Source organism: Fringilla coelebs (genome assembly GCF_963513975.1).
Source record: "Fringilla coelebs genome assembly, chromosome: 3".
In the NCBI taxonomy this organism is placed as follows: domain Eukaryota; kingdom Metazoa; phylum Chordata; class Aves; order Passeriformes; family Fringillidae; genus Fringilla; species Fringilla coelebs.
In genome coordinates, this window is record NC_140030.1 from 102,556,181 (window position 1) to 102,627,926 (window position 71,746).

A 71,746-nucleotide genomic window follows, 5' to 3' on the forward strand; every position below is an offset into this window, starting at 1 on the left:
GTGTAGAGGCACAAGAGGAATTTTTTTTTCCCTTTTCATCTTTCCAGTACCCTGAAAAAGTGCTGGGGGACTCTTTGGAGGTTGTTAACCTCTGATATGAAATTACACATGAGTATGGTTGGTTGCTTTTTCTAGAAAGTGTAACATGTTGCTTCTTAATCTCTTCTTTTGTTTGAAAAGAAATTGTCATCTGCACTTTAGAACAACTTTGAAGAAGTAAAATATTAATTTGATATTTAAAAAAAATATATTATTAATCCAGAATCTTGTAAGGTTTCCTAAAATATCTCAGCTTCATTTTTCACCTTGTGTAGGCTATTCTGGTGGTAATGAGAGTCAAGATTAATAACATTTAAATTGATAAAGGCTCATTATCTTACATTTGCATTGGAGTGTAGAAAACTTGAAGCTCATGTGTATCTGCTGTCCAGGTCTGACTGGAGGATTAGGATTTAATCACTGACATCATGGGTAGAAGAAGGAATAAAATGTTCTGTTTGACTCCTATTGTAATGTAAGATGAATGATCTGTATTGATAAAAGTAGTGTTCAAATTTCCAGTTAGGTTACTATGCAGCATCAGACTTTCCACAAAGAAAAAAAACCCAAAAAAAATCTCAATTGCTTTTTGTGGGATCCTCACATTCTGCTTCTGATGGAACTGGCAGGGTTCATTTTTAATAGCTTGTATTATTTATTGGCCCTTAGATTAGGAGCAGTGATTCTAGTATGATACAATGGGGTTAGACAAGCTTGTTTGAAAATACAGCACAACAATAGTTTTTGAATGTTTCTAGGATTTTCTTAAACATTTACCAAATTATTGGTAGCCTAAACAATAATTTGAGGCTCAAATCCAGCACTTTTTTAGTGTTAGATTTAAAAGAATGAGTGGACTTGCAGACCTTTGCATTTGTCATTCAGTTTGTGAAACTGATCTCTTCATGCTGTTCAGTTTGTAACAGCAGTTTATGAAGTGAGATTAGATTTTTTGCTATCTTTTGAAATGATTTAATGCTCATCTTAACTTGGAAACATTTTTTTTCCCCAAATGTAGCCTGAACTATACAAGTCCATCATTGAAGATGTGATTGAAGGTGTGCGGGAGCTCTTTGCAGAGGAGGGTGTAGAGGAGCAGGTTCTGAAAGACTTGAAGCAGGTTTGTTGGGTCCACTTGCATAGATAGCAGTTGTGTTTGTGGTTTTTTTTTGAGATGATGGACCTGTCCATTTCTTTGCCCTCTAAAACATAAAACTTTTGCCCTGACTTAAGAGTTGCAAGTATCGTGGGGGCTGCTGGGAGTTGAAATTGGTTAGATTTTGCTGCCCTATTTGTTGGATAGAATCAGTCAATTTACTCTTGGAAAAGCTGGGAATACCTGATTATCTCTTTAGATGCAGTTTGTTTTTAAAGCTGATGTCTGTTGACCTTAATAATCTTCCTGCAGCTTTGGGAAACGAAGGTGACGCAGTCTAGAGCAACAGAAGGCTTCTTCAAACACAGCCACTGTTCTCCACGGTTCAATCTGCAGCTGCCACACAGTTCTCACAGCATTTTGCAGACTTCAGCAGGTCAGATATTGTTGGACACAGTGCATGCAATTTATGAATATCTCATTGATTTAGGGATATTTTTGAAAGATTGAAATAATCTTGGTTTGTGTATGTATCTTATGCATATATCTAGCTTGATGTGGAACAGTAATTATTTGAAAGCAGAATTTGACCAGTAAATGATGAATTAAACTTTAATAAATTAATAGGATTCTGTCTACATGCTTTTGATCAGCTGCTCATTTCCAGTGGCAAAACATGCAGAGAGTTTTAGCCTCCTTGTCTGCAGTCCAATGGTGTAGCACTTCAGTTGCAAATTTACCTGCAGGGTTAAGCTCCTGCTTCCCCTTTTAATGTGCGTCCTGATGTGCAGAGGTTTTATGGCTCATTTGTGCCATGCAGTTCTGCTGTCAGGCTGGGGCTTAATCTCATTCTCAATTTGTTAAAATGTAATCCCTTACTCAAACAGAAGAGAGGAAGCTTTTTTGTTTCCCTTTCAGTTAGCTTTTCTAAAAGCAGTATTCCTGTTGCAGAGGAGTACTTGACTTTCACTCAGTCTCTGACATCAGGACCTGTTCCTCTTAATAAAGTCCAGCTGACCACTGTGGTATTGTTGTGGTAGAGTGTAGTACTCAGCTGAGACTTATCCCAAAGTGAGGGGCTGTGAGGACCTTTGCCCATGAAGGACAAACCCCATATGAGATGATTTAATGAAAATCCATGTTGTAGTGTATTTCAAGCTTGGGCAGGCATTCTTTATCAGTGGAGTTCTTTTCTTTTTTTCCTTTCTTTTTTTTTTCTCTTCCTTTCTTGTGTTTGTTTGGGTTTTGTTTTTTTTTTTTTTACATTCTTCCTAGTTGAATGAACTGTTTTTGGAGGCAGGTGTTTTATTAGTTCCATGTGACTAAAGGGAATATACTTTTGTGTTTGCAGGCTATTGGAGGTTTTATATTTAATGAGCCTTTCCTTCTTACTCTTATTTAAAGAGCAATACTAAGGGCAAGCAGTCTGGGTAAATCTATTTGTTTCTAAAAAGGGGATTTGAATTGCCCCATGGCCAGAGATTTTCAAAGCAGTTAGGGCCACCTAAATTGCTTGTTTCTAAAAGCCCAGGAAAGTTTTCCCTTTGCCCTTTTTTCTCCCACAGAATTCAGTATTGGGTGCTGTTGAAAATCTTAGCTTACTGTTCCTACTTTCAGCATCACTGGATTCGTTCTGCTGTGAAGAAACTACTTGCATGTTTTCCTCAAGTTGACAAGGCAATACTTGTGCTCACTAATGAGGATGAACTGAAGTTAGATTGCTTTAGCTTCACTCATATTTGCTGTAAATTATTGAATGATAACTGTATCCAAGAAATTAATGTTTTTTGTAAACTGGCTTTTTAAAATTTTTTTACAGCTTCTTATGTCATCCAAGCTGGCAGAGGTTTTCAGCATTTCACAGCAGCAAAACTGGTAGGTACCTGTAGTGATGTTTTACTTCAATTTTGATTATGTTGGGCTCCTAAATTTTTAAAATTGTTTGCCAGTTATTAATAGGCTTCAGGAGGGAGAGTTGTAACACTGCTGCTTCTGTTGGAGCAATGAAAAAGGATGGGCTGTACCAGCTGGTTCTGCAAAAGTGAAGCCAGAAATGTTGGAAAGACACAGCTGCCTGTATTTAGCCCATAGGATGAAAGTGTAGTGGAAATGGCACAGCTACATATACTTTTTAAAGAAAAAAATTTATTACTGGTTGTTAAAATAGTGCTTGGCTGGGAAATACTACCACTAGGGAAGCTGGGTGCAGCATTATCTGTGAGGTGTAGAAATCATCCAGAAGGAAAATGAGTGTTTTTATAGTTGACAAGTTCAGAACTCTGAGCATAGCAAAATTTCTTTGGGGAGCAGCTACTGATTGCCAGAGCTTGATGAACTTACTGAGTGCCTCCTGAGCCTCAAGCTAAGTAGCTTGTCAAGTTGAAATATAATATTGGGAAGATGTTTGTGCAATATGTGCGTTTCCTGATTTAAAAGTTGGATTTCCTCAGATGAGCTAGATTGAAAGGGAGGTGTATATCCAACTCTTTGCTTCCCAGGAGGAAAAGAGACTATGAAGTGACCTCATCGGCCTAGGCAAGAAATCTGTGCTGTGTGGAGTAATGCATAAACTTAGGTGAAAATGACTTTGAGTAGAAAAAGACCTTTCTGGATGGTGGGTACTTGAGGGGATTATGGATAAAGTTGCCTTAACAAAAAGGGAGTGTGATAGCTGGAAAGCAGGAAACACCTGGGGCAAGCCATTGCTCTGTCACTGCAGAATACTCTTCATCCATCTAAATCTCAGAAGCACGATGCAGCTTTCCAGTGAAGCTGACCACAGAGAGGCCCTCACTCCTGTTTCCCATGGATACTCCAGGTGTGGCACTCAGTGCCCTTTCCTGCCTAAGCCCAGCTCTTGTGTTGCAGGGGCCCCCACGAGTGGGTGTGACTCTTGCTCTCCCTTCCTGTGTTGCTTATCCTTTACAGATGCCAACTGGAGTGATGCTGCAGCCAGCCCCAGGTAAGGGTAACTAAGGGATGTCAAACCTTGCAGTGCCCTGGGGATGTTGAAGGACAGTTCCAGGGACAGTAGATAAAACAGATGAGAAGTTAAAGTCTAGGGTAAAGCCAGTTACCCTTCTCTTTGTACTTTGTTTTTGTAGTGGCTGTGTGGGGGAAGTAACTGCAGTGATTAGTTGGTGTGTCAGGTTTACAACTAGTAACAAGTGTTTTCCTTTGTCAGCCCAGATGCAGGTATCTCCTTCTCCCTGTCTCTCTGGGACAATCTTCTATGCTTTCAGAAAGCTAAAGGCGCTGTGGTGCTTCAGAGACAAAATTGATTTCTTATTCAAATGAAATCCAACTATCTATTAACCTTCTTGATCCCATTCTTTTGGTGATAACACTGCCTGTACTGCTTGTACAAAAACTGCCTGTACTGCTTTGGTGTGATCAGTGGAAGGCTTAGTTCAGTCATTGACTCTTCTCTCAAACTGCTGTTCTTTGATGAAAACTGATGTCTCTAGTTATCTGTTTCAGGTATAATTCCTGATGTCATGAGACCTGTAGACTGGTACCAGTAACTCTGTCTGTGTGAGCATGTGTGTGTCCCCACAGAAGAAAAATCAAATGAAATTTGGAACTTGGTTCTGGGATCACAATTCTAACACTGATAAGCATTCAGTATTTGGAGTGATTTTCTTAGGAAAAGATACATAAAATAGAGGTTGTTTGTTTTTTTTAGAACTAAAATTAGTTTTAGGTGTTAGGTATTCTCTCTAAAAAAACTTCAAGTCTTTTAGAGAGAATACCTAAATGTCCTTAAAGGGATGAACTCTCCCTGTAGCCATGGACTAGTTTAGTTTCATTTTGTATTCCTTAGTTTCTGGAATGACATGAAAAAAATTAAAACCCAGGGTATTTATTTATTTATTCATTTAAAATCCAGTATGTAGTTAAATTATTTAACTTACTGTCACAGGGCACTGTGTAGGCCAAACCCAAAAAGAGGTATTAAACATGATGGACTGGCTGGATGCCGTGATTCAGAAAGCTTCTGAATGCCTGATTTTCAAGGGCTGGAATTGTGCTTGAGGAAAGTTTTGCTTTGCAAATGTCCTTTTTCTTATGGTTTGCCCTGGTGTTTGCTCTTGTTTTTAGTGGGGACAGGTCATTGGCCTGGATGAGCCTGTAGTTTCACCTGCTGAAGCAGTTTTGAACTCTTCTCTCTGCAGGGCAACTTTACAAGGTGAATGTGCCTGTTGTGGTCACACAGGCCTCAGGAGATGGGAGCATTCTCCACTACCCTGTGCAGCAGATGTTTCATCCCCTGGGGCAAGCTTCAGTACTGCAGGCCAGCCTTGCCAGTGTAACACAGCTGAATGCATCTGCTGCCCATGCAGCTGGTGAAACACTGCAGCCCCAGGAGGCTGCTCTCCAACAGGCTGTGCTGTTTAAACCAAGCTATGTGGAAAAACAACACCTGGAGAACTCAGCTACCTTGGTCCAGCAGCCTCCTGTGAGTCTGCAGGAATATGAAATTAATGCAGTGTTGAATCAATGCAGCGAATCCACAGAAAAATTCCAGCATGACAACCTTCACACAGCTGTGTTTACTCCACAATGCTCTGAAGGACTTTTTATTGATGAATCCTTGGCAAGCAGCTCAAGCAATGTCCTGCTGGATGTGGAAGGGCAGCTGGACATGGAGCATCCGGAGCTGCTGCAGCAGCAGGTGTCTGATGATATCATTGACCTGATTATTGCAGGGGAAAGTTTGGATGAAAATGCATTTCTAAAGGATCAGGGCAGCATGGCTTCCTCTGACAAGGTAAGGTCTTTTGTTTCTCAGCTAATGAAAATGCATCTGTTAGAGGGGGTTGTTTGAACACATTTCTAAGTGACAACTAGCACCTCTAAATGAGAAGAATGAAAGTTATTTTGATTTTATGGTTCAGTCTTAAGCTTTTTTAGAATAGCAGGAGCTGACTGCTTGTTTTTATATTAAGAATTTGTCAAAATTACTGTTAAAGTACTGTGATGAGAATATCAATTTAAAAACACTGCCAAATGTAATGGATAGATAGAATGTATTAGAGTTATTGATTACTTTTGAGAATCATGGGGGCGTTTTGTGACTGTGCAGACATGAAAGACTCCTTGAGAACTTCCATCCCATTCTGGCACTGATCTGCATATGGATACTGGTCAATTGTGGGTAAAGTGCTTTTGCAGGATCAGCTGGGATTAATTTTATCTTGTAATGTGTGAAGAGCATTAAAGATGTATTGAGAATGCATTCAGGATGAGAAGTCAAATTTGATAAGTGAAAATCTCCTTGAAGAAAATGTATTTCCTTGGGGAGAAAGTCCTGGATAAACTAGAACTCAGCTAGAGCTGTGTGGGAAACTTGAGTGATTTTAATTAACAAGCCTCTTTCCTGACCTCATCTAATTTTAGTGCCAGAAATTATTTGCAGATGTTTGAAGTTCAGGCTGGCTTGGTGACTTTGAGTTGTAGTGCTCATATGTGATTGAGACAAATTTATTAAATGCAAATTTAATGACAGTAATGCCAAATGTCTGTAAATAGAAAGTGTAATGTTGCTCGTCTGAACTCTGATGGCAGCATGATGAAGACTGTCTGTAGTGAGAATGGGAGGTCAAAACAAAATGTTCCTTTCCTGAACTAGAAAGAGTATGTGGATGGGAATTAAGTGCTACAATAAAGATTTAATGAGAAACTGAGGATGGCTGAAACCTTAAAGCCCTTTTATGCTCCTGTGAATGCTCTGTTTAGGAATTCTGTCACTTTTATGAACAGCAACTTAAAGTACTGAAGTATTTACTGTCTCTCCCAGCTTTTTATATCTTACTTAAACAAAGCATTTTGAGTGAGTTGAGGGAGAGGGATCAATTCTTCTTGACTTTTATTTCAAAAATGAAAAATGCTATTTTTGAGGGTGGAGGAGTAGCTTCCTTTTTTGTTTTTATGGGAGGGTTGTGTTTTGCAGTAGAAATTTTAAGTGCCTTTGTTTTAGAGTTGTTTGAGTACAAGGGTATTTAGAGAAAAGGGTAAGAATTTTTTTTTTTCTGTATTGCTGAGGAATCTTTTACCTGGGTTCCATTTAAGTTAGATGCAGCACAATGTTTACAAATGTACTCAGGTTTTACAAGCAGCAGGACCTGAAACTCCCATATTAGTGCCCCAGGCTTGTTGATACATTAAAAAAAAGTGTCAGGCTTTGTGCTGAGCATGGGTGGTGTTGATTCACAAGCTGTCCCTGGTCTCTTTCATTGCTGTCCCACGGAACTCGCGGAGCAGGTGGAATCCGATTTACCGCTGGAGAAAGATCTCTGCGGTGACATTGAAGGCATAAGTCAGCTCGATGGCACCGGGGATGTCTCTTCCAAGGAACAAATACCACATACAAAAGATAAAGAAGAGAATGAATTCATTGGCTTTATTGATTCAGAGGATCTAAGGGTTCTGGATGATGAGGAAGATTATGATGAAGAATGTGACAGCTCTTCAAACATAGAGTCCAGCGGCAGTGATGGGGACAATGAGGACCTCCAGATAGACATAGTTGAAGAGGTAATTTACTTTTAAACCTTTAGAAGCACATAACAGTATTAGATCTCTCAACTGTTGAATTGTTGGACCTAGAACATTTCCTGTTTAGTTTGATGCAGGGCATGCACAGTGAAGTTACAAACCTCTGGAGACAGGAGGTGCTGCAGAGAAATTACTTGAACACTCATTATGAGGAGTATGGACAAATGAAAGAACTCTTGGAAAGTCATTTGTTTATTGGATGAATTAAAGTACTTAGCTATCAGAATTAAAGTTTTATTGCAAAACCTTAGCCTCAGTGGAATGGAGCTTTTGACTTAAGTAAGACATTATTTAAAGAATTAGATTTAAATAAGATCAGAATACAAATCTAAGTTTCCTTTCATTCCGAAGGACCACAGGGAATTAGACAGCGAACAATATGATACAAGAACTTTGCTCTCTGTTTAATGCCCTGCGTTTGTTTTAATGCCCTGTTAATGCCCTTGGTTTTCCTTTTTCCTAAATACTTACGCAATTTTGTATCCTATGGGTTTATTTACAAGAGCATCAACTTGTAGCATTTAGACTTCACATAAATACAACTTGATCAGTATTCAGTTACTGGGATCTGCTTTATCACTTAGCAGTTTTGCTTTTTTGACCTGTGTTTTTGTTTAGGGTGTTTTGTGCAAACATGTAAAAGGTACTTGTAAATGAGGTTGGTGCAATGTAGACTTCACAGCCCCCAGGTCTTCATTTTTGCAATGGTAAATATATTGTTCTGGGAATGTTTAATTCCAAGTATATTCAATGCTGTTCTGAAAGAGTGTATAAAACAGAATTTTAATCTCTAGGACCCCTTAAACTCTGGTGACGATGTCAGTGAGCAGGACATTGCAGACTTGTTTGACACCGACAATGTGATAGTTTGTCAGTATGAAAAGGTACAGTAATACACTTTTATCTTTGTTCTTTAATCATCCTAAATAATACCTGCAGCAAATCCATCTCTGCTCTCCTGTCAGTGCCTTTTGAAGAAACTCTAATGCTGTAATGGAGTGTTTAAATGATGTGTTTAGCTGACAATAGTCTGAAGACTTTCCTACTGTTTTCTGAAAAGAGGATAATCATAATGGGCTATTAAAGGAAAAGGGAACAACAAGTCTGGCAAAATTATGATTTGTAAAGATGCAAAAGCTTGTTTATTTCCTTAACTTTTAAGTAAGATCAACATCTCCGTGGATGTTGAGCATATTCAGCTGTGAATTAAGGCTTTTAAAAAGGAGAAAGAAAGAGAAGTGTATGTACTTTCTTTTCCTTTCTTTAAAATTTGCCTTTGTAGTGCTCACTGGGAGATTTTCCTACCAGAATTTTGTTGTGTCTGAGAAACAAAGTAGTTGTTGAGTGCCTTATTGTCCACCTTCATTTTAATGTTTAAAATTCAACCTTACTTTGAACTCCTGAAGATCAAATGAAATCATTTTAGCTATTGTATGGTTTTGGATGCTTACATGTTAGTAATTTAAAAGAGAAAAAAAGGGCATATTTTACAGCAAATATGGAAAAATGTGTCTGTAGTTTAAGAGTGTGCCTTGACTTTTTTTTTAATATTCTTTCAAAAGTGCCAAGAGATAACTTTTCATGTGTCCAACTAGGCTTGTCTTAATGGTTGTCTGTGGTTTAGAAAATTGAGAGGTGCTAAGAGAATTGTCTTTATAAAACTGTGACAGATTGACTGTTCCTGAGACCAGTTGTTTTGGAAAGTTATAGGGATATGTGTAGAAAATGCCTCTAAAATGAAACTATTGGTGTCTGTATTGTATTGAAAGGTACACCAAGTTTTGCAGCTTCTGGACTCGGACATTACAGTTACTATAGGCAGTGCATACTGTTATCTAGAGCAAGTTTTGTCTGAAATAAGCTGAAAAATTGTCTGAAAATCTAAAAGAAACTACTAGGAAGGTCAGCACTAGGCATGCCTTATAGGAAATTTAATATCAGATGTTATTAGAAATTGAGAGTTACAGAAGCTGGGGAAAGATGTTGGTAGCTTTCCCCTTTGCAATACAGATTTAATAAAACATATAGGCCCAGTAGAAAGTAGATAAAACCAGTTATGTCTTAAATTTCCTTGTTGCCTTTAAGACAGTGTTGGTGGTAAAATTGCTGTCCTGTTTCTTTTCTTTCTGGAATTGAAAACTGAAGCTGGCAATTCAAGGAGTTTTCTAGGGATATTTAAAATTCCTTCTTTTAGTATTAAACAAAACTTTCTGGAGTATGGATCTCTCTGTAGGCATTTAAAAAGAAGCAGAATATGCAAATTCTTTCTTACTTTTTAAAAAAATTAAATATTAGTATTTGCTTTTAAGCCAAGTTTTGGTGCCTGCAACATTGCTTTGCCATGTGGAAGGGAACACTGCTTTTTAGTTAAGCTACACTGGTTTGCAAGGTGTGCTGTGTTTTGGGATTGCCCTGTTACTGTTCTCTTGTCCTGCTGGTGTTGAGCTGTAATAGGTAACACTTTTTAGGGGGAAGTTGTGGGATAGGAGAGTGGGACAGGATGGGATAAGGTTTCTCTCTTGGGGGTGCTGGGAGTTCTTCAAAAACAATTGAAGTAGGATGCTTCCATTGAGTATTCCATTGAATATTTGGGGCCATAACAAATTTATAATAAAAATCAGGTGTGTAAAACAGGTTGTGCTTAAATCTTGTTGTTTTTTTTTAATGACTGGTCTAATTTATATTTGTGATTTCATTAATTTTGATTATTATTTTTCATCAGATACATCGAACTAAGAATAAATGGAAGTTCTACTTAAAAGATGGAGTGATGTCCATTGAGGGTAAAGACCATGTTTTTGCAAAAGCCACTGGAGATGCAGAGTGGTGAAGCTTCACTCCAGTATGTCCTTGAAGGTGTGGCATTATTTCCTTCTAAGCCTTCTGTGAAACACCAAAAAAAAAAAAAAAAAAAAATCATAACAAAAAAAAAAAAAGAAAAGAAAAAAAACCAAACCTCAAACCAAGAAATCTGTGATGAAAAATATGCAAAATCTGTTTTGGTTATTTGTGATGTTAGTCTAATTTGCAAACTAAACCACTGTACTGTTAGCTACTCAGCTGTCTTTGCTGTTCTTTTCTGATTATTTCATTTTTTCCGATGAAGAAGCATCATTGGAATGAATAGCTTTAAAGTTTGAAGTGTTGTATCTGTTTGAAATTCAAGAAGGTAAAGAAATACTTAGTAATTAGTAAAGAACTACTTATTGGTTATAATCAAAATTAGTTTTAGTTCTGTTATTTTTTCCCCAGTTCTTAAAAGCTGAGGTATGAGTTGAAATATAAAATTATACTGTTATGCTAGTCTTTTCAAAGACTTTTGAGTTGAAAAAAAAGCAATATCTATGCAAGTCTGAAACCTGTCGCTCTTTCAGCTGCACATTTCTCTTGATTTTTTTTTTTTTTTTGTAGTTGCTTTGTGTTTTTTGGACTTAGTTTAATGACATGCACTCTAGATATAGTAAGGGAAAGATCCTGGAGCTCTCAATATATGAGAATTATTATTGTTTGTTCTATACTAGCTATGTCTACTGAAATGCAATGAGGAGTGTGATGTAACATTAAAATGTGATTTATTTTCACTGTCAATGCAAAGTCATTTAAGTTTGCTACTGTACATCTCCACTTTGTTCTAAGACTACAGACCAGTAAGCTGTGAATGATACAAATTGTGCATAATAATAAAAGTGTCATCTCGTATACATTTCTAGCACAGAGTTGTTTTTGTGTTCCCTCAGTATAAACTCTGCTTAGAGAAATGGGTACAAGCCATGCATGTGGCAGTAGCTCACCTTACCATGAGATCTTCATTCCTCCCAACATCAACTTTTTGTTAGTTCTTCTAGAAACAAAGGTCCAGAAGAAGCTTTGGGCCCTTGTCTTTCATGGCTGCAGCTTTTGCCTGGCTCGCTCCTGTTCCTTGTAGGGCAAAATGGGCAGTTCCATAGCAAAGCTGCAGCCAGGCTGCCTCAGAATAGGATCATCCTGCTGGAAGAGCAGTGCTACACTAAGGCACACCTTCCCCTTGGCTGCTGCTCCCATGTCTGCTGGAATGAGACATTGTGAGGCATTTTGCTTATCTCTAATCCCTGAGAGGGTGCAGAGGCTGGGAGAAGGAAAAGAAAAAATGAATGTATGGATGAAATGAAGGGAAAAACCCCAGCCCTTGTTCGTAATGGTGCAAATCCTTGTGCTAATGCCATAAGGCAGGAATAGTTCTTTAAAAATTGAGTCTATTACATGCTTTTTTGGATGCCTCTGCTAGTCTCCAGTGTCAAAGACAGGACACTGAACTAGAGCACTTGAACCAAGTGTGACATTCCTTTTGTCTTTTATGGATGCTGCAGCTGGAATGTGAAGAATTGTGTGTTCAGAGGCAGTTAAAATATTGCGGTGTATGATTTCTTTTCCCCCATTCAGATGACTTGTAGCTGCCCTGATGATACGCTTCAGACCCATAAATGCACAAAAAATGCAGCTCTTAGCACATGATAGATGCTTTTAGGTTTCAGCACTCTCTCACAGGCTCTGAGGTGCTCATGCTCTGTAAACGTGCACATTATGAACTGTGGGACCATTTCCAATGTCAGAAAAGACTGGGAGCAGAGTTAGTGTGGCACAGGAATCCATGGGACAGGACTGGATATGCACCATTCACTAAGCACCACAAAGGCTCTGAATGGTGCTTCTGAATTTGACCTGTTTTTCCTGGTCTCTATAAAATAAAGGGACTAAAGAGTGCTTAGTCTTTAGCTAGTTTTACAGATAGCATTAGTAAAGAATTACAGCTTTGAACAAGACATTTACAACTAAATACACCTGAAGTCAGGAATTTTTATAGTAGAAAAAATGTTTCTTATTAAAATGTAAACTCTAGCCTGTGACTTGAACAGTAATCAGTGCTTTTGATCTGAATAGTTTATGAATTAATGTTTTTGATTGCTGCTACTTACAGTTTAGCAAACATATTGCTGCAGATGTGACAGGATGAGGTGTGTAATACCAGTTATGGCCTTCAAAGATACTTCAGTAAATGGCTGTCTAAAACTTTACAGCAGAAGGAAGGTAAAGTAAAAATAATGAGATAGAATAACAAGAGTAGCTTGTATGAGAAGCTCTGTCATGAATCTAAATCTCCTATTAAAGTTTTACTTATTTCCTTACTTTTGTGCATAGACAAATTTTAAGTATATAAATTACATTTGATGTTTTGTCAGTGCTTTTTATTTTTTTTTTAAACAGCAATTTTGTAAGTGATGGATTTCGCTGCACTTACATCAGGTACAAAAAGAAAAATTCAGAGACTCTATTGCTGCTTCTCTGTTAGCTCTGTAGGGCAGGTGCTATCAGTTGTTGTTAATTCTAACTCATTTCCCTTGCCTGTGGTTTCCTGATCATGTTATGTGGTGGGGAGGGTGTGCTGGCAAGCTCTTGTCCTGTTGAAACATAATGCAAGTAAATCAGTTGTTGCTCACTTAAGATATTGTGCTGTCATGTCCTAAATAATGTGCAGGACTCTTCCATGGGATGTCAGAAGAAACAAGTCTCAAAAATCAGTTTTGAGATAGGTGACAGAGAAGTTTTAGGCCCAGTAGCTTTTTTTTTTTTTTTTTTACACCAGTACCTCTGGCTGCATTATAGTTAGATATGCTATCATAGTTCTTTTGGACCACTGGCTAAGCTCAGGGGGTGCTGTGTGTAAAGAGGTGCATCAAATGGAATTTGTATTGATTGCTAAACCACAGAGTTTTAAGAGTCTTCTCTGTTCTCAATCCTGCTTCATTCCCCACCTGTGGAACTGCTTGTGAGCACAGCTGTGCTTACAGCAAGAGCTTTTGCACTGATTGAAACCATGGCATTATGCTGAAGGTAAGAGTGGGTCAGAGATGTTATTTCTAATTATCTCAATTATGAACTAATGATAGACCAGTCACTGGTACAAAGAATTGCTTTCATTAATGTGAAGCAAATTTAGCTGATGGTAACAGTGTTTTGGCAACAAGAGGAGTGCTTTGGTACTCAGTTGGTGTCACAGACTTGAAAGCAAAGGACTCAGCTGAAAAGGAGAATGTAAAAGGTTTACAGTGATTGCAATAGTACTGTTCTCTTACATATCAGACTCTGCACTTAAATTAGCAGTGCAGTCACAAATCTGGACCAGGCATTTAGCATGATCACTTAGCATCAGGCAATGCATAGTGAAAGAGAGATTTTAATGGGAAAACATTGTCACAAAAAGGTAATTACTCTGCTACTCTGCTTCATCACCTGGGAATAGAATTGGACTCTGTGTGCTGAAGAGGCCCTAGTGCATTCCTGAATGCCGCTGGTGATGTCAGAGAGTGCGCAGGTGGAAATCATTCCTGAGACTGTCCCAGGAGGGAAAAGAAGGCAGCACTTCCTTGCCTGTGCAGGAAGCAGCTCTCCTGCTGCCGAGAGGGATCCTTTACAGTTTACCTGATTTGTGTGTGTGCACATGTGATAGTCTAAATTGAGTTCTGTGTGCAGCAGAGGGGGGTTTTGCATCTCTTGTGATTTCCAGATCACACATGGCTGTGCATGGGTTAATAATTTTAGTAAACTACTCACCAGCTCAGACTGAGATCTAATGTAAACTGCAAAATTGCCAGTGACAAAGGTTCAACAGATAAACTTTCCTCCTTGGTGACATCTTTACAGCCTATTGCTTGAGTGCTCTTCTTTAACTGTGTGTAGGTGGTTGTGTAATTGGAAGTTTCTGTTGATGAAATGGAGGCATCTAGTTTACTGCCTCTTTCTTTAAACCAACAATGCCAGCACAGCTGATAGGAATGAAAAAAGAAGCCATGAAAGGTAGCAAACAGGCTTTAAATACTCCAGGGAAGCAGATCTGGAGAAAAAGAAGCCTGGCTGCAATCACTGCAGTAACTGTTAGCTTCAAGAGCAGCTTGACTACTCCTGGACTCTTCTGGTTCCCCCCACAGAAAAGTTTTGCCTAATAGCCACCTTCTGCAGCTATCATCACTAAGGAAGAGAAGGGAAAACACCACTTTGAATGTCAGAACAGTTATGTTGCATAAGAATTACTGACTGGCATTTTTATTTATTATGAAATGTTCAAGACACTGTAAAACAATCCCTAGTCACTAAGATAATCACAACTGGCCTTGCAAAGGGTAACTTGGCACTCTGGGTAAATTTTCCTTGTGCGATGTCTTGTCCCGTGGTGCAGGATAGGGCTTGTCTAAGGCTGACAAGAGCAGGAATGCTTGGGAGGCTTTGGTGGGGGCTGTGGCTGCACCGCCATTCTTGCAGTTGGAGTTATAAGCAGAGAAATAGTTCATCCTGTAGAGCTCTGCTCGGCTCTTGCAGCAACCAAGCTTGCTCATCAGCAGGAAGAAATCCCTCCGAAACGCTTTGGTGAAAATGGCGTAGAGGAAGGGGTTTGCGCAGGAGTTGACGGGGTAAAATAAAACCAGCAGGATCTTGGAGTTGGTCACCGTGATGAGAGGAACTTTGAAGGCAGCGGATATGGCAAAAAAGGAGATGGGGGCCATGCAGGTGAAATCCGTGAAGATCAGTATCGCCATTCTCTTGGCGACCTTGGTGTCTTTATTGGCGGCTACCAGCTCTGGGTTCTGCACAGCGATGTAAATCTTGATGTAGCAAGCACAAATGACAATGAAAGCGACAACATTCAGCACCAAGATCAGCAGGATGTAGGCTTGAGACAGGCCCGTTTCGATATCCATGGGCAAACAGATGCTGACCTTCATGTAGCTGCTGACCCCAAAGAGAGGCAGCAGGGCTATCCCGATGGAGAAGAGCCAGCCCCCGAGCATGATGGGCACGGCGTGGCGCAGCCGCAGCTTGCGGTCCAGCTGCATGGCGTAGTTGATGGTGTGCCAGCGCTCCAGGGTGATCACCGTCAGCGTGTACACCGACAGCTCGCTGGCAAACACCGTGAAGAAGCCGGCCGTGCTGCAGCCGCCGCCCGTCTGCCAGTCGATGGCGTGGTTGTAGTACTGCCCGCTGGTCTGGGCGTCCACGGAGGCGATGAGCAGCAGGTACAGCCCCATGCAGAAGTCGGCGAAGGAGAGGTTGCACATGAGGAAGCGAGGGACGGTGAGCTTGTAGTGGCTGGTCAGGAGAACGAGGAGCACGGTGAAATTGCCGACGATGGCGAGGATGTTTATGAACCAGATCAGCACCCTGAGGAAGCTGTACCCCAGGATGTCTTCGCAGGGATTGAAGGCATCTGGTTCCGGAGTGCACCTGAGGACTTTAGGCTGACAGAAATCATACTCGAAGTCAAAGCCGACCATTTCGCTGTCGTCGAAAATGGTTGAGTAGCTGTAGGGAGAGCTCTCATAATCTGTTGCAAAGGGGTGCGTCTTCCTCTCCGCTGACCACAGCAATGTGTTGTTGGAGTCATCGCTGTAACCGTGAAAAAACCACCCCCCAAACAGAAGTGAGTTATTTGTTACATGCCACTCACATTCTTTTGCAAAAGACAACAGATAACAGTTGTTCTAAAACAGTGACTTCCTCCGTGTGTTTCCACAGGGTGTTTACAAATAATGAAGCCTTGTAAGGATGCTTTGTGTTTGGGAAGCAGCCTTGGAGAGCAGCAGGGGTCACAGTCCCATCTGCAGAAATGCTCTCTTATTCAACTTGCTTATTTGTAAGTACTTCACTTTTACTGCTTTGTGGAGGAGCTGTGGTTCTCATGCTGCTGGTCGTCTGCGGTCCAAGCCACAGCAACACCTGGGCTGAGGGATTACAGGTTTGATGCACAGAGGTTTCACAGGCAGTTGTAGAAGCCATACTAAAGTAACCTATGGATTTTAACTGGGCACCTTTGCTCCCCTTAGGAAAGGCACTTAGCAAACAAATTCCTGGGGCTATGTATGGCTTGGGAGGCGCTGAGGAATTTGCTGTTCGCAGTATTATAGGGCAAGGAGTAGAAGTGCATGGTTAACTAAATCACACTGATAGCTAGGAATTTATTAAATAGGCTGCACCCAATGCCTAGTAAAAAGTGAAGGTTTTTCAGATAGACTTCTAAAATCCCTAGGTCATCAAGAGTGTGGTGATAAGCCTGCCAAAGAAGAAATGTGTTAAAAGCAAACCATCTTTTCTGGCACTTTCCTGCCATAACAGGTGCCCATTTCCCAACTTCCCAATCATGTGTTTGGTGGGCAAACACTCAGTCTGCAATGTGAGACCTGGAAAATATCTCTATTGAGGACAACTCCTGAGAAAACTGGTAGCTTTGGGCTTATTTAAATACATGCTTAAGCTTCCACATGTACTGAAGCAAAGCATGTCCATTAAATGATATTTCTGGAGCAGGGTCTTAACTGGCAAATGAAACTGAGCTGCTTTTCAGTTATTCCTGTGGGGCAAATAATGTCCCAAACTCGTTATCCTTACTTCTCTCTGTATATGGAAAACTGCCCAATGTCTTGCATTTACTTGCCTGGCTCAAACTGGAAGAGCAGGGAATACATTTGACTCTCTTTACTTATAAAAATGGTTGTGATTTTCTGAGAAGCTGTATGAATGTGCTGCTATGTGGAAGCTGGATTTTAGTGGGTTTTTTTATTATTATTAAGAATTCAGAACTTTCAGATGATTTCTGCTGTGGTTCTGCAGGCATTAAGCCCGTGAACCACAACCTTATTTTCACTTGCTTATTATAATTCCTGCTCATTGCTCGGAGAATTGCTGGGATTAGGATTTGCCAAAGCAAAAAGCTTCAGAAGCCAATAGGCTGGGCAGACTATTTAATGCACAGCAGGAGTGCAACAGATGCTAATCCAAAACAAGCAGACAGATAAAACCAAATGGCAAGTGTAGGAGGCCTCACCAACCAGCAAACAAGATAATGTCCAAGGAAGTAATTATCCCAATGAATCAATCACATTTCAGCTGTATTTAACCACTGGGATTTTGTGACCATAACCTTGTTTCTTCTAGACTTTAGAATGCTTTGACGCCACGTCAGGGCTGCTAAGAAGTCCCAAGGTCTCCCATGTAGCTGCAGAGGGATGAAGAATAGCCAATCTTTAAACTTCTCCCTTAAAAGCTGGGTTAGAGCCATCCAGCACAGCCAACACATCAGTTTTGATATTAGCCTTTCTCATTGTCACTGAACACTGTCAAGCAAAAGTGTGATGACATGAAAAGACATGTTTAGATGGAGTAAACCACTGGCACGGGGTCATCACACTTCTAGCTCAGGGACTCCATTCTGCCATGGAAAACTATTGATATGCAGAGTTTGAATTATTCTTTCTATAGGCAAAAAACCCCCAAAACTTGACAATAATAGCTCTTCTTTGAATCACACCAATAACAGCATTTATTTCAGGGAATGGAAAGTCTCCATGTAGGCCACTGACTTCTGTAAATATTTGATCATAATTTTGAAATCCTTTCAGAATTCAGAAGACGAACTGGAATGAGAAAACTTGTGAAATCATGAGGGTTTTTTATTCCCCTTGCCTTTTGTAAATCAAAATCTTAGTTTAATGATAAATTACCACTGTGCAGCTTGTAGGGATGACTGAATTGGCAGGCAAAGACCTGCTTAGTAAAAAACATGGGAACAGCAGAAAGGGGAGGAGGTCTGTATTTGCTACTTCCATCATCTCTATGCAGAGAGGTACTTACAGCATTTCATTAGTAGGTTTCCTCATGGTGCTTTCACACTCCTTGGAGAAGTTGTCAAAAATGGAAAACAACAAATTCTGTCTGCAAGAAGGATGAGAAAAAAGTTAAGTTTCAGGCTGGATTTTGGCCAAAGCCTTGTCTTCTGTGCAAGTGATCTTCAGAGACATGTAAGGTAAGCCAGTGCTGGCCTCAAGGCAGCACAAATGTTCCTGCAGACATCTGGAAGTGGGAAGGAGAAGACTTCAAATGCTGTGAAAATAGGCAGTGTCAGGGTGTGTAAGGTGTGTAAGGATGGTCTTTCAGCTTGGTTATTGTATAAGATGTATTTTTTTAAATAGTGAAAAAAATTGAACATGAATTAAATGGTGTTTTTTGAAATATTGTATTGAAGTGGGCCAGATTTTCCACCAGGATGAATGGAAGCAGTTAGGCTGGCTTTTGGAGAAGTGTCTGTTAACAGCTGCTGGGAAACTGGCCTGATACAGAACCCCAGAATGGGTCAGGTTGGAAGGGACCATGGTGGGACATCTGGTCCAACCTCCCTGTGTCATCCTAGAGCACATTCCAGACAGTTCTGGAATATCCCCAGTGAGGGAGACTCCACACCCTCTCTGTGCAACCAGTTCCAGTGCTTGGCTACCAGCATAGAAGGAAGTTCTTCCTCATATTCAGATGGAACTTCCTGTGCACCAGTTCCTGCCCATTGTCTCTTGTCCCATTGCCCAGCACCACTGCGCAGAGCCTGATCCATCCCTTGACACCCTCCCTGCAGGTACTGACAGACATTGGTGAGGTTCCCTCTCAGTCCTCTCTCCCTGGGGCTGAACAGCCCAGCTCCCTCAGCCTTTCCTCGTAAGAGAGGTTCTCCAGACCCTTCACCGCCTTAGCAGCCCTCCCCTGGACCTGCTCCAGGAGCTCCATGTCTCTCTCATCCTGAGGATCCCAGAACTGGACACAGCACTCCAGATGTGCCTCAGCAGGGCTGAGCAGAGGGGCAGGATCACCTCCCTGACCCGCTGGCACTGCAGTTCCTCATGCAGCCCAGGACACCCTTGGCCTTCCTGGCCACAAGGACGCACTGCTGGCTCAGGGACAGGTCCCTGGATCCTCTGCAGAGCTGTTTTCCAGCAGCTCAGCCCCAAGCCCATGCTGGTGCTTGTGGTGAACCTTCCCCAAGTGACCCTATTTTAAAAGCTGTCTGGGATCCAGAGGAAGACTTTGCATGCTTGAAGTAAAGCAGTTTGAATGGTACGAGCTGAAAGGTGATACATTTGGCAAAATCTCTGGTTTTGAGCCTTTGAAAGTAGCAGCCAGGTACTCTACTAGTATGAATGGAAATGGCTTTGTCTCACCTCATTGCTGATGCCCCTGGTAGGGGAGCAGTCATTTCCTGATTTGCATGGGATTTCCTCCCCAGCAGTTTACTAAGAAAACAGTCTCTTAATATGAGAAAGTGATTTACTAAGGCACGTCTGTTTTTATACACCATGCTCATGCTTCAAAGTCAAGCACCCCAAAAATAATAGAGCGTCAGAAATGTAGTTATCATTATCAGAATAAATACCTTTCTTTCTCTGCCAGTTGCTCCTGCATTTAATACACTTAAGAGATGTGATCTGTGACAGAATCAGTTCATTAGCCATGGAAATGCTTAACTGTAGAATCTTTGTTCTGTTTTTGCAGAATCAAGAACTCCTTAGTAAAATGGGGTAGGCAGAGAAAGAACAGATTAACCCCCAATTTTACCCTAAAGAATTGGAATGTACTCCTTCCTTTCCAGGACATCCCTGAAGTGAAGGCAGGGGGGTGACACTGATCAGGCCTCCCACAACTGCCTGCTCAGGACATCATTGCTGTGGCCTTCATTGGAGATGGACGAGAAACGAGGCTTCTCCATGGCTCAAACTAAACCCATCTGGGTTGCTTTGGCTGCCTGAAGCCAACTGGGGGTAGGTTGCTTTGAAACATAAATGCTGAAGAATGAGCTCCAGTTGTCTTGGGTTAACTGCCCCAAGTCTGTGGATGCAAAGCTCTCCCTGTGCCACAGTTTCCAGCTGTGGGGAGAACAATACTGTCTATTACTTGAAATGGTTGGAGCTAAACTGTGTAACCTCTCTCTGTAGGCTTGTGGCAGGCATTAAATTTTGGTGGGTAATTGAAAGCTTGCCCTTTCTACTATGTCATCATATCACCTGTATTAATTAAGCTAAAGGCTACAGGGGTTTCATTTTATTTTTAATTAGGGCAATGTGCTATTGATAAAAGTTTGTTTTCTGTATGCCAGTAGGCTTTTAATTGAGATAACAAGAAAAATGTAAGCTTTAAAGAAACTTAGAATAATGTTTCTGCTGGCAGATCTGGGGCACAGGATGGAATCCATTTCTGCTCTAAAATAAATGGACATAATTTTCCTGGCCTTAGCAGAGATTTGCTGTTTCCTGCAAGGCCTTGCAATGCACCACAGCTTCCCTGTAACTGGAATAAAGATAATCAAACCATGTGAGCTGAATAAAGCAGAATTGCCATTTTGGAACTTCTGAAGCACTGCAGTACCATAATGTGCTATTTGGACTTACCTTTCTGTCCTTAGATTTTGAAAAGCACAGCAGTGGCTGGGATATGTTAGGACAGCTTCCAGAAGACTGCTGAATTTATCCAGTGGTGGCAGCCTCTTTAATGAGTAAGATGAGGTTGCATTTAAGACCTGAATGGCCTCAAGCCCATAAGTAGGCAGGGACTCCAGCGCTGTTGAAGAAATATCCCTGCGAAACAAAGCGAGCGTTCACTTTTCTTTTCATCCCTACAAAAATAACACCAAAACATGACAGTAGGTAACAGCAACTGTTTTTTTCACAAAGGTTCAGACCTACAAAGCTGCTTCAGCACCTGATGCCCAGCTCAGAGACATGGTCTATGAAACTACGTAGCAGTGGGGTAAGAGCATCTGTGGCTCAGAAGCTCCAGCCAGGCAAGGAGCTCCCTTGGTCCTGGGGAAACTGAAACCCACCCACCACTCCAGGGGATGTGTCCTGACCTTTCCATTTGAAATTCCTGCATGGAGTGAGGGATGCCTCTTTAAGCCAGAGAGAAGAAGGTGGGCAATAGTGACTCTCCAGTCAGCTGACAGGTAGGACACCCACCTTGCGCTCTGCTTGGCTCTGAAGGGCTGTTCTAGGTGCTTTAATTAAATGGCTGTTAATTAAAACCTCAGAAGAATCTGTCATTCTTGCCAACACAAACTTAAGCAGTTTGGCTTACAGTAGCTTCAGAGGGGCTGTTTGTGTGAAGAAAGTCCATCAGTGACTAAGGATTTTCAGAGTCAGGACATTAAACAAAGGAAAAAAAGGCCCCACAATTCTGAAAGTGATGTCAGTAATGCCATGTTCCATAAAGCACCAATAAAGGCACAAAAAAGGCATGTGCAGCACAAAGTGCTATTTACAGAAGCACACTGTGTTTTATTGCCAGGGCAGCCCTCCAGTAAGTCCTTGATTAATAAATCATGAGGATGATAATAACAAGCTTTATTCAGCAGGAGCTTACAGCGTGCAATCAACTGGTTCACTTTTATAAACAAGTTCTAAACCTATATATTGCCAAAACATGTCCATCCTACCAAAGGACAAGTTAGTTTACAATGTCAGAATATAAGATTCAGGATCAGGAGGATCTGACACAAATAAAGCAAAAACCAAAATGTCTAAGAGGTGGAGATCGATGCCAGCACTAGAACTGATATGTGTTGTGCAACTCCTTTCTCTCTCTCATTTTGTGGCATCTCCTTGCCATGTTTCCACTTTGTACACAGAGGGGAAGAGATCAAATCTCCTTCCAGACCCAAAGCCTGTGTTTGCTGTGGTGACACAGCCCTGGTGGGACAGGGCAGTTCCCACAGGACACTCAGGCCATGGAGCTGGGGATACTTACAGGACATCTGGCCCTGTGGCCCCTCTCAGGGCATCATTGTGTATCCGCCTGAGGTTCTTGTTGTCCTTCAGGATTCTGTGGAACAAAAAATGAAATCTCTTTACATCTGTGTTTTAAAAATCTCTTTTTTGGTTTCTTCTTCACAGTTGTTTCAATTCTTTCTCCCACCACAGCAGTGGTTGTTGCACTGCCTGGCTGGGGAGTGCTTGTATTTCCCATGTGACCTTTACTTCCTCTAATGCCATCAGATCATTATCATCTACCCTTAATTGTGATAAATTCCAAATTCTTCTGACTTTAACCAGGACAACCAGGCTGGTTCTTTCACTACAGTAGCAAATATACATTTTGCCCAAACCAGCACACTAGTCTCCCAGTGTGTGAGAGGGATGAAAAACTACTGATGTTTCCAGACATAAACTGTAGATTAGTCTGGACTACTGTTTCAAGTTCTACACTAATTTATGAAGTTTTCTTGAGAATGATGAGTTTTTCTCACAAAAGCTGTACTATTTTAAGGGATGTTGTTTCAGGAAAAGCAGTGGGAGCTGCAGGATTAAGGGCTGAGTCACAATGACACTGAAAGATGCAGTTTTCTCACAGGTATTGGAAAACAGAAGACACAGCCAGTTAAACTGAAGGAAGAGCCTCTGACTATTTAAATTCTTATTTCCTGTGTAAATTACAGAAGAGGGATAGCACACTCACAATTGATTCAGCTTTGTCCCGTTGAAGGCATGGCTGTGGATATCTTCAAATCCATTTTTATACAACTTGCTGGAGATTAAATAAACATAAGGAAAAAAGATTTGGAAAAGGTGAGGTTACGTTTTGTACTACAAGTTTCAAACTTCAGTGCTGCATTCATTTTAATTAGAGGCTCTGCTTATAGAAAGAATGAAGGTAACTATAGCTCCTAAATTAAGAAAGGTGAAGATTAAATTCTCTAAATTCCTTCCTGTTTAGCTGAAGAGAACTTCTGCTGAGGTACAGATCCTCCCCCTGCTGAGGGGCTTGCCTGTGCCTACCTGGGGCTGAGATCCAGAAACAAGACATTAGTCCAGGTGAGCTCCTGGCACACAGACAACAACCTGGGGGCAGGAGATCTGGATTCTGTGGTGTCAGCAGGAGCAGATGGAAGACTGCAAGGCTTAGAGGGGTGTCAGGTGGAAAGCAACTGTAAAGCCTGGAGGGAGCTGCTGGATTGCAGATCCTCTATGGATGGACAAATCTGCCAAGGGAGAGCTTTGCAGAGAGGCAGGGGTGAGCTGTGCATCATCCAGCAGGCAGTGATTTATCAGCTTCTCCAAGGTGCTGCTGCCAGGCTTGATTTGTTCTGTGGGAGCCTTGCTGTCCCCTGCCCTGCACAGGGACACTGGATGCCACCCTGCTTCCTGATTTTCCACCTTGGGGCCAGACACCTAAAGCCTGAGCTCTGCTGCACCTCAGGTCCACCTCTTATCCTTCAGTAGGAGATGTAACCTATGGCTCTGTTAATATCCATTTGTGATATTAAGTTAATGTATCCAATAGAAATTCAATACACTCACTTGTATTTATTACTTTTTCTTTAATATTAAGCCCTATTAGAAAACTTGGAGCTGTTTATGAATTAAAAAACATTTTTGTTGCTTTCTCACTTGCTTTTGGGATGGCACAAACTGGCCCTATGAAACCTGCTCCTAAGTGCTCAAGTGTGGGGAACACCTGGCTCCACTTGATAGATGGTATCTACCTCAGCACAATGCTGAAATTAGTAATAGCCTTAAAGACCATGACAATATGTAGGATCAATTTCCCAATCCACAAGAAACATTAACTGCTGGAAAGGCTAAATTAACTTTTTGCAGTGCAAAGGATGACTGCAGGGTGACTTTACACCTCCATAGATTACTTGTGTTTCACCCGACCACGCTGTAGCAGGAGGAATTACTCCACCTAATTACAGCTAACAACATGGGGTGGGGTTAACACAGAGCTCTACAATTAGGAAGCTGCTGATAAGATTATTCTTTTCTTCTTGTGTTGTGAGATCACAAAAGGATGGGAGAAAAATGACTGTTGGCTGTTTCCTGACTTAGACTCCCTCCCATTTAATACACTTTAGGGTTACAGTAAAGACTTTAAGCACCTTTCTCCATCTCTTTTATGTTCATTTTCTTGCACCATTAGCAGAATAATAATTTTTCTGGAGTTATTTTGAGAACTTGCTGGGAGGAAAGAGGCTCATAAGATGAAATGATGCACTAATCCAAGCAATTGCTCCTCTTTAGCATCGTGTAGGAGTAGCATTCAGTCACATTTATGCCCAGTTCCTCTCTCATTTCCAGAAGGTATTGGTCAATATATAAAATCTGGGTCAAATTTTTGTCATGCTGGCACAGCAGCCTGATGAAGAGCCCGTCAGCTGCAGTTCTTGCTCATGTGCACAGCTCCTTTGCAGGTGCAAATACCTGTGGAGTTTTGGGCAGGGCTCCAGCTGGATGTGACCAGGAGGCTGGCCCCCAAGGGCTGGGCTTGTGGTTACCACACCAAGTGGTGCCTGCTGCTGCTCCCTGTGGCTCAGAGGGTCCCTCCTTGGGAAACCCAAATTTTGGCCACATCCTGCCAAGAGGCTCAGCTTGTGATTTCTCCTCTTCCAGCAGTACTTTGTGGAAGTTTTCCTGAAGCCAAGTGAGCTGTGAAATTCATACATGCTGTGCTGACAGAGGACATTACACCTTGGCTTTCTGCCTTCCTCAGGTGGGGGATCTCATTGCATCAAACCCACCCACCTCAAAGGGGGCTGAAACAATGACCCCACTGCTGGCTAAAAGGAAAGTCTTGGGTGTGGAGACATACAGGGATCTTATAGGAAAGTAAGCTGAGGCAAAAGAAATCAGGGTAAGAAGCAGTATCTGTAGTTTGTACCAATTTCTTCTCTGTCTCCATCCATCCTTCTCAGAAGAACCCTGTGCAGCTGAAGCTCAGCTCCCTCAGACTGTTTGGTCCTGAAAGCATTGTTTCAAGAAACCACATCCCTGAGGTAAGAACAGAGACTTTGGCCTCCAGTGCAGTTTTTGGAGTTTAGATCCTGGTGATGGTATTTTTAAAAACAACATTGCATGGAAGATGAAGATTTCGATCCCTGGTCCTACTTTCTTTCCTAAATGAAGTTATTTTTTGGATAAAACTCTGCTCTTCGTCTTGAAGAACATCCCTATGTTTCTTAGGCATTTAAAATTCAACACACAATACATATTTATTTTTCATGGGGCTTAATGTCAAGATTTTCATGAAGTCAACCCACTTTCCTCAAGCAGAAGTGTTATCCTCACAGAAGGAGCTGGAGCTAGGATTATTTTACTCACAGTATCAGTGATTCATTGTTCATCCCTTGGAAAGCATTTTGTGGTATTATTGTCATACGCAAGTTGTCGCAGAGCTCCCTTTAGAAGGAAAGAAAAAAGGAGTTTTTGTCAGTGTCTCAGGAGCAAGATGGAAAACACAGCTGGGTTAGCATGGCTCTCTACTTACAAAATAAAATGAGCTTCCATTGAGAAGATCTGTGTCAGGTCTGGAAATTGTCTTATTCCAGTGTTACAAATGCTCCTAGAGAAAAGCATAATTCCTATTTATAGAACAAAATATTACCAGAGTGGATGCAACAATAAGCTGACCTGGTAGGTGTAAGTTTAACAGTGCTTTAAAAAGTGACTGACAAATCTAATTTTTTAAGTAGGCTTCAAAGGTATTTGTAAGGTCTGTAAAAATCAAGTTTTCAGAATTCTCAAGCGGTGTCCTAGAGGAGCAGCATATGTTCTCACTACATTAAGCATGAGGGAGAGATTTTAGTTACATCTTCTGTTTAGTACTCTGCTAGTCTGCAAGATTTATTCTAGAAATAAGCACTTATCAGAACTGCTTTGCAGACTTCAGTTTTGTCCATCACTGCCCTGCCCTTGTACACTGAAAGACCTCACTATTGGTTAACTCCAGGTTAAAGCTGTTGTAAACAATGTACAAACATCTAGGATACTGTAATGCATGAAAAACCTTTTTCCTTACACTCCTTAATTTGATTTTTCTACTCCTTTGGAGAAAAGAATAAATAGAACAAAGAGAAAAGGAATAGAACTCTTTCTTACAAGTATTTTAGCCTTGGAAGATTTCTGAACGCTCCGTCCTCAATGTGCAAGAGATTTTTCGTGTTCAGGATTAATCTGCAGTGAGGGAAAAATATTTCAGTATTACAATCAGTATAGATTTGGGAGGGCCCTGAGTTTTTCTTGGGATTTACTTTCTCAGAAAACAGCCTGCAAACGTGCTACTTGGGTGCATTTTGAGGCACTGTTGGTAATAAAAGCAGCCTGCAGTTTTTAGGCAGCCAACAAAAGATACTGCCTGAATTCTCATGGTTCTCTGAGCTGGTCTGGCTTGGATATCCTGGTCACTGGTGGAGTTAGCATTTTGGGCTTGGATGTTTCCATTACATTACTGATGCTCTTCCTAGCCAGGAAATGCAGTTCCTAGGAGTTTAACCTCTTAGGAACCCCATGGACTTCCTTGGAGCACTGGCTGCTAGAAGTGGATCAGCAGAAACTGGGAGAGAAATAAGTAAGAAGTCCTGTTTGCTAGTGGTTACCCAAAAAACAGGCAGATCTCTTAATCAAGGAGCACTTCCCTCAGCTGAACTAACTCTGTTTGCCCTAAGGGCCAATAAGTGAAGCCCAGCTTCCTCCCAGCCCATGACTTACAAAACACAAAGGTTTTAGCATATGAAATGGTAAGAAAAGTTGAAATTCAAGGATGCCATTGAACTCGTTACCTTGATCATCCATTGAATGTGGACTTGAGTGCAGCTTGGACATCAAGCCCTTGCAATGGGAGCCCTGCACAGCTCTCAAGATTCAAGAAGGTTTTTTTTGCCAGCTTCCTATAGCTCTTCAATGGCCTTGCTTAGCTTTTGTGTTTGGGAAGACAGGCATAAGACAAGCTATCCATAAACTGTAGGTGAATGGAGGGGGTCAAATCTTTCATTCCTTCCCTAAACACACCACTGATTCTAATGGAAGTTGGACTCAGTCAGAGGTTGGCTAATCCCTTGCTTATATGAGTGACTGGCTTCAGTGATGTTCACATATGAAAGAAAAAAGAGATGAATTTGTCCTCAGTTGCACAATTTTCAGCCACTCACTGGTCATGCTGTGTGAAAAAGGCAGTAACGAGATATTGAATCTGATTTAGAGTTTCCAATTTCACTAAATATTTCAGAGCATTCTCCTACTCGTTGCTTTTAACTCTCTCTCTCAGATGCCTGTGCTATGGAGGTCAAGTTTAAAATCAGTGCGTGTTCTGTTTGAGTAATATTTCAGTGCTCCACAGAAGAGCTCTGCATACTAAGCAGCTGCATTTAAATAATGTAGGGCTTTGAAAACGGCATCTTCAAAAAGAAAGATTTTCCTCATCTGTTGTCATCTCAAATTATTTCCCCACTTAGAAAACCTGACAGTGCCAGAGCTCCCCTCTTGCCACTGAGCTCACTGAAAGCAGTGGGACTCTGTGCAGGGACGTCTCTGCATAGCTAGATCTCCAAGGCCAGGCCTTACAGAGTGCTCACTGTTTTATACAGTACTTTGGAGAGAAATGGTTCTCATCACAGATCTCAATCAAAGCCAATCAAAGTAACAAAGGGACAGATTTGGTCCAGGAATACTTCTCTGCAGCCTGTTTCCTCCTCGGTGATCCAAAACCACAACGTGGATGCCTTTTTTTAACTGGTGCTCACATTTCAGACAGGGAGGGAAGGCTGTCAAAGGCACTGGCTTCTATTCTCTCCAGGGAGTCGCTCTGAGAGATTTCACTACAATGAAAACAGCAGACACAAAGCAACACATTACCAGAAAAAAACCCCAGAAATTGGCTTTCCACTTTGTGTTTCCTTCTTTTATGAACACTTGTTCAACCCCTCCTGTCAGTCTTGTCTGTGCCTCACCTCAGACATCCCGGCAGGCCATGCCAGTGGGGTTTGAGAGAGGACCAGCCTTTTTGTGTCTTGGCAAAAGGGAAAGCCGACCCTTAGGAATAAGTGCCACTGTAAGAGCCAATTTCCATTTCCTCAGTAAATTGCACATAAGCTAGAGACTGAGGGCCAGAACTAAAGTAAGCAGAGTGAGCCCAGACCTCGTGAGCCTTTTCCTCCCTCCCATCGTTGGTTCTGCTTGGTGAATTTATTTGTGGGGTGAGGACATGGATAACGCTCATGGTGCTTCATATGTTATTATCAAGTCAGAACTATGGTCATCTCATCCACAGATGTAGAAACACACAGATCTGGATTCAGCACACTTCATGAGCAATGTTTGGATTTAAATGCCATTTTTATTACATGTAGGCAAACTGAAAGGAAATGGCTCTTTTCATCCTGACACAGACAAACGTGACTGTGTTTGGTGGCACTCTGGGATTGTGATGTGCAGATGCTCCTGTTCCACATGTGTACTCAAGATTAATCAATACTGACATGGAAAAACAAAACCAATTTATTAGATGCTTGTTAAATGCCTGTTTGGTTAAGATCTAAGAGGCTATGCAAAACTGAGTCCTGAAAGTAAATAGTATACATTGATGCATATATAAGGGAAAGATCTTCAAAATTTCTCAACAGAATTGGCTAGAAGGGCACACAAACCTAAGATGATACACTCTCAAGAAAAAAAACATTTTCCAAACAACTGGAATGTGTTTACACCATCAGAGTCAGTATTGTCACAGTCCTGAGTGTTAGCTTAATTCAATTGCAATTATGAGAAGACAGCTCTATTGGTGATACAAAATCCCTTATACCAGAATAAATTCTGTATTTTCATTTGTAGTGGCAAAGGGGGATGCACTCTAGAAATTACACAATTATTGTGTGTGTGTGTCTTAAAGAATTATCACAGTTTTTTTCATCATCATAATTCAGTGAGAATGTTATTTTTGGTGTTGCATTGCTTACTTATAAATAAAAGATCGATGTAGAATAAGTGGCCTGCTGGGCACCTAATCCTCAGAGATTCACAGGCTGGGAGGGATCAGTGCCTGCTCACAGAAATTTTTTTGGGGTCTGAAACATGGTTCTTCCATGGGATCCTCCCTGTGAGCCACAGTTTTTCTATTTACATATGTTGCAATGACTTATGGCATGAGAATAATTTATCATCTTTCAGAGAGTGATGTGTTGCCAAATAGCTTATTCAGAGATTTATAATTATAAAATATGCATTTTTCAAAGCAGCTCTAAATATCAATAAAATGATGAAGTGTTCTACAAACTAACTTCAGAAAAATACATTGATTCCCACACAGGAAATTTGGAGAGATTCATTAAAGGCGCACAAAAAGATCAATTAAATTCCTGTTATGGAAGGGATGATGTCCAAGAACAAAGCATTCTTTATGGAGAATATGACGTGTGTACAGTTTGAGAAAGTGTAGCCTCAAGCATACAGGTAGGAGACATTTTGTAGATTTAAGGTGGTCTCCAGAGTGAAAATGATTAAGCTCTCATTAAACATTCAGATGCAAGTGGATGCAAGAACACAGCACCACTGGATTCTGCTTTAACACTGTATTGCTGCTGGATATGTGCAGCAGAGAAGGACAAAAAGTGCACCTTGAAAAAGCAGCATCTTCTGTGCTGCTGCTTAAGTTCTGTGGGAGGTCATTCCCCTGCTCTTCACTGCACTGCTGTGTCATCAACTTTGTCCTTTAGAGGCCACTCAATGCAGACAAAATAAAAAATAAAAAATAATGGAGACTCAAGCACGCCATTTCAGCTGGAATAACAGCAGAAATGAGGGCAGGAGGGGTGAGAAGAGCCTTGTGGTCTGAATCCTTGATGGAAAATAGGTACAATGCTGGGGGTCAAGAAGCAGCACAGACCCTGTGAGCAAAATTACAGCACTTGGAAACTGAAAGATCAAAGAAAGGGCTCAATCCTACTGATGCCCTGCCAAGCTTATCTCTCACTGCAAAATGCTGAAGAAATGTCTTATTTGGGTCTTCTATAAATGCATAATGTGCCACGGCTGTCATTGCAGAGGTAATGTTTGATGATAGAAATCTATCTCCTCTGCTAATCAAACGCTCCTCTCATCAGTTACTAAGCTGTATCCAGTTCTCTCTGACATGATTAATATTTCATTGTTTGATCTCTAAACAGCTGTTAAAAATCACACATTTTCAAAGGATCTTTTGTGTACTGTTTACATGAAAAGGAATGCTATATTTATCCTTCCCCTGTGGTTTTATTTCATCAATAGAGTGTATTAGCTTTTTTACATTATTATAAAAGGATGATTTTTGTAAGAAATTGAGGAAAAGCCTATGGAAAATATTGACAACTTACATGATGAAGGTATCTTGAAGTCCTTCAAATGCATGTGATGGGATTACTTTTACAGGGAGATGAGTAAATGATCTGAAAAAAAAAAAAAAGAAGAGAGGGAGGAAAGGGTTGTAAGGCATGGGATTTCCTTATTTATAATTGTACCATTATGGTAGGGAGAAAACCAATAAAGCAGAATGCCACCTTATTTTTCCCACCATTCCCTATACCTCTGGGGCCTGATCCATTTGGCATTGATCTCAGTTAAATGGAATTCAAAAGATATTGGGTCAGTTCCTCAACAGCATAAATTTGAGAGTAATCACCATCAGATCAATAATAATCATAACCTATTAAGTAAATTTATAGCCTGATGAAAGTAGGCTGCTACATTCACAGTTAAAGGAAGCTACAGGCTATTTAAAGTTAGATCCTCAGAAGAAGTAGCTTTCATATAAAGCTTTCTCTATTAAAACAGTATCTTTGTGTTGGCTGCACCGTGCTCTCCTCCCAGCAATATCCCTGTAATGTTGCAGTGTGGCATCATGAATGTGGCTGTGCACAAAGTGTAGAAGAACTTCGATCAGGCTGGTATAATGGAATTCCTTTTTTAAAATAAATTGCATCAGTGTGGTTAGTTGATTCAAAGCATGTGTGGATTTTCATTTTTAATTTTTCAGTTTCTCTGATTGGGAAATTAACAATGATGTGGGAGGCAGAGTCACATTTTACCATTCTCCACATCTGAACCACAGTACTTTTACCAGCCAGTTTATCTATCCATGACCACACTCTCCCTGATAATGGCCATAGGAAAATATTTAACATATTTCAAAATGTTATCTCTGTGAAAACAGATAATTGCTCCATTTTGCTTTAGCATGACAAATATCAGAGACATTTGTTTCCCATCCTTAAACTCACCCCCTCAAGGCTTTTTGACTGAAATATTTTTTGTGCTATTCACATAAACCTGGTTTTTTTCCCCATTGTTATCATAATCCTTTATATGAAGAAATATGTTTATTATTGGCAATATTTATGTTAAATGTTCATAAAGTTTTATATATATATGTATGTATATGTATGTATATATTTTTATATATTTAAAAACATCATGCCTACACATTAAAAAGGCAGGTTGTCTTGCATACTGTGTCTAGGGGTTACAAATCTGGATGTACCAAGGAGCCTGGAAGTCACTTCCTAGCTATGTTCCAAAAAGTCTGTACGATTTGGGGCAAATAATTTAGTTCCCTTGGACCTTGTCTCCCTGTCAGTAAACTGGGAATAACAATGTTTCCCTACCTAACAAGGATATATATGTCATTCCATTGTGATTGGGTCATACCTGTCTCCAGATTGACGCTGGCATGTTTTGCTCTGTGTGAAGTTTGGCTAAATCAGGAATGAAACTAAGTCATGCAGCTTGAAGCTTTTTTCCCTGAAGGGTAGAGACAGGTAGAAATAATCTGCTGTAGGTTTTAACACTCTGAGCCAAAAAGAAAAGAACTTCAGGAAGCAGAAAAAAGTAGAAGCTGAGAAATTCCTGCTCTATAACCCTATAACTGCACCATCAGCTCAGGAGCAAAGGAAATGGAAATGTGACTGAAGGTGCAAAAAACAAAACCAAATCTTGACTTTCAAGTGCACCAGGCGATGAGCCCACTGCCTCCCTGTGACATGTGGGTGGGTGAGCAGCATGCTGGCTGCAATGGTGATGGCTTGGAGTGACAGGTGATGCTCTTCAAGGTCCTTTCCCACCCAAACCATTCCAGGACTCTGTGAATGTTTACTGAACAACCCCAGCTCTCTCAGCCTGTCTCTTCAGGAGAGGTGATCCAGCCCACTGAGCATTTTTGTGCCCTCCTCTGGACTCGTTCCAGTGGGTCCCCATCCTTCCTGCACTGGAAACCCTCGAGCTGGGTGCAGCTCTCCAGGTGGGTTCCCACAGGAGAGGAGTCAAGGGGAGAATCCCCTCCCTTGCCCTGCTGCCCTGGATACAGCCCAAAACACCACTGCCTTTCTGGGCTGCCAGCACACATTGATGGCTCACGTCCAACCTCTCCTGCGCCAGCACCCCCAAATCCCTCCCAGGGCTGCTCTCAGCCTGTGTTTGTGCTGGGGATTGCCCTCGGCCTTGCTGGCCTCCATGAGGTTTGCAGTGTCCCAAGGCTCCAGCCTCTCCCACCTCCCAAGGTCCCTCCTCCCCTCCAGCCTGCTCGGGGCCATCCCCAGACCTGCTGAGAACAGCTCTGTCCCACCAGCCGCGCTGCCCACGGGGTGTAAATCAGAGCTGGTCCCGTGTGACCCCTGGGGAGTGCCACTTGTCCTGCTCCCCACTCAGCATGGAGCCATTGAGCAGCTCGGAGTGCAGCCCCCAGCCAGCTCCTCACCCCCAAGGGGTCTGCCCATCAAACCCATCTGCCTCCAATTTTAACACAAGCATGTCACACAGGCCAGTGTCAAACGCTTTGCACAAGTCCAGGTGGATGATGTCAGTGCTTTTTATCATCCACCACTGCTGTAACCCCATCCTAGAAGGCCACTGAATTTGTCAGGCGTAAGATTTGCCCTTAATGAAGCCACATTGGCTGTCACCAACCACCTCCTTAGCTTCCATGTGCCTTTGTATGACTTCCAGGAGGATCTGCTCCAGGACCTTGCCAGGCATGAAGGTGAAACTGAGTGGCATGTATTTCTTTGGGTGTTCCTTATTTCCCTCTGCAAAAATGGGGGTCATGTTCCCTCATTTCTTAATTCCATCAGGGTGTCAGCTTTCCTAACCTGATCCCATCTGCTTAATTTTTCTGTGCTCCTCCCAGGCTACCTGTACCTGCTTCCACCTTCTTCCCTCCTTTTTGTGTTTCAGTTTGTCCAGGAGTTCCCTGTTCATCCACGCAGGCCTCCTGGTGATTTCCCTGACTTCCTTTTTCTTGGGGTGTATCACTCCTGAGCTTGGAGCTGATCTGGAGCTTTGGGCCCCTTTTCCCTCCAGGGCTTTATCCCCTGGGGCTCTGCCAAGCAGGTGCCTGAAAAGACCAAAGGCTGCTGAAGTCAGGGGTGATGAGCTCGCTGTGTGCCCTCCTCGCTGTCCCGAGGTCCTCAAACTCATTCATGGTCCTGCCAGCCAAGGCTGCCCTCGGGCTTCACATTCCCCACCAGCCCCTCCTTGCTGGTGAGAACAAGGCTCACACTGCTCCTCTTCCCTTTGGCTCCTCTGTCACTTGGAGACAGAAGTTACCATCAAAGGATTCCAGGAAACTCTCGGATTGCTTATGTCCCCCCCGAGGACCAGGAGTTGGGAATGTGAGACTGCTGCTCTCTGTTTGTAGATGTCTCATCTGCTCAGCCTTCTTGGTGGGGTGGCCCGTTCAGATTTCTTTCTGACAGCACTCAGATTGTGAAACTCAGATATGGCCATTCAGCTTTTGACAAAAAACGTTTTTACAAAGCTACAAAGCTTCTGTACATCTAACTTGCCCACACTGCAGGCCTGACTTCTGTAGCTCATGAAAGGAGGGAGGCACCCATCTTTAGTACAAGTCACCTGCACTGTTTTGAAGACTTTGTTAAAGGATAAATATTTGCCCTTTCAAGAAAACCTGTAAAGTTTCTTTCGCATCTTATGCATCATGACTTGTACTTATGGCTGTCATTCAGAGCTGGTGATGCTGCAGCTCCACAGAATTGCAAGACTTCTCATCCTTGGAAAGAGACAGAAAGAAGTGGAGCCAGACGTCCTGGTGCTCAGCAGCCCTTGGAATTTCTATCATATCGAGATTGGTTTTCAAGGTACATAATTCTAGGCAGTAAGGTTTGAAATGGCCAAGCTAAATGTATGTAAGGCTGTCCAGGAGCATCTGGAAAGACAGGAACTGCCAGCACATTGACTTGAGCTCCAAGAAAAGCTTTTGAGAGCTCTGGATGCCCAAAGAGCTCAGGACCACTTGCAGTCAGCTGAGGAGGAGTCAAAGCCCAAGCCCACTCCCACCACTGGAGGAAATTGCTGTGTTACAGAAGTGACCTTTTACCAAAAGTGTTTAGTTGAAATTACGATAATGATGATGATGATGATACAAATTACAACATAAAAAGCACAGGCCCAATAGCAAGAGTTATTGTAGTGAATGAGTTATTGTAGCTGGATTGATTGCTCTATTTCAATAGGTCTATTTTATAGGATTTCTTGTATTTTCAATGCCCAAAAGGTGAATGCATAAGGTAGACTCTTGTTGGCAAGCATTTGAATCTGTAGCATCCTTAAACTTGGGAGGATTGGGAATATTGATTGAGACTGTGGCTGAAAACCCACTATTTTCCTAGGATTTGTATCAGCTTCTGGGGGACAGTGCAAAGGGTTGGCATTGATTTTTAAAGACCTGCACATTGGACATTTCCTACCTGAAATGTGAACTGTGATATCACACAAGCACCCAAAGTAGCATTTTTCACTAGGTGATGATGGGTCATTTAATGGGTCATTTAATCTCCTGTGGAAGACACTTTGTCCCTGAAACTGAATTTTTTTGACAATCCTAAAGAACCAAATATGCCCCCAATGGAGACATGATAGAACTGTCTACTTCTTCAGGCTTTTGCCACAAAGTTTTGTATTTGATATTTTGTAATTTGACCCCAATCACATGTCACTCACCCAACTGCAGAAGCTCTGCACACAGGGGCACACATTCAGATACAGCAAAGTGAACCTCACCATGAAATGAAGTTTTTGAAGGGGCAAAAAGGTCTTGAGTTATCCAATGCCCATTGCTGCACAGTTAGAGTTGGGTGCCTATGCAACTAGACTTTGCTTAAGGCCCCAAAAGTACATATGAGATTTCAAAAGAAGAAAAAGAATGTTTTGTTTCAAAATATAATAGTGTATTAAAGATTATTTTCCTTCTGAGACTAAGAGGACATGTAGCTGCTGTAGCCAAAGGGCATTCAAAGGTGTCTGAATAATGGAGGTTCTATAGTGTTTGTGTAATGTCCAAACTAACAACAGGAACTTGAAAAAAAAATATGGTCAATTCAGGACTGTATAAACCCCATAACTCTGCAACCTGTCAGAAGCCAAATAATTTTGAAAAAGTTTTTTAGCAGTAATGTCACATGGCAAGGATAACTCTGGTAAAGAAAAATGGCTGAAATTTCCCTATGGGATATATACTACAGGTATAGCAAAGTATCAAAAATACATTTGGAAGCACAGATCATTACAGCATCAGATTTTACACAGATCTAGCTGTACTTACACATTGGAGCTTATTTTCTTGACTGACCATACAATTAAGAAGGACTTTTCTGAGGTCTGGCACTGATGGAAGGATGTAGGCAGAAGGAACTGTGCTGGAACAACTTAAAGCAGCATTTTCCCCCCAAATTATTCATGCACTTGCAAGCACCAAGCTGCAATACCCCTGGTGCACAGGGGTACAGTTGTGGCTATGAGGGGACAAAATAACATTCTCTCGCTTTCTCTCTCATGCATAGAGCTGTGCAGGGCGAGAAGAGGGCTAGGAGGACTGGGAGAGTATGGAAAGAGAGGCAGTCAGCACTAACAAAGCTCAAAAAATTGTATGAATAAGAGAGAGGGGAAAGAGTAAGAGAGAGAGGGGAAGACAACAGCTAAATGGGTAAGAAGAAACTGGTATGAAAACCATAAGAAGAGATGAAAGAAAAGTAAAAGAGGTTGAATAACAACTTAACAAAAGAGTGAGAATACTGGTACACCTATGGGGTTAGCAACTACATATGTACAGCTTTGTAATTGAATGATGAATGCAAGCTTTCTATTAAAAAATACAAAGAAGTGGAAATTTTAATAGTAGAGGTTAAGGTTTGATATAAATCAGGTTGGAAGCAGAAGGAGCTGGATATGTCTGTGAAAGACAGGGACTTTTTTTAACCTCTAACTGTAAATATTTTCTTTGTATGAGTATTGAGCTAAATCTTCGTTGAAGTCTTTTCTGACTGTAAGGTTGGTTTCTACAGCCAGCCTAATAGTGGGACTTTGTGTACAACCATCAGGATTAAATGTTATGTTGAAGGTAAAAAGGATTTTTTTTTTCTTCTTTTTGTCCATTACCTAGCCCTGCTGCTCTCAGTGAGGCAGAAGTGGCAGCAGCCATAAACCCATTATCTGTCCTAACGTGATCACTGAGGTTGAGATGTGGTTTCTTCTTGGGGTGCCAGATGGAAAAAGGAGAAATAAAAGATGAAACCAAAACAGAGAAAGAATAAAATCAGGTACATTTAGGGCTCTTGCTAACCTCTCTGGGCTGTGATGTACATCATCCTAATAGATATGCTTAATCCACTGCCTGCTCTGCATGTGCTGTGAATACTGGGGAAGAAACGTGATGGGAGAGTCTCCTGCTCCTGTGGGCTCTGCTTTCTGTGACACTAAGGTAACACAGGGAAATAGGGAGGGAACAAATCCAGGGCACAGATTTTTCTAGAATCTCTGACTTTGGAGGAATGGTTCATGTGGCTCTAGATTAGTACAAATTAGCTTTTCTTGCACCTATCCATTCTTGAGCCAGGGAGAAAGGGAAGAGGAGATCAGGGTTAGTATCATCCCTAGGGAATTTCAAGAGCGAGTTAAATTTACAAACAAGTCAGATGAAAATGGAAAACACAGACTTTGTTACCAAAAGGGTCATAATATGAAAACCCCAGCTCAATTCATGGTGAGATAACCAAGTGATCCTGGAAATGGCAACCATCCTATCGGCTGCTCCTCTAATCCCATATTTTGACGCCATCATTGTTTAGATCAGGGCTGTAACTGAGCCCATAAACAACACAACACTTGAATAACTGCATCTATCAATTACTTGGTCTGGTTTCCTAGATCATGAGCTTGGACTATGGTGTGTGAGTGGGGAAAGGGAATACCCACGATGCCTTGTTTTAATTTAATCCTAATTCCCAGCAAAGCATTAAGCAGAAAGTTATGATGGACCACCCTGTAGAGATCTAAACAGCTGCCAATACTCACAGCAGCTTTTTAACTAAGAGAGCGGGAAAAGAAAATAGTCAATAACTTGTCAATGAGCTGAACCTCAAGAAGATGCAATGAGCCCAGTGAAGAGGATTTTGATGCTTCAGGATAGAGGGAAAATTAATCACACAAACTTTTGGAGAAGAGGTTACAAGAAATCCAACAGCGTTATGAAAGAAAAAAAACAAACCGTAGAACAAACCTAGAATGCTTAAGGTGACTTCTCAAGACTTTAATCAGGTTTCTTTAAACGTAACCATGCCACTACAAGGCGTTGCTTTTGGAACAGGAAAGGCATTTTATGCCTCCTGCCGCAACGAGAGAGCACAGAAAGCCCTGACAGCTGCACCCGTTCCTCTGTCACTGAGTCTGCTGTACGACAAAAAGTTCCGAAAGGATGCTCGTCTCCTTCCCAAAGGGAAAACTCTGCGTCCGTTTCAAACTTTGAAAGTTTGAAAACTTCAGCCCCGCGTCCCGCACCTCCGCACGGCCAGGGATGCTCCAAGCCCGCACGGCGGGCGGAAAGGCCCCGCATTCCCCCCGTGCTGTCCCCCCCAAACCCCGTCCCGGTCCCCGTGGGAGCAGCCCGCGGTACTTACGCGCGGGCGGGCGCGGGCAGCGCTCCGTGCGCGGGCGGCGGGCAGCGCAGCGCTCCGTGCGTGCAGGCGCAGCGCAGCGGGCAGCGCCCGCCCGCCGGCCCCGCCAGCAGCAGCGGCAGCAGCAGCAGCAGCCGGGGCACCATGGCCGGCCCCGCTCGCCTCCCGCCGCTTCTCGCTCGCCTCCGCTCGCCCGCGGGACGCGGCCCCGCGCCCCCGCCTCCTCCGCCCGCCTCCCCCCGCCCCGGGGCGGGAGCGCCGCCCGCCGCGGGGATGCCGCGCTCCGGCCCCCGGGGCTTCCCGGGGAGCGGCCTTCCGCGGCTGCCCTGACTGGGAAAGTTGGCTGCAAAGCCTACAGGTGGCTGGCAGAAGGTTTCCATGAATTTTCAGAAGTTCTGGTCTCCACAGTCCTACCCAGGCGGGACCACGAGCGATGCTGCGCGTTCCTAGCGGAAAGCTTCCCAGTGCCCCCCTTCCTAGTGGGAAAGGTGTGAGAAGGTGTGAGCCCCGCAAGCACCCATTTATCCGGCTGTGAACGTCTTTGAGAGTTCGTGCCTGGAGGAAAATGTGCCGCATTTCCCTTAACGGGGTAAATGCTTTTTCCTTTAGCCTCGCTGGAGGATGGAAGGGGTTGGGGTACAAATGTCCGTGTCAAACGCTCTTTACGGCTCCACGCACGGTCGCTGTATCGCTGGTGAAGGATTGCAATTTGCCCGCTGGGTGATTGGAGAGGCATCTCTGAGTGCGTGACTCGTTACTTTATGATCAATTATCGCCTTTGTGTGGAAGCAGCAATCATGTTCTCAGCACTACTTCTCTTCACAAAAGTCCATCCATTTTGTAAAGGACTGTTTTCTGCATAACTATCATTATTGCTGTTGTTGTTATTATTGTTTATTGCTACAACTGAAACTTTGAGAATCTGGAAAGAATCTAGTTAGAAGCTAGTTAGAAATCAGGACCTTATTTATGGCAAGTGATGGAGCAAGCCACCAAAAAGATAATTGATCCCCAGAGCAGGCTTTGCAAAATAATTATAAGGGTATCCTATCCCTCTTTTCAAGTGTATCCAGACAAAGTCAGAGTCAAGGAGGGAATGATTCAGCACTACATAGGATTTGCCTGACAACAACTCTAAGATCATGGAATCAAATAATAAGGCCTTATACATTTCAGGAATAAAATGTGAGACAGGAAGGAGGCGTGAGACCTGTGGTTCCGGGCATCCCTGTGTTCTCAGCAAGGACTGAGTTGTAGGCAATAGTTAGCAACTGCTAAGAACTTCCCTGGCCTGGCCTCAACAGCATGACCTGTGTCCATCTGGACCAGGAACTGGAACCAAGTCTTGCACAGAAGGGTAGGGTGGAAAAGCCCTGCTTTGCTGTCCCTTCCCAGAGCCCTACCTTCCACTCAACCTCCTTCCTTCAGTGTCATCTGCTCCACTTGAGCTGATAGTGACATTAGCTTTTATCCTGACCTTGCAATGCTTATGAGGTGGCTCCGTCACTTTATTCCGCCGTGCTTGGCACGCCCTTTTATCCAACACTACAGCAGGTTTATTCTGATGGATGGTCTACCTAATTCCAGCTAGCATGTGCCTTGGTATTGATCTCTCCTCCTCCTTCCCCCACCTCCCCATCATCTTTGAAATCAAAGAAAGTGATGGGGCTGTAAAATTAAGGGATCGACTGAGCTGTGCCAGCTGGCAGTCATGGGATAACGTGGTGCCCTTGTGAGGACCTGCAGTTGCCTGTGGATCTGTCTGTGTGGCACTGCTGACCCTTTCCTGATGCTCAGCTGCCAGTCTTGAACAGAAGCAGGCTTCTGGCTTCCTGCAGCTTGGTTTCCTATGGGAGGAATAATCAGTGAGGAAAAATCTGGTTGTACTCTTGTATTATTTACATGTGCCCACATATATTGATTTGGGGAGGGGACAGTCAGAGGGTAAGCAAAAAAGTCCCATCTCCAGAATTCTTGTGCCAAGTCACTGGGTCCCAAGCAAGAGCTTGGTTACTGATTGACTGGGAAGAAGCAAACTCCCTTCTGCTGAGCAGTTTTCCTGTCCACAGAACTGCCTATACTCCCAAAGTCAGGCAAAGTAGTGCATCATCATCAAAAATACCCAAAACCCAACAAAATTAAAAGGAAAATTTGTTTGCAAGCCATCCTGGAAGAGTATGAGGCAGCAGCATGGCTGAGTGACACCTGCTGCCACTCTTTGCCTGGCAGGTGTCATTCCTTGCCCCCATTATCCCCAACATTTGATGGTTTGCAGGATTTCCCTGATGCTCAGATGCCTTTGAGGATATTTTTAACGAGGGTGTTGGGACAGTGTGTGGTGTTTGAGGACGTGACTGCTTTTCTCAGCAGAGTCCCTGCCAGGAGAGGTGGCACTGCTCTGCCTGGGAGACAAGACACTGTGAGTGGCCTCTGTGACCTTCAGGGCTTGCTCCTGGGTTGTGATGGGGAATTGTTGAGACAGACTGGCCTCACTGAGGGAGAATAATTTTGGGCAAGGTGGTTTTGTGTGCTGCAGCTGTAGGAGAGGTGGTTAGCTCAAGCCCCTTTGGGAATGAGCTGTGCTCCCATCTTTGGCAGCAATGCCAACATAGCCCAGTTGGGGAATTTCCCAGCAGGGGAATTTCTCTGTCCTTACCTTCTTCTCTTTTGCCTTCAGCATTCTGACCTCCAAGTAAACTACCAGTGGCTGGGAGGTGGTTTGTAACTTAAGGCTCACTGAGGGCTGGGTTTGTGCTGGTATCAAGACTTGTCAGATCTCTGAGATCCTGCCCCTTCAGTAAGTTTGGCAGAACATCACAATTAGCTGCATAATTATAAATCTTGTACTTATAATAATTTATTTGTCATTATACTATGTGTGTAAGAGTATATAGCTTGTGATCAAATGCAAAAGCCATTTAATAATCTGAAACAAACATACTTAATTGCATTCAACCCACGTTTACCCCCCTGAAAGCACCCCCTGAAACTGAGAAATGTTACCCATATATACAAAAATATTTTGGATGACAATTTTTTCCCACATACCTAAATTAGAACTGTAAGCAAAAAACTTTATTTCTGGTGGAAAGACACGATCATTAATCATGCTGTGTGCACATCTGTTGCTGAGTTAATATCTATGCAGGATGAAGCAGTAATTATCTGTAGTATAGGCATGTAGAGGTGTTTAGGTGTTTAACCTAAACTGACAGATTCAGGAGTAGCAGTTTATACATGAAGGAACCTTCTACAGCTCTGTGACTACTACAAAACTGCTTCAAAGAGCTTCACACTGACATTCTTACATGGCTATATAACCATAATGAATGGCAATACATGTATTTTATAGTTCAAGGAACCATCTTTATTCTGGCAGTACTTCAGTGGGAGCTTGAGTTCGATGGGTTGAAGATTCACTGAAGTTACAGGGAATTAAAGCTATGCCTGATGTTATTCCTCTGCTCAAGTGCTGGCAGAGGCAGGGATTGCTTTACACATGTTGGAGTGCTCTCCTGAATCCTTGCCTCAAGGCCACTGTGCAGAAGTGTACGTGAGCCCTTCTGCACAGAGGAATTGCAGGATTGATAACAGCTGCCAGAGCTGCAGCTGTAGTTGTAGGTTTGCTCTGCACAGACAAAAAAATGCAAACAGGGAAACCCCCCCAGTCCTTACTCCTTTGGATCTGCCACTGACCTGAAATGTGGGGTTGATGGAGTTAGGACTGGCAGATCTGGCTTGGAGGAGCTGGTACAAGGTTTCTCACTCAGGGCTGCAACCTGTCAGCCCACTTTGTTCAAAAGCAACCCAGAACTTGCAGTCATTGTAGACCCACTTTAGGCCAGTTATTCTAATTTACTGTCTTTCCTTCTCTTTCCCCATTTATTAACCTTAACATGCCTTTTTGCAGCTCCTCAGAGAAGTGGTGCCAGTGGAATATTCCTGTGTAGACAAAATTGCTTCTGAGATACAGAACACAGCTAATTACAGTGCTACGATTAGCTGAGTGCCCTTAACAGAGTCCAAGGGGGGAAATCACAGTGCAGCATCTGCTGTAACATATGCTTTTCTAGTTTCCAGAAGATAACAGTGAGCATGTAGGCTGCCATGGACTGTGCTTTCTGCCTGAAAAGCAGAGCAGCCTGCAGATGCTCCAGTATTTTTTCTACCCGGACTCTCTTAGAGACGTCTGATGCTGTGTACGTCTGTCAGCAGGAATTATGGGGTTTTTTTTGGCTTTAGTCTCCCACATGCAGACAGACTTGTGAAGATGCAATGGTGATTCAGATCCCATCCTTCCCGAGTGTACACTTCATCCTAAGGGTAGGTGCCTCGCCAAGAGCAGCACAAGGGTGACAGGCAGCATGGCACATCACAGGTGCTCACTGCTTTCTGTGTGAGGTTTTTTTCTTTCACAGTGGTACTGGAAAGATGAAGTGCTTTTCTGTGTATTGTTCAGTGAGATAAACCTCATTATTTTCTATCCTATAGATTAACTTGGCCAGAATAGTTGATATAGCCCTGCTAATATACTGCTCAATGTGCTGAGCTGTGTTAATTACTGTTGAATTAGAGCTGACAGTGATTGAGCCAGCTTAGTCAAGTACTGCTTCCCATTTAACACAAACCTTCAGCTCCTTTCCATTACTTGAATTTTTTATCACATTTTTAACATTTCACTGTCTTTTGCTTTACCCGGGCCCAGAATTACAAAAAGAAACACATCTTTGTAAAGATGCTGTTAAAAATATGTCACTACAGTCACAAAGCAGCAAGTAGTGACTTTGGACCACATCCATCCTCCTGAGCACTGATTAATAGGAGTGTTTGTTTACAGAAAGTGGGTCTCTGTTATTTAGCCAATTACTTAATGATTGACTCTTCCTAGTTTGTCTGGCAGCATTGAGCTAGGATTTGTGGCAATTTCTGACCAAAAAGATATGAAATTTTTAGAATGAGCTTTGGCCAGGTTATATAAATCAGTGATTGACCTCCAGTAAAGGCTGGAGGAAGGATGCTGAGAGAGAAAGATGCCAGTGGCTCGTCTGTAAGCAGCTGGAAAATAATCTGAATCTGGTCAGGTCTCTGTAGAATTGTTAGTGTGCCTCAGGACTTCACTGTGTGTGCTTTCAGGAGTTAACCCTGGGCTCTCAGCAGTGGGACCAGCTCTGCAGGGAGGGTAAATTAGCAGAGTCAGGGGAGTGGGAGTTTTCCCTCTTGGGCCCTAGTATCAGTATTAGTTCTCTGACTGACCCAGTTAAGTCTGGCTTATCTGTAGCTGTGTGTGAGCTACACTTACAGGTGTGAAGTGAGGCCAGTGGGGCTCCTTGTCTGCACCAGCGTTTGAGTGCCTGAAAGGGCACGGAACAGAAAAGGCAGGCTGTGAATTCATACAGGCAGTGACACAGCAAAGCCTGAAGGCTGGGTAAGCTTTGAAGTAGGATGAGTTGTAAGCTTTATTCACTAGATGACAAACCCCCTGGTCTTTGATCCAGTAATCCATGTGTCAGTTGGATGATAAATCCAATAATTAAGTGCAGTGTAGTCTTACAGTTCCTCTTCCTAAGACTTTCTTTCACCTTTTATTTATTTTTTTTTGTCTGTTATCTCAAAATGTAAAATGAGGGTGGTACAGCCTTTTGCAAAGAGGTCTGGGCCATTCACAACGAGGTCTGAGCCTGATTCCTCTGTCACTTCTAGCACATATTATGTACTGATTTAAAGACTATTTTAAAATAAATTAAAGCCATTGTGAGAAATGAAGGGAGCCCTGATTTTCTGGGTTGTGTTTGATGCTTACCTTGTTGAATTCAGGAAGAAAGCATTATTAAATACATAAAAGCTGTCTCTGTATCAGGAACTTAAAAACACTCTAAGGGAAACAAAATCTGTTGTGCTTAGCTGCTGTAATTTAAAAGCCAAATTCTGCTCATGTTTGTAATGGCATAAATTTGAATTTGATTGAACTCTGGATTAACATTGCTGCAAATGAGACCAAAATGTGACTTCCAAAGTTCATGAGGTAAGAAGGAGTTTTGCACCCAACCTTGTTAATCTTATATACATAAGCTCTGTGCTGTGGGACGCCACCTTGGACTAAAATACCTGTGGCACATTTGATCTCTTTTTAATGGTCCTAGTCAGAATGGGTATTTTTTTTATTCTATCAGCAGATGTGGCCAGATTGGTAAAATTCCACTAGGTTACACTTTACCATTCCCATGTTATTTGTATACCGAGTGAAAAAAATAATGGCATGCTGCCTAGATCCTGAGATTTTGGTTTGAGCATTTCATGGACACTTTCAGGTTCAAAAGGACTGCAATTACATCGAGTTTCAATTGCTACATAAGACAGGCCAGCTTGTGAGATTCTGACAGTGCAGAGATGGATAGGAGACAGTCTAAAAAGACTGCAGTGATTTCCATAATTAAATATTGGTTTAATAGTCAATACAAGTTCACTAGATAAAAATGATAGTTCACAAACTGTTGATAAAAACCAGAAATGCCTGTACTTTATTGATTTAAAAATTTTTTTTGGGTAATAATGCAAAATGGTTTGGAAAGGAATTAATATTCCTGTTTTTCCTGGGAGTTCATTAAAGTAGAAGTTCTCAAGTTAGACAAAGATACGTAAACTTAGAATGGAGAATAATTCCAAGTCTTGGTGTTCATTTCAAAAAGTAGTTGTATTATCCATCTTCAGCTTGTTCTCTTTCTCACCTCTTCCACTGACATCCAAGAGGGTTATTACATTATTTCAAGGTCAATATTTCCAAGGGTGATCCTCTCCAAGGGAGCAGGACCTTGTGTAATTGGCCATAAGTCAGAAAATTCATTAATAATGATAAAACATGGAATGATTTCTGCTTGCCCTTATATAACTTACAAGGCATACAGTTCTTTTTTCCCCAACTCAATGTCAAATTAATGGAGTCTGTCAGCTGTTTAGGTAATGAGCTAGAGCAGATATTATGTTTTTGGAGGAGATGTGTGTGTGTTGCATTGTCAGGCCAGAATCCAGAAAGATTAATGCTTTCAACCATCTTGACAATCAGATTATCTCCCAGAATATACAGTGCCCAGTAGCCCTAAAGAAAGACTATTTTGTAAAACCTTTTAATGACTACTGGCAGAAATTCAAGAAAAAGGCATTTTGATTTACACCAACATGAAGTGAGATTGGAATCAAGATCTAAATTACAGGCACTTTTGGTTAGCCTCATATGCCTCTTTTTTCCTGTTAATTTATTTCTTTTTTTCTCTTCAGAAATGTTTCACTGTGGTGGATAAGGAGTCAGTGCAGTGCTTGGGAACAGCCCCAGGAGACGATTGACCCCAATTCTTTCATTTCCTACCTGGGCTTAGCTGTGTTGTGTTTTTGCAGAAGTCAATAGTACCACCTGAGGTTGAAAACCTAGGGCTGATACCAAAATTCCCTGCCTACCTATTGCCTCTCCAACCACTGCAGCAGCAGCACCCATCTCCAAGGTGTGGTCTATAAGCTTCTTGTAAAGCTCATGGAAGGAGTGAGACCCTCCAAAAAAGTGATCCCAAGTCATGCAAACTATAAAGACCCACCCATGGCATGACCATGGAGCCCAGCTCAGCCTGGAGCTGGGTTCCTGGAGGCAAACACCTGCATCCATTCAGGATGCAGAGCTGCAAAGCACCACACCTACCATTTGGGAGGAGGAAATCCTTGCAAACTCATCCTTGGCTTTTAAAGAGCTTCCACAAAGGGAAGAAATGCTGCTGCCTGTAAGGGGAAGGCAGCCTGGGTTTGGTGCCTTTCCTGCTCAAAGGCAGTTTGGATTTGTGCCTTCCCCCTTCCAGATGAGTGGTGCAGCTCTTGTTGGGGCTTGAGCGCCTGCAAGCTGCTGCCTGGAGTAAAGGAAGGTAAGAGGTGGTTTTTCTTATATTTTATAGTTTGCTATAACTTTTGCTTTTCTCTTTTTTTCTCTACAATTTCTGATTCAGATTAGCTGAGAGATCTTTGCTGCTGTGGCTTTATTGTGTTTCTCTGTTGTGCACTGTTATTGCTAATGTCCTTCTGAGATGTGTGCTCTACCAGCTGTCTCTGGAACACTTCTCCACTTGTTTTCTCCTCAGGACACACTCTGGTTCTCCCACTGAGCTTAGCCTAGTGTGGATGCAAGGAAGGGCCAGTCTTGTTTGAATACCAGCCAAAGGAGACTAAAACTGAATCCTCAGATGGTGGTTGGCATCACCAAAGCCCAGTGAAGTGGGCAAGGGCCACAGATGACATCTTAGTGCAGTGCTTTTGATTACTCATCTGTTTGGATTTGGAGTAATCATCTACTTCTATATGTCCATTTGGGATGTCCCACTGCCCTTCTGTTCCCCCATGTACAACCTCTCAGCTGCAGGTTCCCTGATGTGCTTCAGATCCCATCCCTTGGCCTCCTCTGAGCTTCCTGCTACCCCCAAAGGCATTTGGGCCAGCAAGCCTTGGCCCCCTTCAGCTCTCTCCAGTGCCACCTCTCCTGCCCTGGCCCTGCCAGCCTGAGGTTCCCAGAGGAGCAGGTCTTTGAGCCCCGTGGAGCTCTCCCTCTATGTTCATTGCCTGGCACTGCTGCCCTGACACATGTAGGGCATTTGATTTTCCCTCCCTATTTCCAGCTCTCCCACAACATCCTTTCCTACTTATTTCAGTGCTAATTTGCTCTGTTCACACTCTCCTGCATGCCCACACCAGCCCAAGGAGCCAAAGGCGTTGCCAGCTGTGGGTTTGGTGCTGCCCTGTCGTGCCTCTTGCTGGCTCCCCTGAGCACAGATGAAGCCTGTGTGTGAAGGGGAGCTGGAAAGAGCTCTGGCTGAGGCAGCCAGCAGCTGCTGCACGCCCAGATCACACAGCAAGCACCCTTTGGCTCAACCCTCCTGTCTCCACCACGTTCCTTTTAGCTCAGAGTAAGTGTGGGATCGTGTGCGTGGCTGCCAGAGGAGAGTGTTTTCCAGATAAAATGAAGCAGAAGAATACAGGTAGGATAAATATCAGAAAGATGCTTCATGGATCTGCCCCTACTTTCCTTTTTCTCTTTTTTCTCAGCGTGCTATGTGCCTTTCCCAAGTGCAGGCCAGCCACAGGATCCTAATCTTTGCTGTCCTGAGGGCACTCCTTGGTGCAGCTGCTGAGAATGGGGCCAGGTTGTATCAGTGGGGGATGTCAGTTGCTTTAAGCCTCCACTTCAGCTGCTTTGGGGTTAAATAAATGGGAACAGGGTGCACTCCTTGTGAGTTCATATATAATTGCTGCAGCTCCATGGATGAAATTTGTTCAGCACATCTCTTGGTTGCAAAAAATGTAGAGGTCAAGATAGTCCCTTTTCACACCTTCCCTCATTACTTTTTGATGTGTGTCTTGTTTAGATGAGCAGCTGAAAAACGTAAAAAATATAAGCAAATATTCTCTTAAAAAAAAAGTTTTGTTGTTTTGACCTTTATTACATAAATATTTAATTGATTACCAAATCCTAAAAGATGGAGGGGACTTCAATGCTCCTTATATGTCCATGAAACCTTTGTACAGATTTGTATTTGGCTGAGGGGAGTAAGAAGCTCAGAATGGAAAATAAAGCAAACTTTTTAATTTGTGATAAATAAAAACTAAAGCAGATGAGTGATTTTTAATTCTATACTTTTTAAATTTGTGAGCATGTGTGGAGAGTGAAGTACTTGTAACAACAAGGAGGTTTTTTTTTTGTTGGATTTTTTTTGATTTGTCTCTGATATCAGGATGCCTTTCAGTTATTGAAATTGCATGGGTGTGAGCAATCTCAGGAAAAGCAAGTTGAACAAATTCATAGGACTGGAGTTGGTTGTATGCATCAATCTCACTGAGTTTAAGGGGATAAATGGTGAAGGAACCCATGGATCCTCTTGTCCTGAAAAGGTCTTCTGCAGAGGTAAATACTACTGAAGCTGCTATAGGAGGCAGGTGTATATCCCATCCTCCATCTCTGTAGATGAAGCAGTGAAACCCAACTTTTATAACCCAGTCCATTTGTCTAAGTTCAGTTACTCCAAGTTCATGCAGATGTGACAGGTTGGAAGTTAGCCCAGGGTGTAGTTGTACATCAGTCTTTAGATGTGACTTTACTTCTATATAACAACTGATGCAATTTAGGTGTGCAAAGGAAAACTGAATTAAGGATGGTCCAGGAAACTGCCTTTTTGGGCAGACAGATTTTTTGAGAGAGCACTGGTTTAATGAACCAGCTTGGTGCCAACCCAGATCTAACCAGATTGTCCTCGTGCCAAAGTCGAGGCAGATGGCTTGTGAGAAATGGCTTGCAGAATGGAAAAGAACAGCAGGAAGTTTTCACTGGTTTGGAAAGGCTCACTCTTGATTCAGAAATTGTGTTCCAGAAGAAAAGCACAGGCTGTTTGGGAAACAAAGATAAGTCTGAGGCTCTCCTGTCCCCTCTGCCCTGGCTTGGGATGTCATGGGAGAGTTGCAGCTCAGCACAGGGGGTTCAAATATGGCATTATTTCACTTGTTCCACATAGCAAAAGTGCGAAAGGAAGATCTCTCTGTCCCCTCCCAAATTAGGCAGACCCAACCTGATCCATGAAATGGCACTGTTAGCGTGGGTGACAAGTCATTGCAGAGGGCAGGGTGGCCAGATCTGTGCCATGGCTGGAGTGTGGAGCTCCTCGTGCATCCAGTCATGGTCTGACTGAGTGGTGAGAGGCACAGCCCATTGTCTCAGAAATCAAAGCACTTGGTGTCAGGCTGAGATGTATCTGAAATGGAAAAATCTTTTGAAATCCCATAACAGTTATAGCCCATCCAAATGAAAATTAGCTCCAAGTTCAATCCTTAATTATCCCTGCTCTTTCTTTGCTCGTTAACACTAAAGCTGTACACAAATGTCCTTACTCAGTGTGGCTTGAGGCCTTTAGATATGTTTAACATTGCAAAGAGTGAGAAATGCACAGGGCAGAAACATGAAGATGTGATGTAAAATGCAAATAACTACCAAGAGCTTGCACCATTCCCTGTCACCCTGCTGCCATTCAAATCAGCACTCACAAGACTGAGTAGGGATTCTATTTCCACAGCTTAAACATCCAGCTGTTCCTGAAAACAGAACTTCCCAGTGTGGATCTACTATTTCCACAATGCTGTTGGGATGAATCCAACATCATCAATACCTAAATAGATGGGAAAACAACAGCAAAGTTGTACATAGTGCTTTCATATTTAGCACTTTCCAGTCCTTCAAGCATCTCTCTTCCCAGGCCAGTGTCACTGAAAGGTAAGAGCTGAGGCATCTGGAAGCCAGCTCTCTCACCAATGGCACATGGGGAGTTCAAGTTATTTTAGTCCCTGGTCCCTCATAATTTTTCAGGGGTAAATAGTGATTTCTGTGTGAGCTGGTAGTTTGGGCTCTCAGCTCTGCTCCTGCAGGCTCAGATGTGATGCAACAAGGAGCACATCCACAGCTGGATCTGCTGCAGCCCTTTCAAGTCTCCTGAGTAGCCTATTGACTCATCTGGCTCTCATATCCTCAATTTTCCTGATTGTTTGTTATATTAAGAACCTGTGTTCTTAATGTTTAATATTAATTAATTAGGTGTTTAGATATCTCTAACAGTTTCCTGCCCAGTAGGCCAGGTACATAAATCCCAACTCAAAGACATTGATATTTGTGTTTCTGCACAGGAGAAGCATCCACTGATGCAAAGGAAACTTGCCCAAATCAATGAAAGGGTCAACCAACTCTGTTTGTTTGTCTCCAGTGCTAGTTGCTCACAAGCTCTCCTGTGTCTGTACATCTGCATTTTCTGTAGGGACTGATTCTGCACCTCAGCATCCTCAGTGAGTTTTCTTCATGCCTTCCACTGGAATAGTTGGGAGTTAAACCACAAGTGAGATCACTCCTATATGCTGTGAGGTCGTGTTACTACTCTTGCAGTAGGAAAAACCCAACAGAGTGATCTTGAGTAAACATTTATGATGTATATAAGTTAAATGCATTAAAATCCATTCTATTTTCTGCTATGAGGAAGTTGTGATTTTTTTTGTCTCCTTGACTTGATTTTTTTCTGTTTGTTTTCATATCTTGTCATAATGCAAAAGTTGCAAATGAAGGCACAAGTTTTACAGTTTTGTATTTTCAGATTTTTTTTTTTTGCATAGAGACCCCACAGTGTAATGTGCCTTAATTAATGGAAAGCAAGAATGGATTGCATAAACTCCCAGTGAATATTGTCTTAGCAAATTAAATCTGATTTAATGCTTTAAGCCGAAGACATATTTGCATAGCTAATGAAACTGATTAACTTGGAATTAATTTGCAATGTTTAGTCATAAGGCTTAAAACTAAAGTGATGTTAGTAATGTGTTGATTATTATTAGTACTCAAGATAATCAGGCTTGCTGGATGATTAAATGTAAATACATAGTAAAAAAATTGGTTCAGGTTAATAAACAATTTCAAATAGGAAAATGCCCCATGATGATAAAGTGAAATGAAGGAGTGTTAATTGTACAAGCAGAAGTTAAGACAGCTCCAGTTCCCTCTTGCCTGCTGGAAGTGGGTGAAAAGCTGCTTCTTTTCAGCTTCCCTGTGATTTGATAATGATTTCTTTGTGGTCTGTGTTACACTTGTGCCCGGGAACACTCAGTATGGGCCATGGACCTGACGTACCCAAGGGCTGTACAAACAGATCTTGGGGAGCTCAGGGAGGTGTGGGCAGGAGCTGATGGGTGGAGGAGATGCTTTGTGTGCATGGACAGCAGGGACCTTGGCTTGCCAGAAGCTTCATTGCAGCTGTGACTTTTTTTTTCCCCCCCTTGGTTCTGCCAGCTTTGTAGGAAATTTTGCGAGGAGGACAATGTAGAGAGATGTATAGGAAAATGCCCCTTACACAGCATGAAAGTGCATGCTTAAAAATGAAGTGGTGGTTGTGCTAAGAGGTGGAACTGCTGACTTGTAAGGATGCAGAGGTTACTGGTAACTTTGCATAAAATTGGCTATTTAAATAGGAGTTTTCTCTGTGCTTTGAATTTTCCTAGTGTGAGAGTCGGATCAGAGTTGACTGGACGATTTCTTCACTTGGTTACACTAATGTAAATACCAATTAAATGGATGTACAAATTTGTTTTCGTTCAGCTGTAAGCAGAATTTGACCCAGAGAATCATCTTTTGACCCCACATTAGCACACTCTTATGCTTTGTCTATGAATTAGGTGGAAGAAGTATAAATCAAATCAACTTTTGCTCATCAAGAAGAGCTGCTATTCTGTTTGAGTTCTCTCAGATTCTCTCTCAGGCTGGAGTGTCCACAGAGCTTATAAAGAACAAAGACAACATTGGGGGATGGCAAATATCCTCTTCTGGGTCTGATAAACATGCCAGTTTGGGCCAGTTGACTGTGTGGCCAATGTTCTGGAGCCAGTGTGAAAGATCATGTGAACTTTCCTCACCCACTTCACTGGGAAGTCTGTAGTAAGCTTTACCTAGGTGTCCAAAGTAAAAGGAAAGGTCGTGTGACCATTTGAGTTTCAGAAGGTGCTGTGCAAACTTGCAACAGGAGGGTAACAACAAGCATGTGGTGATGGATGCACACGTGGTGGTTGTTGGCAGCAGAGAAACAGATGGAAAGTGCAAAATGACCTGTTCCATGTCCCAATGCATCTCCTCATCATGTCTCTTTTCACTTCCATGGCTGGGTCTCATCCCTCTGTGATTCTCTCCTCCTCAGTGTATGAAGATGTGTGTGGGATGAATTTTTTGTTTTCCGTTCTATTTTGCTCTCCTTCCTTCATAACCCGCTAGATTTTGGTTCAGATCATTTTGACTCCTCAAGATGAAGTTTTGCAATGCCTGTGGCTTATAATCCTATCTCTGTTATGGCTGGTGGAGCCTTGATAGCCACAAGAAAAAAAGCTAAATTTAACTAAGCTGAGAAACCCTTCCTGCACAGTATCACAGCGTGCTGCCACTCATTCTGTTATCTCAGGGGGCCTTCCCAACAGGATATCATCCCTAATTCCACAAAATTCTCTAGGATCCCCAGCTGTCAGTAGTTAAACAGCATAAACATGAGTTTTCTAGGCTGAGCAGTAATGTTGTGCAGCTCTGTCATCTCTGTGACTTAGCAGGGGTCTGGTTACATTGACATCATACAGATCCACTTCTTGCTCCCTAAAACATCTTTTAGAGGTGACAGCTCTGCCCTCCTGAGTGATGTGAATGCATTCATGGGATGTTTCAGGAACTGATGCTTGTGTTTGCTGTGGAATTTCATGTAAGTGAAGAGTGACTCAGAGGTGAATAAGGACAGGGAGATGTGTCCTGGTGTGAAGGCAGATGACCCAGATTGTCTGGACACATTGTGTGGCTCTGCCAGAAGCTTCTGCATGGTCATCTTGGAGTCTGTCAGCTGAATCCTTCCTCTCCACCAAATGATGGGGAGGCCTCCTCCTTTGTGCCAGGGGTTTCATGTTATGATTTTAAAGAAGCTGCCACAATGATTCACTGGCCTCTGGCTGGATGTTCTAGGTCCTGCTGTAGTTAAATAATAATTTCATACAACATTCACAGGCCCCACCAGCTTCTCTGTGTCCAGGGGTTCCATGGAAAGGTGTCAGGTTTGCAATATTGTCCAAATGCTGCTCCAATATAACCCATGTGTGCACACATGTGGGTAGCTCACAAGGGGTGCCCAGATTTTCTTGTTACAGCAAAAATTGGAAGGAATTGTAGTGAAAACCACTTAATTCAGGGCAGAATCAGACCCATTGTGAGGTTCAAGATGTTGTCATATTCCGAATAGTTCTGTACACTGATAATGTTATTAGAAAAAAATGCCTCTATTGCCTCCTTTACTGCATGAAATATCTAACCTTGCACTGTGTATAATGCATGAGAACAATGTTTATAACACAACTTTTCTGCTTATAATGTAATAGTGTTCTTGGTCAGCATCCCTTGATGTTTTACAACCAAATTGTAAGTCCATTTAAATGATTTAGTGCACCACAGCCTGGTTAGTAAGCACAGGTAAACAAGTTCTCTGGGAAGATTTAAACTGTAAGGACAGTCACTATAAAGTCTATCAGAAATTCATTGCACTTCACAGATGGAACAGATAAAAAAAAGTCCTTAACTGCAGGCAGCAGGGAAAGAAAATCCTAAATTATCAAGATGCAATGAAATCCTCTTGCAGGGCGCAAATTGTTGGAAAACAATTTTTATTGATTATTTAAAAGAGAAGATGAAAACTGGTGGTGAGCTATTTTATAAATTTCCAGATGACCTGTCCCCAGTGGGTGGTTATGTTTGGGTGGACAGTGAAGGGGAACTTCTTGTAATGACTTTTTGTGCTGCCAAAACCTGCCACCCATCTACAGACTGAGACCTGTCTGTTCTGATGGTCCCCAGCAGTTAAAATCACATGTAGCTTTCATGCAAACCATGAAAAAGAGTAAATGTCAGGACTTTTGGTTTTGTTTCCTATTGTTTGGCTTGTAGGGGTTGCTTTTTTTCCTGCTCTCCCAACTTCTGTCTGTGACCTTGAGTGTCAGATACTTGTTTTGTAGATGGTGAGGTGAAAACCACATCAGCTATTGGAAGATTTGCCATTTAGTCAACCAGGATGACAACACTAAATTGAAAAGGAGCAACAACAACCACAGTTGCTGGCTGTGAGCATGGACTAGAAAATTTAGAGCTAGTGATAGTTCTCAGAGCTGTGAGGTGCCAACAAGGATAGAAAAGCAGGACAGAGCCAGCAGAGAGGCTCAGAGCTGGAGGGAAGGAGCATCTGTGAAATGGCTGTCAAAGCCACAGGGCTGAAATTTCTGGAAGTCTGTAGAGCTACAGTTAGTAAAACTTAGTAAAACTTTGCCAGTTAATGCTGGATCAAGACCTTAGTTGTACTCCTTAAATAGTTGTCCTCCCCTTTGCTTAATGAGGAGCTCTCCTCACAGGCTGGCTAAACTGCAGCAGTGAACTTGCTCTTAGTGCCAATTTATTGTGGTGGCCCAGAGTGACTCTCTGGAGTCCATGAAGCTGGTGTCTGAAATCAGTGCTGTGTCTGATCCAGAGCTCTTGGCTTCATCCTCCAGTTTTGTTGCAAGCCAGATTTTGAGGGACAGGGAAATGGAATAACATGCTTCACATAATAAGGTTTAGAGAAAAAAAAAAAGGAAAATATTTCTGTCCTTTAATCCTGAAGAATTTCTGGTTTTACTATTTTGCACTGAAGAATTTTTATTATAAAGAATTGGATAACCCCAATACCATTGCTCTCGCAGGGAATTTTAATAGTCAGCCAGGTTGTACTATGGTTAAAGGAGAAACTTTGCTTTGCTGAAACTTTGATTTGTGATCCTCCAACATCAATCTTGCTCTGGGAAAATGGGAACCAACGTGCCACCTACTATCAGTTTTCCCTTGTCCTTTATACAAGCAGATATCAAGTCCTTTTTTTGTAAAGAGACTTTCTCTAACTTAGTAACTGCTTATGCGGGGAGGACATGAGAGGCTGAAATCTTTTTTTACTTCATGACCCCCATCCCTTGCCTGAAAAGAAAGCAAACCATTTCTCTATCTGACTTTCATCTTTCTTCTGTAACACCCAGACAGTAGATGGGCATGTTTTGTTGAGTTCTGGGCAGATTTTACCCACTGTGAAAAATGTATATAATGCTCAAAAAGATCATGTAAACAACTCTGCTGGCAATAGGTGTTAAATGGTGTCTGAATTCTGACTGTTGCTGGGCTGGGTATTGACTTGGTGCAAGTAAACAGAAGGCTCTTCCCAAAATCTTCCTGTCACTCATTTGTAGTGCACCATTGCCTCTGCTGCAGGAGTGGACATTCTTTGCTCATGCCATGCAGGAATATTTAGGCTGAATTCCTCCTGAAGCTGCAGTTTGCAGTAAAGTTGTTTTAGGATGGCAAATGCAGTGAGATCTTTGACTCTGTAAAGAGAACTGAGAGTTTAGATCTGTGTTTGTATACTTGCAAAAATAAAAAAGGCCTTGAGCACAGGGAAGGTAACAGTGACTAATAATTAAATATGAAAGTCTATAGGACTGTGTAGTTTTCAGTTGAAGCAAGTTGCATTTTCATTTCAAATGTCTGCTATTGATGATGGAATGGAATTATGCCCTCACTAAAGATCCATACACCAATCCTGACCTCCCTGCTAACACCCACTCCCTGAAAGCCATGGCACATCAAAGCAGTGCATCTTTTTGAAGTCTGCAGTTGTGCATTTGCTTGGCTGTGCTTGCTTCCAAGGGACTGTGCTGCAGGGACAGTGGGAGAACTTTGCTGCTGCAGACTAACACAACTTGTGCAGGGCAGGAAAATTAACTGGCTAAGCAAGCTGAGACTGTATTTCTTTCCCTACTGAAAGGAGGGATATAAAATTTCATTCATGCATGCATTTGTAGACTTTGCAGATGTGGAAGTTCTGTTTGCTAAAATTTGATAAAGATAAGACAGAAGTAGACAGCTGATGGGGTAGGATCTGATTTCTACAAAGCTGTTGGTTCTCTTCATGCAGTAGAGGTTATGTTGCCATCCCGTGATCATTTGTCTTTGGTGGTCCAGATCTTTGTCACTGTGGAGTTTAGTGTTCAGCAAGAGTAGGTGATGATTTCTGCAGGGACTGGTCCTTTACACAGGAATGTAAATTGTTGATAAAAACATTCCTCACCTGCTGAGCCTGTGCTGGATTCCCAGTGAAACCCTCCTCTCCCTGCACTTGGCAGGCTGGAGGATGGCAGGGCTGTTTGCTGCCTCACTGGTGCTTTTGGTAAAGACATAGCATCTGTTTCCAAGACATTTTCTTCCTTACTTTCACCATTCCCCTCCCATCCACGCCCCTTTTCTTCCAGGGTAGCATACAAGGAGTTTTACTTTGCCAAAAAGGTCTCACGTGTACACACTGACTTCTTTTGTCCTTTTTGGTCAGCTGAAGCATGCAAAGGCATTTTTTACTTACCACTTCTACAGAAAACATGTAGAACTGACTGCTGTAGGAATTGCCTAAAGTCAGATTTAAGGAAAAGAATAAATCCTGAATGTTTGATGCCCATAATGTGCTGGAATTGGATTGGGAGAGCAACAGTTCATATTTCAATCTGTGATGTGCTTTGGTGTCAAATCTAGGTGAGTGGAATTCATGGTTCATGTATTAAATCAGGTTTATGCTTATGTCTTGCTGGTGTCCCTTTGAGGATAACCAGAGCACAGCTCTTGCTCAGTAATAAAGGTGTAGCAGGAAAATCTGGTCCCTTACAAGTAGTATTCATTTTGCTTCTGAACATTTTACCATTTCCACTGCTAAGGTTGGGATAGCAGATGAAAGAGTTCAGCAAACCTTATTTCTCACTGATGTCTTTTCTAAGTAAGCACAGCATTTCAGTTTGATTTACTGCAATTTTTTTTTCTCCCATGGAAAGATTATAAACTAGAGAGCATACTGACTGGAAGAAAATGGCTGCTAATCTTCTGAAACTAATGTTTAATCAGTGATGGAAAGAAAATAAGTAACTAAAAAGCTTCATCCAGCTAATTAAATAAAGCTGGTTATTCTGCTGGAAACAGTTAATGAACCTCAAGTAATAAAATTATTTTCAGAATATTAAAGCAGGAAAAAAGTGATTACTTATTTAAGACTAAATAATTACAATGTATTCTTCACTCTAAGAGGTTATAGATGCCAAAGACTAAATAACCACTGTGCTTCTGATTCTCCATAAAAGGATGTTTCTCAGGAATTATTACATTTTATGTTGAGCTTGCGCTGAATTTTCTTCTCTTAAGATAATCTCCAATGATCTCTAAGGGAATTTGCCTCCCTTGGTGCTTGTTATTATTCTCATTTTTAGGGACTGGCTGGATTTGATTGCCTTTAAAATGAGCTGAGATTGTGTTAACTGTGCAGAAGGGATGGGGTGCAGGAGCAGCTCTGAGGTGAGCCCTGGCTCCTGTTCTGCTGCTCAAATACCACTGGGGCAGCCCAGTTTGGCCTCAAATCCTCCCTCAGCTGCAGCTCAGCTTGTCTCTGAAATGCTGCACGTCCCTTCTGTTCCCAGATTGCAGATAAGGGGGGATTTCTCTCAGAAAGGCAGCCTGTAGCCTAATTACCTCTGCAAGAGCTGTGAGTTTCCACTTTGGGACCAGACTCTCCTTAATGCTGGGTGCTTTGGAAAAAATCCTGCCTGGCTCTGTCCTAATAATCACTGTAATTTTTTCCTTTTAGCACCTGAGAGCTGGCACGTGAGGTGGTTAAAGAAACCAAACTTCAGAGCCCCCAAGCTGGGAGGGGGAAGCTCATGCAAAGCTGCCATCCCGGCCAGCTCCAGCCAAATTACTTTTATTTATGAGACACATCCCTGAGGATGGGAGGCATCCCCGAAGGAAAGCATTCTGTGCCTGCCCTGCTGCCATGCTGGCACTGGCTGCTGCACCCTTCTGTGTCCCCCTGGCTGGTTTGAGGGCCCCCTCTGCTCCCTGGGGAGGCAGGTGAAGCCCAGCCCCTGTGCCACACGAGGGATGGGTTGGTTTGGCTTGGAAAGGCTCTCTGCTGAGGTGGGAAGGCTCCCTGGTGCTCCAGCTCTCCCCTGCACATCTCTGCAGGGCTCAGGCTCAGTTTGGGGATGTGCATTGGGAGGGAATGGGACTGGCTTGCCACCTGCCTCCCTAAGCCTGACTCAGCACCCTTTCCCATGCAGGGATTAAACCCACAAAGGGCAGGACATGTCCTGTGCTTCTCACTCCTCTCACTTGCCTGAGTTATACTCAGTGCCCCACACCACACACCCTTACAGCCTGCTCCATCCCCTTTGCCAGAAGCAACCACCCAAAACGTGGATCTGGCTCATGTGATCATGGAAATAAACATCTCAGGCATTTAAAATTATATCTTACACTTGAGAGAGACATGCTGAGGACATAGAGAAACAATAGATTTAATTAGGCTTTTAAAATGTGACACATCTATTATATGTTCTGTTACAGCTTTAAAAAAGTCTCAGTTTCTGTATAATAAATCTTGCTGGAGTACTACCATTTAATTAAATGGGAGTCAGCACTGGGAACAATTAAAATGAGTTTATGCACTTTCAGGGAAACCCTATAGCAAGATGTGCAAAATAGCATACAATAAAATGAAAAATTAAGCCCTTAGTGGGTTTGAGCTGCTGCATAGAAGAAATTTGATAAAAAGCATTTTAAGAAAGTAGGCAATTTCACAATGTGGCAAGTAGTCTGTTCTGCCTCAAAGGTACCAGCCCATGTCCCTTGGATTTTTGCCATTGGCAAAAGACTCCAGATGGACGTAGGCATCAATGCTAATAAGTGAAATTCATCCCTGAGAAAAAAAAAGTTTCTTTGAAGCCCTGAATAGGAGTGGATGTCATCTAGCAGAAAGTATGCATCAATAGGTGAAAAAATATCTCTGTTCTGAATACTTTCTGAGCTTCTTCAATCAAGAGTTTCTCTGCTTATGGGATTTAGTGAAGGCAAACTTAATTTTTAGGCTATTATTTGTACAGGAACATATGTAAGCAAATGGTGATGCTATCCTAACTAGAACATGATATATACATTTTATTGCATATTAAAATCCATTTCAACATTGCATTCAGCCCAGGGTTTTTAGTGTGTTTCCCCCTCTCTGCCTCAGCATAAACAAGCAGCCTTGAAATGAACATCAAAACTAAATGGCATTGAATATAATGAAGCAACATTGAGTCTAATGAAGCAGAATTGCTATGTAAACAGGGATGCTTTTATCTCATTGGAATTTTTATGTCCTTGCATGTCTCTCAGCTACATTTTTGTAACCTGATTCTTAGGAAATGTCTGCTATCTCTTTATGATTGTTAGCAGAGACCAAGACAGCGCTGTAATGTGTGCTCAGCTGAGTGGTGTGAAAGCACCACGTCAAGTTTGCTGCTTTAGAGGCAAAATGGTCATCCCCCTCGTCTTGTTACAGGGGGCTGGCTGTAAAACTTGGTAACCTCTCAGTGTGAAGAGGTCTGCTAGGAAGAATGAGTTGCAGACACTCAAGGATTGGGTGAAAGTGCCACTCGGAAGCTCCCTGCCTGTGAGCATTCCAGCCCTTTCCTTGTCTGTTAATGCCTTTGTGGAGGCACAGGCAGTAATAAACACAAGCAATAACACCAAACCTCATAAATCTTTCTCTGGGCTGAGAACCATGCCCTCCACTGTCTTGCTGTAGCACAAGCCTTAGCAGGACACAAGCTGACCTTCCTCTGGCAGGGAAGAGTGAAACACCCAGGCACCTGCTCTTTGTCACCTTGGGCTGTTGGAGGAGCTCTAAGAAAGTCTGTGGTTCCTAAATTGCAAATTAAAATACCAGTAAAGACCTCTCTCTGACATACTTTTTATTCCCACCTTTGGTTCTGCACTTGGAAGTCATGCTCTTTAATAAATATTGGCTTGCACCTGAACATCTCCCACTTCCTCACAGATATCAGCTTTTTGCCCTTTTGGACAGGAGCTCAAAATTCAGCATGTCAAGCTAATGTGCTGCAGCTCCTTGTGTAAGAGTTGGGTTGAGCAGAAGCAGGTGAATAAGTGCTGCTATTTGGCAGTGTTGGACATGGAAGAATTTGTCATAATACACTGATATATGATGCCCTTTCACATGTTCCACTTGAACTTTAAAAAGTATGATTGCAAAGTAAATTAATGGAATCTTGTCTGCAATGTAGTCCCTGGAAAAAAGAGAAGGAAGCCACTGTGATATCTATTGCTGTAAACTGTCCTGTTCTGTAATAGCTACTTCATCTAAAATACCATCAACACTGCCAAGACTTGCAGCTGTTCTTAAACCTCTTGCTCCTCAAAGTTTGTGCAGGGTTTTTGTGGCTTTTATTTATTTGTTTGCTTGCTTGCTTTTTCCCTGAAAATTTCTGTTTCACTAAAATTTTTTTCCTGATTTCTTACCTGTTGCATTTCTCTGGGTGCTGCCTTTTAGTGGCCACAGTGCACAGAAGAGCTTTGGCATAAGGCTTTCCATATCTGTGCATTTATATAGGCTGAGAACTTGGGTCTTAAAATGTATTCCTCTCCACGGGTTGTTAAGTCTGTAGTCAGAAATTTAGGAGAATGGCTAGCTGGCCCAGCTTCCAAATACTGAAAAACCTCCAAGTAATGTAGCTCATAACTGAAATCACATAAAAGTTTGGATATGGGGAATGAAGCTTCTGGCACCTCATTTTCATTATGAAGATGGCAACAAGAATGGAAAATGTCACAATAATAATTCACATGTGTTTGGTCTTTAGTGCTATAATTATCTAGACCTTCTTGCTTTGGGCTCCCCTTTTCCTACATAGCTTTTGGGAAAAGGTGGGTTTGGCTTTTAATGGCCTAATAAATACAAGTAATAGCTTGTGATTTGTTTAATATTTTGAACTGAAAGGTCAAGGGTAGGAAGATTAAAAAGTCACTGGGGGAAATGCTCTCAGTAAAAGCCATCTCTTGCTGGAAGTAATACAGCTTCTTAAGTATGCATAAAATCAGTTTAAGGCAGCTCCAAGCCCAAATTAAAGCAGAAAAGAGAATAATGTTAGTGTATAGATACTACCTGCTATAGAAGGGTAAGTGAAATGGAAAACTAGACAGGGAAATCCTCCTTAGTACCCCCACAGGGTCTCTGCAGCACTGATTATAACATTTTTGTTGGATTTTTGAGCATGTGCATCTGTCTGAAAGTCTGGGAAGCCGAAGTAATGATTGAAGTGTTCGAGTCTCTCCTCTGCTTGCAAAGCTTCAGATGAGACTGAGTCATGGAGCATTTTATAAAAAACTACCTGCTGCCAAACAACTGTCTTAAATTCCAACATCTGCCCACACCCCAGCTCCTCTCCCAACTCCGAGCACCCCCCTTCCCTTCTGTTTGGAATGCGAGAGAGATGGAGGAGAAATTCAAGGACTCTTTTGCCAAAACTTTTTTTCCCTGCTCAGAAGGTGCTCAGTTGTGGAGGTTCTGCTTTGCCCCACGTCTCTCCTCAGCAGTGCTGCAGTGTGAGTGATGCAGTATTGCAGCTCTGATAATTCAAGCCTGCTTCTGCAAGTGTTGTTTGTGCGCTGTGAGAAGCGGAGACCTGAGACAGATGGGTCCTTTTCTTCTCTCAAGGATACTCTGGGGGGTTCACACATTTTCCTGGGGCCCCAGGCAAGTGCATTGCTTGCTTTTCTCCAAAACAGCCTCTTTCCATCACAGAAAATGGGATTGTGCCTGCAAAGATCTTGAAATACGCTGTTAATTTTGCATATTTGTTCTGAGTGACAGTGTGGGAGCCTTTTCTCTAGAATAAATTTTCATTAAAGAAAACAGGCTGAGCAGACACATGGGGGTGTCTAGTCAGGTATTTGGTGAGTAGAAGGTAGGCTTTTTATCACTTTGGTGAAAAGGGGTGAGGGAATAGGATCTGGGGCATTGTTAAGAGCTCATTGTGCATTTGAGGATATCTGCTGTTTTTATAATATAACCCTCTTGTAGCTCTGGTGAACGTGGAAGCACAACCCAGCTGTAGGAGGCTGAGAGCTCAGGTGAGAGCTGCCTTCAGCACTGCCACAGGTCTGCTGGGGGCCACACACACAACTGCTTGGTACTGGAGGTGTGATTAATACCAAGTGTGGTATTTTCTCTCAGCACTGGAGGTGGAAATGTACCTGTAATTATCATCCTCCAAGTTAAAAATGTTACCGCAACAGCGCTAGGTCATCCTGACCTTCCGTGGTGGAAAGGGAAAACACTGTTTAGTACTTCTTTTACAGTTTTTTAAGAGCACCTGTTTTTCCCTGGGATGTTCTGAGCAGTTAAAGCCAGCCCTCCCACAGAGTAGGATCGTGCTCTTCTTATTTAGTTGCAGAAAACGTTTACCATATACAACGGCAAATCACACAATCAATCTTCATGTTAATCATTCTCTGCTGGAAGCTATTTACTACAAAAACTTCTGAAATTTTCTTACTAGCTGGAGAGCTGACTGTCACAGCCAAAAGAGTGATTCATTTATGTTTTTTTTTTTTAAATAAAACCAAAATTGAATGCTTTGAAATAGGCTTGAGTATTTCAGATTAGATGGGTAAAGGCTGAACAAAGAGACACCCAGAAATTGTCTTCTTCAGTAGGGCTTCTCCTTTAATCCTCCCAGATCTAATTCTAGCTAGTCACTTGCCTCAGCCTTTATTTGCTCCCATGTTGCCATTTAAATGACAGGGCTCTGGTGATTTGCATCCATCCTGTGGCAGTGGTTTCCTTAGTGTTAGCTCTGATTCGCACCAGCAGCTGTGGCTGTGCCTGGATGTGCAGCTCCCTTCGTGCCCAGAGCAGTCTCCAGCGAAGGTTTGGATATTGTACTGCCCATGAGCGCTGTGGCAAGTTCTGCCCCTCATGCACAGCTACAGAGCTGCCAGCTGGTTATCTGATTTAGAAATTAAAAAGTTCTGCTGAGCTTTCAAAACCTGCTGTTTCTGGTTTTATTTTGTATGAAACACGCTGTTGTATTCTCTTCTGTATTGATGAATTCAGCTCTGAGAAGCAAATGCTTAGATTGCTGCTTCTGATTCATAGAATCACAGAATGGTTTGGGTTGGAAAGGACCTTAAATATCATCTAGTCCCAGCCCCTCTGCCATGGGTGGGGAAACCTTCCCCTTAACCGGGTGGTCTAGCGCTCAAAGCCTCATCCAGCCAGGTTTTATGTACCTCTAGGGGCATCCACAACTTCTCTGGGCAGCCTGTTCCAATGCCTCACCACCCTCACAGTCAAGAATTGTGGCACATACCCTTCTTCTAGAATATTTCTCCTCCTGATGAGAGCAGAGAGCTTTGGTCTGGTTACAAAATGTCTGGTGCCTGTCTCTGATGTTCCACTGCTTCCCCTGAACACTGCAGTTTGCAGATGGGGGAAAAAAATTACATACCTCAAAATCTCTGCTAGGATCCAGCCTGGTTAGTTGTGCTACAGATCTGCAAAGCCAATTGCTGCCGAAAAGAAAAATCATCGCTGTCTTCAACTTGCCTGTTCACCTGCACGATGTGACATGGCAGCAAGGGCACCAGTGGAGTGGGGTACAGCAGTGTCCAGCTTGTAGAAACCCTGCTAAATGTGCAGAAAGCCTCAGGGGCCAGGTGAGGTTTTGTTCTCTTTTTGCAGCTCTTTCTGTGCTCTTTTTGCAGAGGAGGAACCTCCATGTATGAAAGCTCAGACCTCTTGCTGAGCTCTGTGGCCATTCTGGCCGTGCTTATATGTAGAAAGGACAGAGAGACTCGTGCCAGTTTGGCTTTGAGGGAGCTGGAAGTGTCAGTGATTCACAAAGGTAAAAAAAAGAAAAGAAAGGAGGAAATGGCAGGCATGTGAAGCTATTGGATGTCTGTGGTAGGTCCCTTCAGAGAATAAATGTATGGATGCAACAGAACTGAACAGGGATTTGAGTTGTTCTGGAAGGGAAACAGAGAAATTTGCTTTTAAATATGTCTCTGGTACAGAGCTGTAGCATTCCTCACCCTCTGCTGCACTGTATATTTGATTTGCTTTCCAAAATCAAACAGCTTAAGGTTTGAGTCACCCTCCATTAAGCTGAACAAAATGAAAATGCCAACACTTTTGGAACGTGTTGGCGTGGACCTTAAATTGGAAAACAAACATAGCATAGAGCTGCCCTTCCCAAAGTGAATGGAGAGAAAGAAACTATTTAGTGAAGTGTGGAATTTGGAGGACTGGGTCTTCTGCATTGCTCTCTGTGTTGGGGAAAAGCACTGGACAACAGAAAACTTCAGTCTTTGTGGAATGAGATTTGCTTCTCGACTGCTTTCTGATGTTACTGTTCTTGCCTGCTTCTTTTTTACCTTGTTTGCTACTCAAAAGCTGATTCATAGCAGGAGGTCTGATAACTTAAAGCAGAATTATCTGGGACACCAGTGAGAACAGCTCAGCCCCCAGTGTGGGGGAGTGGGTTTCAGCCTCTCTCACCATCTGAGTGCAGCTTTTCTGGTAGGAGACGGAAGGAAGGTGGGAGAAGGCTTGTCCCAAAGTGTTAGAGAGTGCAGCACGGAGCAGAGCGTGTTTTGGCAGGTGCTACACCTGCAGGCTCACCGTTACCCAGGATTGGATTCCCTCTTCCTCCTCCTCTCCACCTCTGCAGATGGTCACAGCAGAACGTGCAGGCAGTGGGAAATCTGCCCCTCCAAAGGCACCTGGGAGGATAAGGCTACAGGAAAATGATATGAAATTGGGAATCTGAGGGTGTCTGCCCAGAAAAGCACCAGGGGCTATGGGTGAGCCCCGAGCTATGTGGGGGAAGAGTGAGTGGGATGTCAGCAGAGGCATGCAGCGCTGGGTTTTCCAAGGGGCAGGAGGTGCCTCACATAGCCCTCAGTGCAAACCAGGCTCAATTTCAGCAGGCTCGTGATTCCCAGCCTAATGGATTTAAGAGCCACGGGGATTGCCTCTGAAAGTAGCTATCAGTTCTCTCCTGTGCAAAGGAGAGTGCAGGCAGTGCCTGAGCTGCAGTGTGGTCACACTCAGTGCCCCTCTCTGAGTGACCCAGTGTGACCACAGCCCCTCGTGGCTGTGACACGACCACGTTTTCTTTGAATGGTGGCACAAGGCAGGAGCTGCTGGAGGCCTCAGGGGGGTGGCAATGGGACAAGGGAGCCCTCCACGGGCTCAGACAGACCCCTTCTCAGGGGAGGTGGGCAAGCAGCTTGTACTTGGTCTTTTTTCTTGTGTGCCACCTTTCTTTCTGCAGCATAAAGAGGAAAAGTGGTGGGAAGTCACTGCAGCCCGATGGAGTCATGGACACAGGAGTAGATCTGTGCTCTGATTAATGACTTCTATCACTTAAAAAAGGGCATTTTAATGTTTTAACTACCCATTTCATAATGAACAGAGTTTTCAGGTTGGACCACAGGGCTGATTGATGCTCACCTCAGGTGTGCCAGAGGCTCACGTTTATTACACACGCCGCACAGCCATTAATCGGCGGCGCAGCGCGGGCTGTCGTCCCCGATTGCTTAATTACATTGTCTCCCCCTGCCCAGGGCTTATGTGTGTTGTGCAAAGCCATAAATACTCCAGGAGCCCCATTTCCACTGAAATCAATAGGAGTTTTGCCATTGTGCTGCCACGAGAGCTGTGAAAGTAAAATAATGCAGATCACTGTGACTTTTGAGTGGGAAGAGGGGCAGCAAAGGACAGGTGAATTATGAAAGATTGAACTTGGAGGTGATCTGAAAAAAATTACAGGAGAAACTGGAAAGTGCTAAAGGAGCCATAAGAGTAGGAAAGATAGAAGGCAAAATGAAAATTGGACAAGAAGTAAAGATAAATAAGAGGGATTTCAAGTGGATAAAGAATAAGAAGCGAATGAGGCAACAGGGATTCTGCAACATGGAAAGGGTAATTTTGCAGCAGAAGCAGCAGACGTTGTTGAATAAATAAATGAATTGTGAGTCTCTTTTCACAGAGGAGAATAGGAAAACTCAATTTGTCAAAAGCAGGGAGGTTCCAAGGCAAGGGACACCCATGTGGAACAAGAGGTGAAGAGCAGGAGTGAGCCCACCACTGAGACAAACACTGGGCACCATGGCTCCCTTACTGGTTCTCCTGGGAATTCCCTTTGTGCTGCAGAGCTGATTTGCTTGTCTCTCTCTACCTCATCCAAGGTGCTGCTCTTTTTGTCCAGTGTTTTGGTTGGAGCATCTGTTCTCCTTCTGCAGCACTGTAGTCACTGCTGGCCACCAAGAAACTGCATTAGAATAACTGAATAACTTATTCAGTTTCGACTGAAAATTTAGACAAAAGGAAATAATCTAATTTTTGGCACCCCTACCTTTTGCTTTTATCTTCTAGAATAATTTGCTATGACAGATATTTGCCAGTGTTTGAGTCAGTCCAGCCCTGGATGTTTATCAGCTGTCCATCAGAGAAATCTGTTTGACTCTATAACAGCAAAAGAAAAGTGCTGAAAATTACTTTGATGGCTAAATTAGCATTTGGTCAGTTTACAAACACTGAGGCTGGCAGGATTTGGAAATATATTGGTCATTTGACTTTCTCTTGTCATAAATATGTTTTAAGTGCAGCAGAATAAAGAAGGATGCATCAGATCTTAATGGTTATTAAAAAAAAATTGTCTTGAGGAGTCTGTACACCTAAACTTAAAGGTGTATTATTTTGTATCAGTAAAGGGCTGCTCAATGTGGTCATGATTTTTGTCACCTAGTTAGAACCAGGAAGAAATGTGAAAACATGAGGAGGTATAATTTAGAAATTTACCTGAGAACAAAGTGCTGTAATAGCTGTAGAAATCAAATAAGCATATTTAGATTAAAGAAATAAAAGTATCCTTAAGGAGTATAGGTTACTATAGAAAGTTCCAAAAATTAGTTTGACAATCATACTAGCTAAGTGTCTCTGATTCCATATAAATCAAAGGTCAATAACTAGGCAGGCAACCCTGGAAAGGTTTCAAGAGAATAAATGAACAGTTGTTGTGAGGGAATGAAAAGATACATGAAAAGAAAAGCAAGAACAACAACAAAAAAGAAACAAATAAGGAAAAATCCAAGTTTTACAGGCTGTTGCTCGTAGGAGGAGCAAAACCACAGTGCAAGGATGATAATGGAAAATGAGCCCAGGAGCTGTTCAGCTTTGGAGCCTTGTTGCCAGGATATTTTAGGACCACATTGCTCTGTCTTTTTAGCCAGTGTTAAAATCATGTGAGAAGTTTGATGTGCAGGGGCAGTTCTGGCTCCTGCCAGAGAAGGAACACAGGGTGAGGGATATGAGCCCGGGAGCTGCAGCTCCTGCTGGACAGGGTGGGATGGAGCCCCTGGAGGATCTGGGCTGATTGCAGGGATGGGGACCCTCCTGGACAGAGACATCAGCTCCAGAGATGGCAAAGAGCTCCATGTCAGGTAAAAGTGTGAAGTGAGCTGGCACAACCACATCCCTGCAGCCTGGAGAGACAAATTCAGGTGCTGTGGACACTTGGACATTGCATCCCTGGGACACTGACAAGGCTGTTATCGTTTTTCTCCATTGAGTTTTTCTTTCACTGTGGATGAAGAAGTATTAAAGCAAAGCATGCTATTTATCTGTTTAAAAAAGCTGTTTTGACAAAGACCTGCTTACAGCACTGAGGATACATTTTCTTTTTCCTTTCCAATAATAAATCTTTCATAAAATTAAGGCATTGACATTACATCTCTGTTAGGGTAATTTACTCCCCACAGTAATTTTGACTTAGTTTGTTCTACATGGAGTGATATTTTAATCATCCTTTCAGTGCTTATTGATGAGGGTTTTCTGCAAAAGATGAGAAGATTAGTTTAAAATTATCCCTTGTGAATTTAAGACAATAACAAGGAAGTGAACACAGTCTAAAACAAATTAAGAAATGTAATAGACTTAATAAAAGGCCGATATTTTATTCAACATACGAAAAATGACTGCAAGACTTGCTGTGGTGGGGCTGCACATACTCTTATCAAACTATGTTCTTTTGTTTCTTTTTAATTGAACAGGCACAAATCTCCCTCTCTCTAAAGGTGAGGGATGAATGAAATAAATGGTTTATATTTTGTCCAATAATAAAAAAGTATTACCTTGACTCAGGCATCATATAAAACCTGTGCCTCGTTCCTGTACCCATCATCTGGGAATAATTTGCATTTCCTCACCCAGCAGGAGGACCCTGGTTTCAAAGCCTTGTCCTCATCAACTCTTGGCTCTTCCTCAGTGTGTGAGGGGTTAGATTTCTTCAAAGATTAATTAACTGCCAGGTCAGAGGGAGTGGAATATCTTCCTTGAACACTAGGATCCCTGCAATGCTGCAAGGATACTGAAGGGCATCCTTAAAGGCTGAGATTACAGCTTCAAACAACGATTTATCTTTTTTCTTTAACTAAATGTGACACAGCCCCCGCAATCGCCACAGTCTCCAGCACTGATGTTAAGTGGCAATCAGCCAGATGAAAAAAGTCATGGTGCCAGTCCTTGGATGGCTGAACTGTCTCAGAGGTTTGAGACCTTAGTGAGTCTCTACCCAGTCAGAAGTCTAGTAATCACAGGCTAAAAAAGAATATCACAGGGCAGTTTTTGCCAGTATTTCCCAGGCACTCAAGAAAATGTGGATGAAAAAAATATTTCAGCTTTTTCCAAGGTGGGAACTGCATAGTTGTATGGAACTGGTTCTTCAAGAGCGTTGGTGACAGAGGAAGCTGAGATATGAGTGTCTGCTCTAAGGAGCAGCAGAGAGTCACTCATGGTGGCCAGATTCCTTCCTGCACTGTGTCCCTAAATGTATGGAGGGGGAAGGAGGTTTTGTGTGGGTTTTTTCCACCCTTTCTGTCTTAAATTGTGGCTGCATCTTGCAGTTCTTGCTAAACCACAGCTGTCCATGTCTGTGCATGCACCTGTACCGATATAAATGTACACAAACTTGGCACAAACTGTTCTGGGTCTCCTGGGGTCACTCTTGCTTCGCCACGTTACAAACCCTGTCACTTTGGCTCTCTGTGTGATTTGTGAGTTTTGCTGAGTTCTTCAGAACTGCTTGGGATTTTAGGCCCTATTTGAGCGTAAAATGTGATTAGCTACAGCGAAGTGACTTTTTATCGGGCTGATACACCTTTCTTTCAATTTAGTTGATGAATGTGCAGTGTTAGGCTGGTCACAGGTGTTTCACTTGTGATCCTAGGGAAGCAGCTGGTGGGGCTTTTGATGCTGATGTGAAATGACTTGCTCTTTCTGCTGGCTACTGACCATGTGGTTGCTGCTGTGTGCTGAGCAAGGACGTGGAGAGGCATGGTCTTTGGACAGCATGAGTGGTGAGAGGTCTCACTCCTCACACTCACTATACCAGTTTAATGTTTTGGCTGGGGAAGGGTGCTCATCAGTGGAGGAGTGGCAATATCTTCAGTGTGCCCCATTCAGTCTGCAGGAGGAAATATTTTTCTGTGCCCTTTGCATCTGAGTTAAGTAATGAAGCCTTGCACTGGTTTAATTACACCTATTTACTTCGTGTGGGCACTGCAAGGCTTAATTAAACGTTTATGCATTTGCTTTGAGAGGCTGCTATGGAAAGCAATGGAAAATTGCTACACGTTAATCCTTCCATTGATTCGCATTATCGTGCCCTGGTGTGCTGACTTTAATCATCTGGGGGCTCACGGGATTGCAAGAAAATACTGGTGCTTGTCAGATGGCTAAACAGCACCCAAGTGTAATGTCCAGCAACCTGGGCCTCTGTGGGCTGCAAAACACAATATTGTAGTTAGCCAAAGCTTTCCCTCCACCCGCTTTTCCGGAGTAATGGAGAGCAAGGAATTATTTACCGGATATTCTGCGTGCTACTTCAATTTAATTATGTCTTCTCTGGCTGGAACAGAAGGCGTATAAAGCGTGCCTGTGTACTTCTGTGGAAGCCTTGAACAGGAGGAATGGGCTTTGCCTGATTTGCACAGCCTGTTGGGACGGACCTCGGCGTACATATGTTGACAGCAATAAGATGATCGTTATCCAGCCCGTGCCTCCTCTGTAGGTAGAGAGGCAGGGATGCCCCCAGGGTTTAATTCCCAAACTTTCATTTCCTTCCTCTATTTTCAGCTGCTATTAACTTTAAAAGCTTTTTTTTTTTTTTTGCACAAGGAAGGATTAGGCACAGCACCGACACCTTATTACTCAGCTGGGTTCGCTGATTGGCTGAAACTCAGAAGTCTTTCCTAGTTAGGCTAAAACATTAAAAATGTCTTTTGATAAATGATCTGAAGGGAAAATCAAGCAGATGGCTTTTAGGCCCGTCTCACGATGCAACTTTGCAGGGAAATAATAGTTTCAGTAATGGGTTATAGAGCTTTATTTAAATCACTATACTATTTAGTGGAGAGGGGTGAATCATTTAGGCTTTTTTGGGGGTGTTTTTTTCTTCCCTTCTGTTTTTTCAGATTTCTCTCCTTGAAATGAACTGAAGCACGCTCTGAAGTGCCGTGAAGTTATTCTTTCTTCACTTTTTGTAATTGGTCCATCGGTTTTCTGCTGCTGTCTCAGATTTTTTATGGGTGATATCCCCTGACTTTCCACAGCCTGCTTCCTGATGGATTCATTTACCGTATGTGTTGCAGGGGTAGGATTTATGTGCCTCAACCTGCTGCCTACAGCTAGAGATCTCCTCTATTATACTGGGTTTATAGGGTGAATTACAGCTTCTGGGAGGCTTTGTGGAAAATTGTAGGAAAGTTCTAACCAGCTCGTTTGGCCTCCAGAGGGATTAGGCAGATGCAGCTGGGATGGGCAGGTCTGCTGTGTGTGTGCTGGGAGGGCAGGGCTCCCTTCTGCAGAGCCTCAAGGTGCCCAGCGTTGGTCTGCAGGCAGAAATATCAACCCCATGGTTTAGCTCTGTAGGCAGGGGTGCAGCTGTGGTGTGACTGGGAATCTGTGGTTGTTGTTTGAGACACCAGGGCCGAGATTTGGGAAGGGCAGGAGCTGCTTTATTCAGTGCAGAGGAAGAGATGTTGTGCAGGAGCTGTATTTTTACAAGTATTTCAAGACCCAGTCTCCAAGGAGCGAAGCCCTTTAACCTGTTCCCTACTGAGCATTGCAGAAATCAAATGTCAAAGATCCTTAGCTGCTTTTGAACCTCTGAGCCAAAAAAATGCTGCACTTGTACAGAAAGGCATCATCCTGGGGATAACACTTTCCTCTTTGAAACATCCGCTCAGTCCAGCACTCTTCATTAGATGTTGGTGAAATCTTTGGAGTAAATACTGCATGTATTTGTCCAGATGCTCTTATTTCTGCTTTTAGCAGGAAATAATGATGCATTTAATATTGTCTCTTTTTTTTTTTTAAGTAAAAAAGTAAAGGTATATTTATTCCAGCATGGTACTGCTTCAGTGTGAGCTGGAGGACAGATAATGGGTATGCTCCATGCTCCAGCACACTAAATGCTGGAGAGATGTCTTTGTTACTGCTTTTTCATAGATCAATGCAACACCCTGTTGAGAATTGGATGTAGACACATGAAAATGGCTTACTCTAGGTAAGAGATCTGGAGGCCTGTAGTCTTTCAAAGAGTCTGAAATCAGAAAGACTAAAAAACAGGCTCCAAGCTACCAGCAGTTTGTTGTCTTGGGGGCATTGGTTTTTTTGCAGACCCCTGTGTCAGCCAGGGGCACAGCTTCTTCTGGGAGCTGGTCCTGCATCTGCTGGACCACAGTGCCTCTCCCTGGCTGCCTCAGCAGAGCCAGAGGAGTCAGTGCTAAATTAAATGTGGAGGAGAAAGACAGAACATGAAACCTGAGGGAATGTTGTGTAGGGAAGGAATGTGTAGTAGGGGGTCAGTCAAAGCTGTCATAGTTGTCCAAGTTGTGCTGGCAGAAAGAGTAAAGATAAGAGGATTTTGTTAAGTCTTGTAATATTACAGCGCAGAATGAAATGTAAGTTACCTCTCATCTCTGCTCTGCCAGGAACTGA

The 71,746-nt window shown here is 42.6% G+C and overlaps 2 protein-coding genes across 2 annotated transcripts; one reads left to right on the top strand and one right to left on the bottom strand.

Annotated features, from left to right (window-relative positions):
* Nucleotides 1-467: 467 nt before the first annotated feature.
* GTF2A1L (general transcription factor IIA subunit 1 like) lies at nt 468-10,523 on the top strand (the record flags this gene model as incomplete). The annotated part of the gene is made up of 9 exons (XM_084201972.1): nt 468-509; nt 1,058-1,159; nt 1,448-1,571; nt 2,955-3,010; nt 4,004-4,097; nt 5,311-5,906; nt 7,400-7,672; nt 8,488-8,577; nt 10,416-10,523. The coding sequence occupies 9 exons, from the start codon at nt 468-470 to the stop codon at nt 10,521-10,523; spliced, it is 1,485 nt and encodes a 494-aa protein (XP_084058098.1).
* A 4,303-nt stretch (nt 10,524-14,826) lies between these two features.
* On the bottom strand, nt 14,827-38,377 carry LHCGR (luteinizing hormone/choriogonadotropin receptor; the record flags this gene model as incomplete). Its single annotated transcript, XM_084202663.1, has 11 exons — nt 14,827-16,108; nt 18,350-18,430; nt 20,926-21,111; nt 22,277-22,351; nt 22,985-23,053; nt 25,627-25,704; nt 25,793-25,867; nt 26,404-26,478; nt 28,044-28,118; nt 30,648-30,719; nt 38,235-38,377. 11 exons carry the CDS (start codon nt 38,375-38,377, stop codon nt 14,827-14,829), a joined length of 2,211 nt encoding a protein of 736 aa, XP_084058789.1.
* Between the last annotated feature and the right edge of the window lie 33,369 nt (nt 38,378-71,746).